Source organism: Cavia porcellus, unplaced genomic scaffold (genome assembly GCF_034190915.1).
Source record: "Cavia porcellus strain 051 isolate PalLab524CR breed Dunkin Hartley unplaced genomic scaffold, mCavPor4.1 scaffold_4, whole genome shotgun sequence".
Lineage (NCBI taxonomy): Eukaryota > Metazoa > Chordata > Mammalia > Rodentia > Caviidae > Cavia > Cavia porcellus.
In genome coordinates, this window is record NW_026947487.1 from 68371476 (window position 1) to 68432423 (window position 60948).

At 38.2% G+C, this 60948-nt stretch overlaps 1 protein-coding gene across 2 annotated transcripts; it reads right to left on the bottom strand.

The window, feature by feature from the left end:
* Window positions 1-29995: 29995 nt before the first annotated feature.
* Ccng2 (cyclin G2) lies at window positions 29996-38594 on the bottom strand. 2 transcript variants are annotated; one of them, XM_003477606.5, is made up of 8 exons: window positions 38390-38593; window positions 37472-37609; window positions 36704-36841; window positions 35193-35443; window positions 34954-35032; window positions 34771-34869; window positions 32436-32641; window positions 29996-31405 (listed from the first exon to the last, which is right to left on the bottom strand). In XM_003477606.5, exons 2-8 carry the CDS (start codon window positions 37607-37609, stop codon window positions 31282-31284), a joined length of 1035 nt encoding a protein of 344 aa, XP_003477654.1. In that variant the 5' UTR covers window positions 38390-38593; the 3' UTR covers window positions 29996-31281. The 2 variants fall into 2 exon arrangements, with proteins under 2 accessions (XP_003477654.1, XP_063103293.1); XM_063247223.1 differs by lacking the exon at window positions 36704-36841 and having other exon boundaries at window positions 38390-38594.
* Between the last annotated feature and the right edge of the window lie 22354 nt (window positions 38595-60948).

Sequence of the window (60948 nt, forward strand, 5' to 3'; positions counted from 1 at the left end):
ATCATTTCTTAAATGAAAAAGATAGCTAACTAGTTGCTGTGTGAATTCTTCTTCCTTCGATATCAGCCAAAGATCACGTTCCCAATCCCTCCCTCAAGACTCTCCAAAAAGCCTGTGTGTCCAAGTCTAATTTGTAAAGCTGAAGCTTTAATGTAGTTTTGTTTTCAGGATCTCTCCACTTTTGTAGGAGTTACACCATCTGTAAGTGTTCAGATATGTATTCCTTATCTCCCTTGCCCTTGTCCTAGAGATGTTCCATACCACCTCCAACAATGTGTTGTACCGCCTCTTCTCGAGAACATACAAAAAGAAGGTCAGATCAAGTGTCTTCTCCTTTTCTTTCCAATCCACCCTGCTCCTCTCCACTGTGCTTTCTACCACAGAAACTGATCTGGACGCTACTAATAGGAATTCTGTGCTCTTTGATTTTTGGTTGAACCCGTTGGGAATGCTGGCAGAGATTGAAGAGTATGAGGTTAGGGTATTTATTCTCTGGGCTCCTTCTCTCAGGCAAGATGTCCTCTTGGCTAGATCTTCAAGTCATTTTTCCTTCATCACTCTGGGTTCCAGCAACCCTGTCCTCCTGTCATCTCTCTGAGCCTAATTTTATTACAGCTTTGCTGGACATTCCCTTATGGTTTCCCCTAACACTCACACTGATGTTCTGAAATAGTTCTTTTATTAAATCCTAATTTAAGTTTGTCTGTTTCTGTAAGAACAAAAATGCAGATTAGAACATCAAGTGGTCCATTTATGTTCCTGAACAATGTTCTGCAGGGTTATTGAGGTCCAGAGACCCCACCTTGAACGGACAAAAATGTAGAATTCTCTGGAACACAACTCCACAATGCAGTGTTCTCCACTTAATCTCTTTTCTCATGTCACCCTGTCTTCATCCATGTTTAATACTTACCTATTCTCTATCAGTGGCGTATCGATGACACGTGCCACAGCATGCTGTTTGTTATCACTGAAAGCTCTAAAAGGTTCATCACTGCTACTCTACCCTGTCTCTCAGGCGACAATGCATGAATGTGCTTGTGGACGCTAAAAATTTAATAGAGGAAGGCTGCCAGTAGGTTAATCAGTCCTTTATAAACACACTATATCCTTTGGCCATCTCTCTATATAAACCTCATTTGGGCCCTGAGAGTCCAAATACTCCATCGTGCTCCTACAGACTATAATTATTTAAATAGACTCTACCCCATTATTTTGCATGCAGCTTTTGGTTTTTAACATTTAAAAACAATTTCTGACTGGGCTATATAAACTTAGTTTGCCCTAGAGCTTGAACAAATGCAAACTTTTTTGTGTGTGTGGTACTGGGGAATTGAACTCACGACCTCACACTTGCCAGGCAAGTGCTTATGCCACTGAGCTAAACCCCCAGCCCCAGTGCAAAGTTTTTGATAAGATTAGAAAACTCAGGGAGTGAATACAAATGGGCACTTTTTTCTAGGTTTAGTCATTAGCTTTTCATGAAACTGCTTTTTCAGGCCCTCGATAAACACTGATTTCACAAAGTGTGCACTGTATTCAAAGTATTCCGAAATTTCTACATACCCTAGAATGCAAACCCTGATTTATAACAAGATTTATTATTGAGAACGTAAATATATTATGGAAGCCAAGCAATAAAAGAAGCATTAGTTAGATGAGAATAACAAAAAATGAGTTAAACCATAACACATTGTCATTCATTAATATGAAAAGAGAGGAAACTCATCATTATCATTCAGAAATCACATCTTTTAGCATGTTTGCTGATGGCCTCATAGCTGCAAGATGGCTGGCTGCTGATCCAAACATTGAAATTGTCTTCTAAATCAGAAAACATTAGCTGCTCTCTCTTTCCCTCCTCCTGTCTCTCCCCCAATCCAGGACTTGTTTCTTATCCGGCTAGCTTCTCAGGACAACTAGAACACAATTATATGGCCTGTCAATTGTCGGGGAGGCAGGGAAAGCAAATATCTAACTCTTCTGTATGGAATAAGAGATTTGGAAATACCTGTGCACAATGTGGCATCAGCGGTCAAAAAGAACTTGCTGTTGAGCTGTGAGGAATGTAGACTCTAGCTGCAGCACCCTGAGGCTCTTCCATGCTCCCCCAGGTATCCTGCCAATACCACAAACAAGCAGAGCATGCCAGGCTCTGGCCACATTTGCCCAATATGGAGTTTCTCTAAAGGGCTGTGTTCATCCAGAATCCCCATTGGGTGGATGGGCAGAAAATGGTGCAGATCCATATCATAGTCTGAAGCTCACCCTGCCCATTTCTGCCTTTTTCTTCTTTTCCTTTCCACATATCTGTTCTGCACTTGGGATAAAGACTTCCCTGCCCTGTCCCAATCCCTATCCCCTTTTGGTCATGGACATTGTACCCCAATAAACCTTTTCCTCCTATTTCAGTGTCTACTTTCTACCAAAGATGAACTGATAGCAAAGACAACATCAATATATTTGTTCCCTATGAGGAAATTTTCAAGGAAATTAAAATCACACTGGTGTTAAGAGAATGGGATCAAATTGTCTTTTTTCCCTATCAGAATGCTCCCAATCTGGGTGCTCTGTGCTCATTTCTGAAAGGATGTTCACACCCAAAATCCTCTCTGTGAATGCTGGCAAAGTTGATCCCAGATTCTCTGACTCTGTCTTTGTTTCCATTCAAATTACCCCTGTTCTATCAGCCTGTGCCTTCTTAGCCATGTGACTCCACAAAGTGTAGGAAACCAAGCCTATGAGTTTGTTCCCTGGCTGAGGATGAGATGAAGGGTCAACAAAGATGAAAGACAAAAATATATAGAGCTAGTTTAGAACATGGGAGCTGGGGGCTCTTGCCTTTAATGAATGAAGGGCACTGAGACTTTACCTTGCTTTTATTCATTTAGACACAGAAACAAGAAATTACGGTAGCATAAGATTCATCTGCTTCCCATCATCCATCTAACATATATGTCCAGGTAAACAACCAGACCTCAGCTGGGTTGACTTTTCCCTGAACCTTGCAACATGCCAGCACGCCTGCACACTGCCAAAGGGACACAGTTGGCCGCCTTTCTCCTTTGTGCTTACAGAGGAGGTCAGTTAGGCCTCGATTCTCATTATCTGGTCTCCCACATCAAAGTGTGCCACAGCCAAGCTCATTTTATCCCACATCAGGGCCCAGAAGACATTGTTTTCTTTTTGCTTTATTACTTATTTTATATTACTATAAGGAGAATTCTCCAAATATCTGCTCCATATCATTATGTGCTGACTTCATAATTTCATTTCTCAAAGTTAAGACCTTTCAAATAGCAGCAGTTCTGGAATGCAATGTTCTCTCAGACACCTTGAGCAGCTTCTCCTCATTTTGTTCATTTAACCTTCACTTATGAAGCATCTGCCCATGACAGGTATTCTCTCAGGTGTTAGACATTCAACAGAACAGTGAATAAGACACAAGCACTCTCCCAAGAAGCTCATAGAAGCTTTTTTAAAGTTAGACAAAAGCAAACAGGTCAGATGAGGTGAAATATAAACCAAAAGAAGAGTGACTCACTCCTCAGGTCCTTCCCATAACCTGAAGATGTTAAGCTTTTGTCCTCCACGAAACATAACTTGAGATTTTCAGATAGCATAGTCTCTCTCCACACATAGCATAGTAAACATGGATGTGGCACGGCCCTCAGATCCCATCTGCTGGTGCCGTCTGTCTGAAGTGGCCTCTCTCTCTCCAAGGATTGGAAAATAGATAACTCTACTACGTCATGGTGATTGCTTCCACAGCAGGCACACTTGCAGCCCATTTGCATGTCCCTCCATATGAAGACCTTTATTCTTATCTTGGCTTCAGGACATGTTTGTGCTAAATATGCTCCTTCCCAGTTATTAATGCCTACCATTCTACTCCCCACCATAATTATTTATGCAATCATTCATCGCTTCTCCCCTTCAAAAGTGAAAATTAACAAAGCTCAAGACAGACTTGACTGGATCCCACACTGGATGTCATCTTAAAAAAAGATTTTAACTAGAAATAATGACAGTCTTGTATGGCATTGAAGAATCTCTTTCCCAGAAGACAACTCTTAGGTAGCCAAGAAGTTTTGTGGGGTTTTTCCTCCCTAAGTTTTGGAATGAGAAAGGCAAAGCTATAATGGACCTCAGTTGCTGAGGCACTGAGGAAAAGAGGAAAATTGACTGCAGCACAGGGATGAAACTTATTTATGTCAACCAGCTATAGCCAGGACGGAATGAAATCCTAAGAGCCCTTCCTTCCTTCAGCTCAGGGTGTTTCCTGCAGCTGCCCCTCTCTGGATCGGCCTGGTCTCACTGGCTCCTGCAGATCATTCTGCTCTTTCATCTTCAAATCCCCACCAGGTCGCCCTTCTTTCATCCTCTGTCTTTATCTTCCCTCTTGCTCCTTCTCCAGGATTTCTTTACATTCCCGTTGATCTGTGTTGCTCCCCCTTTGTGGATCCTTATTTCGTTCTGTTAGTAAAAGAAGCAAACTAGTATAAATGGCTCTCTTTGTAACATTTGCAGTAAGTAATTTTTAAAAATATATGTGGAAGTTCTATTTTTAAAATTATAATTCTATCACCCTAATCCTGACGCAGCTTGAAACTTTCTTTTTTTTTTTTTTTTGAACAAAGGTTTTGCTATGTAGTTCAGGGTGCCCTTGAACTCACTGTGTAGCCTAAACTGGTCTCAAACTTGCAGTCTTCTTGTCTCAACCTCATGAACACTGGAACTTCAGGTATGTGGCACCATGCCGGGCTTGAAATTTAATTATTATCCTACTACTAAAAAGAATAGGGTAGGCAATGTAGCTCAGTGGCATAGCTCTTGCCTGGCAAGTGCAAGGTCAGGAGTTCTATTTCTGGTACCACAAAAATAAATAAAGTTAAAAGAACAAGGGAATATTTTGATCAAAGATTAACTTGAGCTTGCTTATTAACATTTATTAAGAAAATAGCAATGAATGAAACAGAATTTGAGAAAAGGTAAATATTTAGCGTGTATGATGATACTGCGGTTAACTGTTATAAATTTCAGTGCATTAAATAAAGTTATATTTTCTATGTTGGAGTTAAAGCACACTTTTTTCCCTAAATTCCCTGTCTCTGTGTTTTTTTGGAACCGATAATTGAACTCAGGACTCTATGTTTGCCAGGCAGGCACCATGCTGCTGAATATTCCCTTGGGCCCCTAAATTCTCTCTTAATAAAGTTTCAGGGAGAATCTTACATTTACTTTAGTTCTTACCCCCCCCCACACACACAAATAACAAAATAATACAATTCTTAATAAAATAAAATTATAATTCTATAAATATACTATTTGAAAATCTATGCATATTACTGGAGATGAGAAGTATTTTGGAGTTCAGATTTTTTTGGAATTTGAAAAATGAGATATCTTAGAGATGAGACTCAAGTCTAAACACAAAGTTAACGTATACGTCATATACACTTTATACACATAGTCTGAAAGTAATTTTATAAGATATTTTTAATAATTTTGTGCATGAAACTTTGCACTTGTGGCAGCAATTTTCTACTAGTGGAGTTGTGACAGAGCTTAGAAGTGTCACATTGCCAGGCTGGGGTGGAGCTTGGCGACAAGATGCTTCCCCACCATGCTGGAGGCTCTGGGTCTGATTCCTTGCCACTGGAAAGTAAAAATGTTTTAGGTTGTGGAGCATTCTGGATTTTTGTATTTCCTGATTAATTATGTTTAGACTGTATAATGTTTCTTGGGGGAGCAACACTGTCAAATTCCTAAGGATCATTACTCCAGTCCTTCTGGGAGAGTGGTGTAGGTTTGGGAACAATTACAGAGGGACCTCAGACATTAAGAACAGAACCAAATTTCAGAGCCCTGTCTAGTTTGTGAAAATTTATAAAATAACAAGTATCTATTGAGCATAAATGCATGGCCTTGAATACAGTAGGCTCTTTGCGCCCTGAGAGCAGACCATTGGCTTCAATAGCCAAGAGTAGCAGGCACTCATGGTTGAAGGAAAGAGGTGACTAGGTCTGCTTCCCTACATACCGTCTCGTTTTTCTATGTAAAAGCAACAAGGAAAGGAAAGCAGCCTTGAGAATGAACGGCGTCTAGCCCAGGGAGACCAGGCATCCAGTTCCTTTGCCATCTTCTTGGCCCGTTGCACTTTTTGCCTGAGCAGCCTGCTCTGCTCCTGCACTGGAGTTTGGAATCTGTCTAAAGAAGCCGTGTCATTCAGTCCCCACTGGAGCTTCTGTGCTAAGTCCGGGCAACAGCTGCTAAGCAGCTGCAACATTGTGCTCTGAAAGTTACTTAGTGCAGGAGTCAAAGGAAAGTGAGACAGCTATGTGAAAAATATAGAGCCCATGACAACAGCTGGCAGGTAACATATCAGGGAGATGTTTGTGCCCTTCACTACATACATAGTCGGTGCATTAGAACAGCATTTTAAGGGATTGTTCTCCCTCATAAAAATTATATATTCAAACTTTCTCAATTTAAGAAAAAAAAATGATTTTAAGAAGGAAAAGGGAAGAACTAGCAACTGGTACAATCCAGAAACAGAGGCATGTAAAATGTGACTCTCTGTCCTCTTTATCCCTTCCCCTGCCTTGATGCCCCACCTGGAAATGGCATGAAATATTTCCTTAGAGCAACCAAGATAAATGTCTGCTCTGGAGCCAGACTCCAAGTGCAGGAACCCAACCCCTTCTCTGAGTTGGCAGCTTGACTAGCCTTTGATCTCCTCCCCTTCAAGGGACTCATCAACCCTGCTCCTCTAATGTGCAAGACGGGACAAGAGCTTGGGTCAGGCAGGTGTAGCTGCAGGCAGGGCTTCCTCCAAGGTGGCATAAAAAGCCTTTTCCCACCCAGGCCGCAGGGCCTGCTGGCTGCAGCTCCTTGCCCTTTCATCCCACAGGATGGAGCCTGGTTGTCCTAGCGACTTAAGGCGTGTATTGTTCAACAGCAGCCGAGCTGGAGCCTGCCCAGGTCGCTTTCAGCCCAGTTTAGGAAAAACCTCCTCTGAGCCCTTAGAAATTTAATGAAGCCATTTGCTTTTCAGAGTCCTCCTCTCCCACCCTCATCAAAATGCTCTCACATGGAAGTAAGGAAACCGCCACTTACATGCATTACTGATGGAGTTATAAATCCGCATTCCCCGTTCAGAAAACAGGTTAATGATGTATAACTCTTAAATGTGTATTTCTTTAGACCCAAGAATTTACTTCTAAAGATAGAGTATATCCTAAAAGTGATTGCACAGATAGTATAAACGTGTATTAGATTACAGGTTCAGTTATCCGATAGCTTCTTCTAAAAGAGGCTCACCAGCCAAATGTTATGGGGTTTGGGATGTTCACCTCTCCTTTTGGAGTTGGATTCCAGGTTCTTCTCAACTTAACTGAATGAAATGAGCAAAAACTGACATTTATTCAAGAAAACAAAAGTGAAAAATGGGAGAGAAACTAACTCTGCAGACCAAGCTTAGGCTGAATGAAGAGAAAAATAGGGAGAGAACAAAGATAAAAGTACAAGCTGCTTTTGGGAAATGCAGCATGGGCTAGCAGGGAAAGTTAGCACTGGCTCCTCGTGAGTGCCTTGCTTTTTACACTGTCCAAACCTCGAGGGAACCTACCAGAACATCTACATATGGTTCCAGAGAGGCGGTGCTGGGATCCTGCACCTCAGGCTGAGGTCAGGTCTAGGCCATCCTAAAAACCTGCTCCAATTCTCCAGAAAAGTCCACATGCGGGGCTTTGGGAACTTTTCTGTGCATGCATCTGGGATCCTATAGTTAACAGGTCACATCTACTTCTCCAGCCAGTTTTGCCACTCCCTAATCTCTTAACTCAGTTTGATTAAAAGCACTAAACAGCTGGAAATAACATAGGTATAAACCAGAAAGGGACTGGTTAAGTACATTATCACATAAGCCTTCAGTGAACTTCATTACCATTAAAAGTAAGAAACCATAGACTGAGTACGTAGCTCAGTGACAGAGTGCTTGCCCAGCATATGCAAAATCGTGGGTTCAAAACACAGAAAAATCACCAGTCAATAAGCAAACAAATGGATGAATGAAAGGCAGTAGTTCCATATCTATTTCCACTGACATATGCCTCTTACAGATTTGGAAAAAAAACAGATTGTACAAGAGTTTACAGAGTAGGATTCCACTTATATTAAGAAAGGAAGGAATGAACAGAAGGAGAGGAGGGAGGGAGAGAGAAAGGAAGGAAGCACGGAAGGAGAGAAGGAAAGAGGGAAAGGAGGCAAGATGGGAAAGAAAAAGAGAAAAGGATTATGTGTTTATATTTCAATAAAAAGATAAATGTGGGACTTCCAGAAGAACATGGCGGACAGATAGCAGCAGCTATGGAGGCTCTCTGAAAGACCCAGCTTAGAATTCAGGAATGGTGCGGAGTAAGGAATCATAAGCAAGTGGAGATATGCCCTGCTGATCCAAGAACGAACTGGGCTGAGAGAAACCAACTTGGAATGCAATCCTGGTGCTATAACAGGAACAGAAAAGCCTCAGTGTGGAAGCTGGAGCTCGTGGCATGGAAGCCGCGATTTGGGTTTCCTGCCGCACGGCGGCTGCATCTATGTCTACATCGGCTCGGCAGGGAGAGAGACGCGCGGAAGCTCTGAGAACGAGAATCCGTGAACGGTGTTGAAAGCAGGACGGGCGGGGAGCTGTATATTGACTTGCGATGAGGTGAGTGAGAGAAACAGACTCTTCCACAGTTTAGGAGACTCCAACAGATGACATTCTGGGACGGGGCAGACTTGCAGGAACAGGGCACTGTGGTGACTTCAGGAACGTATCCCCCCTCAAGCGGGATTGGTGAGCAGTGCCTAGCCTACGTGACGCTGCTGGCTGAGACCCAGTAGGCTAGCACAACCCAGATCCCAGCGCCTGAGGGTGACCTGGAGGGGCGGGCCCCTCATAGGCTGCCTGGTCTGCAACTTCCTGGTGTGCTGGGGTGGGCAGGAACACCTAGCCGGCACAATTCAATCAGACTGTGGCTGACAGGGAAGGAAGTTGGGCCTCCTACATATGCTTGCATATATAAGGAACAAAGAATTATGGGAAGAGGGAGCAACAAGCAAGGCCCTTCGGCCCCCAATCCTGAGAAACAGGCAATAGCGGACACCGCACCAATAGACATAAAGCGCTATCTCCAGAGCCTCATAGATGAGTTCAGGAATGAAATTATTAATGACCTGAAGCTAGAAATAAGCAGAATAGTTAGAGAAATGCTAAGCACCACCCAAGAAAAACAGATGGTGAGATGGAAGAACAGAAAAAGAGGGGAGAATTGTTTGATGGAGAAAACAGAGAAAGCATAGAGTACGTGAAGCAGGTTCAAAGGGACTATCAGGAAACTAAAAAGTCTATCGAAAACTGACATAACAGCTTGAAAGAAACTAAGGACAGACGATCTGAACTGGAGGGCAGATTTGTAATATGGGAGAATGAAATGAAAAACTTCTTAAAAGTAACAAAGAAACAAACAGCAATAATACAAAGACTAGAAGATGATAAGAGGATCTATAACTTAAGAATCAAGAACATAAAAGAAGAAGTAGGGACACAAACAAATGAACTACAAAAGCTACTCACAGAAATAATCCAGGAAAATTTTCCTAATTTAGCAAAAGGTAAAGATACTCAGATGTATGAAGCATACAGGACCCCAGCCACCTACAACCCAAACAGAGCAACAGCCAGGCATATAATAATAAAAATTCCAGAAATTCAATACAAGAACAGAATATTAAAAGCTGTCAGAGACAAGAAACAGATCACTTACAAGGGAACACCCATCAGAGTTACAGCAGATTTCTCTGCACAAACCATCTAATCACGAAGAGCATGGGGGGAAATAATTCAAGCTTTGAAAGATAATAATCTTCAGCCAAGATTGATATATCCTGCACAACTATCCCTGGAAATTGATGGAAAAACAAGGTGCTTCCAGGATAAAGAGGAACTAGGGGAATATGCAACCACCAATTCAACTCTACAGAGAATACTGCAGGATATTCTAAAAAAGTAAAATACGAAGAATCCAGAAACAGTGGCAGAGAGGCCACAATGAATGGAGCAGAAAACAAAATGAAGAAGACAAACTGACAACTAATGACAGAAAAAGAGCTCAACAGAAATGAGGCAGAGAAGATTGGATGATAGGAACAGCTATTTTGGAGAAAATGACATCTTAATAGGTAATACTGATTTAGTATCATCTTGTTTTGAAGTCTCATCAAGCTTTTGTTCTTCTGTCTCCATTGGTCTAAACAGGTTGTATCTTATTGGATTTTATTATGTATCATAGTATATGCAAAAACTTTTATAGACAAGGAGGTTATACAGAAACCATTGTTCATTTTCTGTTAGTTGATTCTAAATACCCTGTAATACTGTCATTCTCTTGAATGGTTTTACATTGTTTTGATATATTTGATGCTACAGTATATGAAGTTATACTCAAATATTTCGAGGAAAGAGACAATATGATAACTACTTTTATGTCGGGATTATCTTGTGGTGAAACACTATTTTGCTTAAATAGTTATGCTTTGACCTGCGCTGTTTTGTTGTTATGCCCTCTTTTATCTCAGTCTCCATTTTATTATTTACTTTTTATTTTTATCCTTTTAATTAAGGGAAAAATAAATAAAAAATAGCAGGATATATTATAGTAACCCACTTTGACTTCCATTATCTTGATTTAAAGCCCTGTATTACTCTCACCGTCTTGTTTTGACTGATGTCCCCCTATTTTGTTTTGCTTGATAGTACCAGGTTCGAAAGTTTAGGCAACAGCTGTGAAGATAGTGGGATTCATTATGACGCCCATTCTGGTTGACTGTTATCTACTTTTGCAGACCTATAATGTCTCCAATGTTTTGGTTTTGTCGGTTTTGTTCAATTTTATTATAACTGATAATATAGGCAATTCTATTTGAGATAGTGGGAGGCATTATGGTAACCATTGTTGATCACCTTATATTATGCTTTTACATTATGTCCACCCTTTTGATTTGATTGACTCTGTTATGTCATATTTGGTTCTACTCCCTTGCAAAAAAGTAATAAGAACTGTGGGAGCAACAAAACCCAAAATGTGTAATTGTCATTGTACAAAAGAGAGGAAAAGAAAGTGTTCTAAACGATATAACTGCATGTATATTTAAGTGTATAAGATAGATAATGATATCACTGAGTTTTGTTGGATCATTGAACAGAACTGTTTGCAGTCTCACTTTTGGAATGTCCACTTTACAAGCTTTAGTTTTTAACTTGAACAATTATTTCTAGGATGACAGTATGTAATCCATTAACTAGTGATTTCCTACTGTTTTTTTTCTGTAAATCTGTATAACTTGTACCCTTTCTCTGCTTTTTTTTCTCCTTAAATAAAATTTTAAAAAAAAGATAAATGTGTGTTGATCATAGTATCTCTGAGAAGTAACATTTTGGGCATTATCTATTTCTCTATATTGCTCACATTTTTACAAAAGAGAAGTATTAACAGAAAAAAATTTGATGTGTTTTAAATGCTCTCAACTGTACATGATAGTTTCACACAGACAACTACAAATTCCATTTTCTGCATTAACTTGTTTAGTCTCCAAATTCCAGTGAAGAAGAAAATCTATATCTCAGTACTAAGATACACAAAGCCATTCAAGTGCCTTACTCAGTAACTACTGAGAGTAGGAAGCGGAGCTATGCTGTGTCCTGATTGGTGCGAAGGTGACCAGGTCTTGTGAGGGGGAAATCAAGTCAGCAAGCAGGAAGAGTGGGACGGTGAAGGAACAATAGTGTGCATGAGGACAGGGTGTCTGTGAGCTGCCTGTTCCCAGAAATTGATATTTATATCTCCACAGAAGCTGAGAGAAAGAACAAACCCTGCCCTGAAAGCAATGGCTTCCAGGCCTTTGAGAAAGACAATTAACTATAGGAGATACATAGAGGTCTCAAAGGCACAGAGAAAAAACTGCATCCTCTTAAGCCCTTCCCAGTAAATGCCCTAGGATGCGAAGGTCAGAGGCCTGCCTCAGTTGTTGGTTAGAACAAACAGCAAATTCTTTTCACGGCCCCAAGCTGTGACAAGAAGGCTGGGTTTTCCCTGGGATGCTGTCCCTTGAGGCTACCCAAAGCCCTGTTAAGGTCTGGTCAGGTTTCTTTGCAGAAAATTTGGGGTGTTTGTGCTGAGAATCTTTGCTATTCTCGGTATCCCTTTTTCAGATTAAAAAACTAGTCCTCAGAGTGATAATGTGGTTCTAGCACACTGGAAATGCTGCTTAGGTCTCTCTTCCAGAAAGAATTTGCCATCCCATGGGGAGGAACACAGCAGCTGACAGCCTTCAGTGACAGTGCCACATGGCACCCCACCCCCCAGAACTGGGGCCAAAGCCAGGCCTTCCCAGGGCATCCTCAGCCAGTGACAGCACTTAAGAATACTAGCCCTGGCCATGTCCACTCAACATATGCATCCAATAAGCAGCACCTGCTCCAATGCCCAGTCCAGCTGACTCTTTGCTACGCTTGCAATACAAAGGTTCTCTTTGCACAACTATTATGGTTTATATCTAGGTGTCCCCCTGATACCTGATGCACTTGTTGATGGGATTTTTAAAAAGTGAATCAGTGATGGGGGTTTATCGCTGGCTTGCTATCAAGAGGCAGGACTGGTTAGAAGATGTGGGTCACCAGAGGCATTATAGAAGGTTATGGCTGTCTTCCCAGCTCCTCCCTTAACTCTCTCTGCTTCTTGGATGCCATGATGTGAGTAGCTCTCCTCCACAAGGCCTCCCTGCCATGCTGTCCTGCCTTGGAGCCAGTCATCTATGCACTAAAATGTGAGCCAAAATAAACCTCTCCTCCTTCAAGTTGTAGGTGTCAGGAATTGTGTCTCAGTGACAAGGAAAGTGCCGAAGCTGACAGCCCTCCTTCATCCCCCTTTCTCACTCCCAAGCATCACCCCAATGAACCTCTCATACTTCCAACTTCTCTGTCTCTGCTTCCTGAGGTACCCAGACTGATTAATGAGGCTTGCCCAAAACTATATTCACAGCTGATAGGTATTCAAGTTCTACCTCAAGTTTCTGAGTTCTGTGAAACTATCAACCTGGTAGAGATATTTGCCCTTGAACCAGACTGAATGTGTTTACCAAAAGGAAAGATATTCTAAAAGTAGAGTTACAGAGGGAGCAGAATGAAACCAGAATCTGAGAGCCTCTACAAAGAAGATAGACCACAGGACCCCAGCTATCTGACTGCAACTATGCTGTGGGGACTTTCATTTTCCTCTGGAAGATTAGAAGGGTATTCTGTGACCAAGTCAGGATGCCAAGTCTGCACTTGGTATATATTTCATGGATTGTGTTTCTTCCATTATATCTGCCTCCCCTGTTAGATCATAAGGTTCAAAACTGTGCTTTCATTGTTTCTTGCCTACAACAGCACTCTACATACTAGTAGCTCCAAAATAATTGAATAAGGACTGGGAATGTGTCTCTGTGGTACAATGTTGCTCTGCATGTGTAAGGCCCTGGGTTCAATCCCCAGCACCACAAAAGAAAAAGAATAAATAATTGAGTCCTGCTTTAGCACAAAGGTAAGATCATGAACAAAGGTGGGGTGATAACTGTTACAGCTGATATTCCCAGAGTGTGCAGCTGGCATTGTTCCAAATTCTTTAGTGACACCATCCTATTAAATATAAGGTAATGTGGCAGGGCCTGAGACAAAGTCTACGTTACACAGTGACAGTCACAAAGGCTTGAGATCAGCACAGTGCAGGGGAAGAAAGCATAGGTGGAGAGAAGATGCAGCACAGTGTTGACTGTAGAACACTTTCAGGGCCAAAGGAAAGCTCTACTGCCAAAATGATAGAGTAGGATTGTGCCCTGTTGGACCAGAGAGACTAGGTCTTTATACCTCCTCCCCTCTCAGTCACTAGACAGGGGTCTTCCCAGGCGAGGTTCTGAATCTGGGACATCTCTGTTTCCCTCTCAGGTAGCCAATGTTATTAGCCTCTCCAAACAGACATAGAAAGAGGCCCAAATGCTTGGGTTAACACCCTGCCTGGTCAGAGTTAGTGGCCAAACTTGGGATTCTGGATCCTGACAGACAGGTACCCAGTTTACATCCTCCCTCACTACTCCTCACACTTGAATAATGGCCACACAATTAGAGTAATGGACTGTGGCTTGCCACACACTTTACAATGGTTAATAATTTTAGCTTTGGAGAGGGTGAATCTGACTGTGCATGCATGAAAGCTTAACTTTACAAACTATGAACTGCTATAACCAAGAACAGAAAAGACATGGTCAGGCATAATTAACAACAGACAGAAAAATGTGGGCAAACCTTTTTTACCCAGCACTAGGTGAGGCTCTTTGAAGGACAAAAGGAAGCAGAATGCATGATCTCTGACAGTTTAGGCAAGAGGATGATAAACCACAGACACTGAAATCATAATTGACAGCGCTGTAGAGCATGAATGAGTATGAGGAGATTTCTGTGCTGAATAATAATAGCCCATCAGGCAAAGAGCCGCAAAGCTCTTAATAAAATGGTCCTTTATCATTCAGAGTTCGCCCCTGTGGACACGGAGCAACTTTGGGTCTCATAACCAGGATAATGTAAAAGGAGTTAGATGTACAGGGATTCAGAAAAGCCCACAGCCCTGAAAACAAAAAGGTTTTCAGGGCAAATTAAAATTCCTGGCTTTGAGCCTGGGGGTGGAGCTCAGTGACTGTTTCACTGGATGGGCTCTGAGGACCCCACAGAGAAGGGATAGGACCATAATTCCCATCTCCCCCTGTTATGGTTCATATCCCCTTGTGCTCATTGATGGGGCTTGGAAGATGACTGGATCCCGCGGGCCTAGTACTCACCTGTATGGATTAGTCCCCTGATAAGTTCATGGCTATATGTGATGCTGGGTGGTGAATGTTGGAGGATGTAGGTCACTGGGGATATTCTCTGGTACAATGTATTTCACTTCCTCCACCCTTGATCTCTTTGATTCCTGTCTTCCATGTCACTGTACCATGCCACACTATAGTCAAATAGCCAACTGAATCCTATTCAAACTGTAAGCCAAAAATAAATCTTCCTCCTCACAGTTGTGGGTGTTGGGTATTCTTGGCAACAGGTGAGAAGCTAAGACACCCTGCCAGGGAGTAGGTTCCTGACTTGTGATGTGCATTGCAGGACTCAAGAGTGAAAGCCATAGGCTGATTCATTAGGCAAAATCAAGGAAGTGCTCTTGCAGGTGTCCTCGGAATGAATGGTGGCAAACCTATGGCACACGTGCCACAGCAGAGTACTTGTACTGTTGAAAGCTCTAAAAGGTTCACCATCACTGGTCTAGGATAGGTGCTCCTAGTGTCTGTCAGGTTACTCGTTAGTGGGCTACATTAAAATGCAACACAGCTGCATGTTGGAAGCTGAGAGATAGTACCTGATTAATAGCTCTATATCCTTGAGGGTGGAAGTTTCAGGTGATTTGTGAATTTATAATATTGAAAAAAATGAAAGCATGAGTCTAACTTACAGATTTATTGTATCTTTCAGTCTCTTTTAGGCATTTATGTATAAGAAGCCTGAAAGGGGGGAAAAACATTGCAACCTGGGGTAATTCTGTATCCTGAAGCTGCAGTTTTCGTAAAATAACACTTTTTTAAAATAATTATCTTTTTATTTTTTTGTGACAGTCTTACCTTGAACTTACTTTTTGGCCCAGGCTGGACTCAAATTCATGTCCATTCTCCTGCTTTGGCCTCCTGAGTGCTGAATTAAAGGTTTGTGCCACCATGCCTAACTGAAAAGAATAACTTTAGAATCATAATTTTCCTTTTTCATTTTTATTTATATTTTTTTATCTGTTCTGTCTCAATAGAGTAGGTAATAAACATGCACTAGGTCCTTGGTTTAATTCCTAGCATGAAACCAAACAAAACCCATTTTGGTGAGTCCTTACCTCCACTACCACTTGACCGCCTTGAACTTTTACATTATTGTTCTAATCTGGTTCTAGAGTAAGTATAAACATTTGAATCCTATATTTTAGCAACATTTCCTTTATATGGATGAGAACAAGTTTAAAAATAGAACAGTATGATTTACTTGACTATAATTTTAGTAGGATTTCTTTACACACATTTCTGTTATTCATTCAACAACTGAATGTCATCTGCTATTGGATAGTTATTTAGCATTGTGGTTAACACTATAGTGCTTATCAGATTGAGTTGGTTTTATTTATAGCTCTCCCACTTACTAGATCTGTGTGAAGGGACTTACCTTTTCCAATCCTTAGTCTTATTTTCCATATGACGAAAGACTCATAAAATAGCATTGTCGTAAGAACTAGTAATTCATGTAAAGGCCCCAGAATATAAGAAGTTGCAGGAAAGTTATTTGTTGATTACAATAAAACAGCAACACTAAGAAGACCAGGGACCAGATACCCCGCTAGGCACTGGGCATTCAACAAAGCATGAGAGAGACAAAGAGCCCCAGCCTCCATCTGGTAGATAGGTAAAGTAGGCAGACAAGACATTAACCTATAGCACTAGCATAAAAGTTTTATGGAAACTTGTATCACTGAAAAGGAGAGCAAAGTCAAGAAGTTCCCATCTGGTATCCTGGAAGAAAATATCTTCACAATGCTTTTAACTATCTTGCTGTGAATTGCTGTGTACTAACACTAGACCTAGTTTCCCGAAGACAAAAGTATTGTGGGTTCTGTTTTAGTGAATAGCAAGTACTTAATGTACCTCTCATGTAAGAGACATTCAGTGGGCGAATGGACAAGGGAAGAAATGAGTGAAGAGATACACCTAAGGTGGTGAAGTAGCGTTTACCAGAAAAGGGTGAGAGTGTTTTACTATGGATCTGAAATGTCCCACCAAAGTCTCATGTGTTTGGAACGTGAATAGACTATGAGTGTTATAGTTGTCCATGCTGTGTCTACTGATGGCTTCATAGCTGACTTGCTGTTCGAAGGTTCGAGTCTATGGGGGGAGGAAAACAAGAAAACAAGAAGTCAACAAGAAGATCAGACCTCCTATAAGTCGGCACCACTTGTGGGCTGATTAGGGGAGAGCCAGAAGCCAGCCCTCTTCTGTGAATCAGCACCATTCACAGACCATGGGAGAGCAGAACCAGAAATCAGCAAGAAACTAAGACTTCCTGTAGTTGGCACCATGCACAGTTGACTTGGGGAGAGCCAGATGCCAGCCCCTTCCAGCACATAGGCAGGGAGATAAGAATTTCTAACGCTTTCTGCCCCCCCCCATAAGGTACCAGATCCAAAGAAACACAGGGTGTGATAATAGCTGATGAGGTAAAATACAACATAATGCTTGTAGTGTTTAGTATTTCATTGACTTTGCAGGCCTAAAGCTGGTAATCTGATCATCTATTTAAAGCATAATACACAATGTAGCATACATGGGGGATATCCTGAAGGTGGTGGCCATTGTTAATTCTCTATTACCTTGTTTCAAAATCCTGTATCAATCTTATTGTTTTGTTTGAGTAGATTTTATTCTATTTTATCTTGTGTATCTGATGGCCTGGGCAGCTATTTTGAAGATAACAAGAATTATTATGCTAGCCATTTTGGATTTACTATTATCTTGTTTTGAAGTCCTGTATGGCATTCATTGTTTTGTTTTTATTGGTTCTATTCTGTTTCTGTTTTGATTTTGCTATGTCTGAAGGAATGGGCAGCTATTTGAAGACAACAAGAGGCATTATGGTAACCACTGTTGATTTCCTATTGTTTTGAAATCCTGTGTCACTTATACTGTCTTGTTTTGATTGACTTTGTTCTGTTTTATTTTGCTTGGTTTTATTCTCTCTAAAATAAAATTTTAAAAAAAGGTTGGAGTCCAGTCAAAGATGGCAGGTCACTGGGGGTGTAACCCAAACGGTGCAACCCCCTCTCAATTTCTCCCTTCTCTTTGCTTGCTGGCCACTGTGACATGAGCAGCTTTTCTCCACCCACGTGGTTCTGCCACACAATTTCTGCTTTGGAGCTAGCCTCCCATGTACTGTAACAGTGAACCAAAATAAAACCTTCCCTCCTTTATGTTGTATTGGTTATTTTGTCCTAGTAATATGAAAATGATTAACACATTAATCATTTTCTGGCTCCTGCCAGAAGAAAATTTGGCATGAATTGCTGAAGTTAAAAGTCATGGTGAGTGGAAGGGGCTGAGATGCAGGGAGGCTGGGAAGCATGCAAATATGGATGTCATGAGAAGAAGCAGGTGCCAATCAAGGAGGGCCTTCTAAATCATAGGAGTCTGAACTCAATGCTAAGGAGTCCCAAGCAATCATCAAGGATTTTCAATGCTTAGATAGATCTATCTAACCAATGTGTGTTGTTAAAGATTCATTCTTTATTCTGCAAATACATCAATAACTCAAGTCTAGTTTTTAAAAATACAAATTATAAATCTCACCACTCAGAGATAATCATTATTCGACCATGAGTAATGAACAATCTGTCTCAACTATCTATTGGTGTGTAACCAACTATCTTAAACCCTACCAGCTTAAAACAGTGGCTTCAGCAATCCTGGGAACTAGGGCTGCGTGAGATGAGTTCCAGGATACCTGCAGAGGCCCAGGGACAGTTTAAGATCATTGCTCCCAGCCACACTAGCCTAGGATTTGGAGGTTTCATGGGGCCAAATAGACCACGCTGAGAGGCCTTTTTCAATCAGGGGAGCTGAGGGCATAGAACGTGATTTCCAACACACCCAGGGGAAGCTTTAGAACATTACTTAAAATACAGAAATATAGGAAAATGCCAAGACAAAAGACCAAAATATAATCTTGAACCTCCAGCCCATCAGAAGAAAGCCTAGGAGAACATGGTGGACAAATAACAGTAGCCACAGAGGCTCTCTGAGATTACCAGTTTAGAATCCAGGAGTGGTGCCAAGTGAGGAGTCCTACGCAAGGGGAGATGTACCCTGTCGACGCAGGAACGAACTAAGCTGAGAGAAACCAACTGGAAATGCAATCCCGATGCTATAACAGGAACAGATAAAATCTCAGTGCAGAAGCTGGATCCCGCACCATTGGAAGCTGCAATCTGAATTTCCTGCTGCCGATACTGTGTCCCAATCCGCACGGCAGGGAGAGAGACGCACGAAAGATCTGAGAGCTGGAATAGGCGAACCAAACGGCATTGAGAGCAGGACTGGCAGGGAGCCCTGCATCGACCTGTGGTGAGTGAGACAAATGGGGACCCTTTCACACACTAGGAGGCTCCAACAGAGGACATTCTGGGAATGAGCAGACTAGCCGGAACAGAGCTCTGCAGTGACTTTAGTCACATATTCCCCTCTCAAGCGGGAGTAGTGGGGAGCACTTGGCCTGGTGACACCGCGGACTAAGATCCAGGAGGCTAGCCCAAATCAGGTCCCTGCGCCTGGCGGTGCACCCTAGCAGTGAAGCATTCAGTAGGTTGACCTGGAGGGGCGGGCCCAGCAGAGGTTGCCCAGGTCTGTGTCTCCCTAGTACACTGCAGTGGGCGGGAACACCTAGCTGGTGGATTCAAACAAACTGTAACAGACAAAGAGAAAAAAAAAAAAAAACAAAAACTGGGCCTCCTACATATGCTTGTATGGAAGGAACAAAAAGTATGGAAAAAGGGAGCAACAAGAAAGGGTTCTCAGTCCGCAATCCTGAGAACACTGATTCAGGAAATGTAAATGCAAAAGAGAATGAAGACAGAAAACATGCAATATCAGACACGGCACCTATACACATAAAGCGGTATCTCCGGAACCTCATAGACGAGTTCAAAAATGAAGTATTTAATAAAATAAAGCAAGAAATAAGTAGAATAGTTAGAGAAATGCTAAGCACCACCCAAGAAAAAACAGATGGTGGAATGGAAGAACAGAAAAAAAGGGGATAATTGTTTGATGGAGAAAACATAGAATACGTCAAGCAGGTTCAAAGAGATTACCAGGAAACTAAAAACTCTATTGAAAGCTGGCAAAACAGCTTGAAAGAAACTAAGGATAGATTATCAGAACTGAAGGACAGATTTGTAAGGTGGGAGCATGAAGTGAAAAACTTCTTAAAAATAATAAGAAAACAAACAGCAATAATACAAAAACTAGAAGATGATAAGAGGATCTATAACTTAAGAATTAAGAACATAAAAGAAGAAGTAGGGACTCAAACAAATGAACTACAAAAGCTACTCACAGATATAATCCAGGAGAATTTCCCTAATTTAGCAAAAGGTAAAGATACTCAGATGTATGAGGCATACAGCACCCCAGCCACCTACAACCCAAACAGAGCTACACCCAGGCATATAATAATCAAAATTCCAGAAATCCAATATAAGAACAGAATATTAAAAGCCATCAGAGACAAGAAACACATTGCTTACAAGGGAACACCCATCAGAATTACAGCAGACTTCTCGGCACAAACCATCAAATCACGAAGAGCATGGGGGGAAATAATTCAAGCTTTGAAAGATAATAACCTCTAGCCAAGATTGATAAATTCTGCACAACTGTCCCTAGCAATTGATGGGAAAACAAGGTGCTTCCAGGATAAAGAGGAACTAGGGGAATTTGCAACCACCAATTCAACTCTACAGAGATTACTGCAGGATATTCTAAAAATGAAAAAGACCAAGTTTCCAGAAACAGTGGCAGAGTGCCCACAATGAATGGAGCAGAAAGCGAAATGAAGAGGACAAACTGATAACTAATGACAGAAAAAGAGCTCAACAGAAATGAGGCAGAGAAGATTGGATGGTAGGAACAGCCATTTTGGAGAAAACAAGACATCATAATAGGTAATGCTGATTTAATATCCTCTTGTTTTGAGGTCCCATCAAGCTTTTGTTCTTCTATCTCCATTGGTTTTAACGTGTTGTATCTTATTGGATTTTATTATATGTTATAATATAAACAAAAACTTTTATAGATAAGAAGATTATACAGAAACCATTGTTCATTTTCTGTTAGTTGATTCGAAATACCTTGTAATACTGTCATTCTCTTGAATGGTTTTACATTGTCTTGTTTGATGCTACAGTATATGAAGTTATACCCAAAGATTTTAAGGGAAGAGACACTATGGTAACTACTATTATGTCAAGAATATCTTGTGGTGAAACACTATTTTGCTTAAATGGCTATGTTTTGACCTGCGCTGTTTTGTTGTTATGCCCTCTTTTTTACCTCAATCTCCTTTTTATTATCTACTTTTTCATTTTTATCCTTTTAATTAAGGGAAAAATAAAAAATAGCAGGATATATTATAGTAACCCACTTTGATTTCCTATTAACTTGATTTGAAACTCTGTATTGCTCTCATCATCTTGTTTTGACTGATTTTCCTCTATTCTGTTATGTTTGATAGTACCAAGTTTGAAAGTATAGGCAACAACTATGAAGACAGTAAGATGCATTGTGATGCCCATTCTGGTTGACTATTATCTTCTTTTGAAGTCCTCTAATGTCTCCAATGTTTTGGTTTTATTGGTCTTATTCTTTACTGTTTTGTTCAATTTTATTATAACTGATGATATAGGCAATTCTTTTTAAGATAACAAGAGGCATTATGGTAAGCATTGTCGATCACCTTGTATTGTGTTTTTACATTATGTATTATATCCATCCTTTTGATTTGACTGACTCTGTCCTGGTATGTCACATTTGGTTTTACTTTCTTCAAAAAAAAAAAGTAGTAAGAACTGTGGGAGTAATAAAACCCAAAATGTGTAATTGTCATTGTACAAAAGAAAGGAAAAGAAAGTTCTCTAAAAGATATAACTACATATATATTGAAGTGTATAAGATAGACAATGATATTACTGAGTTTTGTTGGATCATTGAACAAAACTGTTTGCAGTCTCACTGTTTGAAAGTCCCCTCTATATGCATTAATTTTGTAACTTCAACAAGTATTTCTAAGATGACAATATGTAATTAACTAGTGATTTCCTACTGTTTATTTTTTCTGAAATTGTGTATAACTTGTACCCTTTTTCTGTTTTTTTTTTCTTTTTTCTCCTTAAATAAAATTTAAAAAAAAAGAAGAAAGCCTAGGAGCCATGTACATAGAAGCAAATACGTGCTATACACCTGAAATACCTGAAATAATAGCAACTGAAATAAAGAAGCAACTCTGGGAAGCATTAAAGGAATCAAATTAGAAATCACCTCCCAGGTAAAAGAATAATTAGTAAAACAAATGAAAGAAATGCTGAACACATCTAAAGAAGACACAGTTAAAAAATTAGAGGAACATTGCAAATAGATAGAATCCCTGGATGAATAATATAAGAAACAGAATACATGAAGCATATTCAAAGGGATATAGAAGAAATTTAAAAATTCCATTGAAATTTATCAAAACTGCCTCAACAAAAGTGAAGATAGAATTTCAGACCTCAAAGATTGCAGCTAGTGAGCAGCAAAGGAAAGATCTTTTAAAATAATAAGTAATCAGGAAATAACCACAGCTGTAAGATGATGCAAAGAAAAACAACATAAGATTGATAGGGATAAATGAAAAAGAAGGGGACAACACAAATGATATCAAGAGACCATTTACATAAGTAATAGCTGAAAATTTCCCAAACATGAGAATGGAAACTGACATTAGGATTAGTGAAGCATATAGAACTCCAAATAGACATAACCAAAATAAACTATACTCAGTCATATAATAATCACCATCCCAGAAATCCAATATAAGAATAGAATATTAAAAACTGTTAGAAAAGAAAGATCACTTTTAAGGAAAACATATCAGAATCACAGCGAACTTCTCAACATAAACAATGAAGTCAAGAAGAGCATGGAGTGAAGTATTTCAGATCCTAAAGGAAAATGACTTCCAACCTAGATTGATGTACCTTGAAAAACAGGATATGTATCCCTCAAAATGGATGGAGAAATAAGATACTTCCATGACAAAGAACAGTTGAAGAACTTCATGATCACCAAACCAACCCTGCAAAGAATACTGAAAGATATTCTAGATATACATAGGAATAAACCACTAAACAAGGAAGATAATTAAACAGAATGGAAAGGTAAAAATGCAACAGCAGAAAGAAAACAAGTCAACAATAAATATAACAGTTATATAACAATATAACAATAAATATATAACAGTTATAACCATTAATATAAATGGTCTAAATTCACCAATTAAAAGAAACAGACTGGCAGAATGCATCAGGAAACAACATCCAACCATATATTGTCCACAAGAAACCCATCTAACCCAAAAGGAAACTCAAAGACTGAAAGTGAAAGGATGGAAAACAATACTTCATGCAACAGGAACCCAAAATAAAGCGGGGGTAGCTATTCTGTTTGCAGACAATGTGAACCTTAAGAATGATCCAAAAAGATAAAGAAGGTCATTACATACTGGTTAGGAGAAAACTTCAAGAGGAAGAGATAATAATCTTATATAATATATGCACCAAATTCCAGCACACCAAGCTATACAAAGCTATTAACAGAAATGAAAAATCAAATAAGCAGTAACACAACTATAACAGAAAACCTTAACACACCATTGACACCAACAGACAGACCAACCAACAGAAAATCAGCAAAGAAATAACAGAACTGAATCACACCTGTGAACAAATGGACTTGATAGGCGTATATAGTGAGTACCACCCAACAACATCAGAATATACATTCTTTTCAGCAGTACATGGGATAGTCTCTAAAATAGACCATATACTAGCCCACAGAACATTTTTAAGTAAATGCAAAAGAGTTGAAATTGTCCCATGCATGTTATCAGTGCCATGAAACTAGAAATTAATGATAAAAGAAACTGCAAAATCTCCACAAACACATGGAAATTGAATAATACACTCTTGAGTGGGCCACAGGGGAAATTAAAGAAGAAATTAAACAATACCTACAAGCAAACAATAATACAAATACAACTTATCAGAATCTGTGGGATGCAATGAAAGCAGTCCTCAGAGGAAAATTTATTACACTGAATTCCTACATCATGAAAACAAATAAACAACCTGATGCTATACCTCAAACATTTAGAAAAAGAAGAGCAAGTCAAGTCCAAAGCCAAAAGGGAGGAAATTATAAAAATCAGAGCAGAAATTAATGCAATAGAGACTAAGAAAACAATCCAAAGAATCAATGAATCAAAGAGTTGGTTCTTTGAAAGAATAAATAAAATTGATAAGCCCCTAGCCAACCTTATTTTAAAAAGGAAAGAAAAAACTCTAATTCATGCAATAAGGAATGAAAAAGGTGAAATCACTACAGACTCTGTGGAAACACAGAAGATCATCAAGACTTATTTCAAAAACCTCTACTCTCAGAGGTTCAATAACACAGAAGAAATGGACAGATTCCTAGAAACATATGAACTACCAAAGTTGGGTCAAGAAGATGTAAAACTGCTGAATAACCCTATTTATATTAGTGAAATTAAAAATGCAATTAAGTCCTTACCTACAAAGAAGAGACTAGACCCAGACAGATTCACTGCGGAATTCTACAAGAAATACAAAGAAGACTTAATGCTGACAATGCTCAAACTCTTCAGTGACATTGGGGGGGGGGGCAGTTTTTCTTCCTAAGTCATTCCTGGAAGCAAATATTATTCTAGTACCAAAACCTGAGAAAGATCCAACTAAAAAAGAGAACTACAGGCCAGTCTCCCTAATGAACATAGATGCAAAAATCCTCAATAAAATATTGGCAAACAGGATGTAGCAAATCATCAAGATTATACACCACAATCAAGTGGGATTCATCCCAGGCATGCAGGGATGGGTCAACATATGTAAATCAATAAATGTAATCCACCATATCAACAGAGTCAAAAATAAGAATCACATGATCCTTTCTACAGATGCAGAAAAAGGTTTTGATAAGATCCAGCACTCATTCATGCTAAGAACCTTACAGAAAATTGGAATAGATGGTCTTTATCTCAATATGATAAAGGCCATCTACGACCAACCAAGAGCCAGCATCATATTAAATGGCCAAAACCTGAAGGCCTTTACCTTAAAATCAGGCAAAAGACAAGGATGTCCCTTATCACTGCTCCTATTCAACATAGTACTGGAAATACTAACCAGAGCAATTAGACAAGAGAGAGAAATAAAAGGAGTAAAGACAGGGAAAGAGAAAGTTAAATTATCATTATTTGCAGATGACATGATACTCTACATAGAAGACCCCCAGAACTCCATTGAAAGACTGCTAGATAGAATAAATAAATTCAGCAATGTAGCTTGATACAAAGTCAATACTCAAAAATCAACAGCATTCCTATATACTAACAAAAAATCACTGAGAGAGAAATAAAAGAAGCCACACCCTTCACACTAGCTTCCAAAAAAATGAAATACTTAGGAATTAATCCCATGAAAGAAGTAAAAGATCTGTGCAGGAAAACATTATAATACCTTAAAAAAACAAATCGAAGAGGATCTCAGAAATTGGAAAAACATCCCTTGTTCATGGATAGGAAGAATAAATATTGTGAAAATGGCCATTCTCCCAAAACTGTTATACAGATTCAATCCAATCCCAGTGAAAATACCATCAACATACTTCATAGATCTAGAGAAATCACTCTTAAAATTCATATAGAACTAGGAGAGACCTAGAATAGCAAAGGCAATTCTAAGCAGCAAAGGCAAGGCAGGAGGAATCACAATCCCTGACTTGAAGTTATACTACAAAGTTACTGTAATAAAATCCACATGGTACTGGAATAAAAACAGATCTGAAGAACAATGAAATAGATTAGAAAATAACAACCACAAATACAAACACACTCAATCACCTTATCTTTGATAAAGGGGCCAAATACGGTCACTGGAAGAATGACAGTCTCTTTAATGGTACTGAAAAAACTGGCTCTCCTTATGTCAAAAACTAAAACTAGACCCATGACTATAACCATGTACTAAACTAAAATCTAAATGGATCAAAGATCTGAATATTAAAACAGAAACACTAAATCTATTGGAAGACAAATTAGGTAAAAATCTTGAATACATAGGGGTAGGTAGAGAATTCATGAACAGGAAGCAAACTGCACGGGAAATACTTCCCAGAATCAATAACTGAGATCATGTGTATTTAAAAAGTTTCTGCATGTCAAAAGAAATCTCAAGCATAGTGTAAAGAAAACCCACAAACTGGGGAAAATCTTAGTGAACTGTCCCTCAGACAAAGAACTTCTTTCTAAAACATATAAATAATTTTAAAAAATCAGACCCCGAAATTCAAAGACCCAATCCAAAAATGGGCATCTGAGATGAATACACAGTTCTCAGATGAAGAAAAACAAGTGGAAAATAAATACATGAAAAAATGTTCATCATTAGTCATTAGAGAAGTGCAAATTAAAACCACACTAAGATTCCATCTTACTATAGAACGAATGGCCAGGATCAAGAAAACTACCAACAACAAATGCTGGAGAGGCTGTGGGGAAAAAGAACTCTCCTGCACTGTTGGTGGGAGTGTAGACTGGTGCAACCATTGTGGAGGTGAGTCTGGAGATTTCTCAGAAAACTGGGAATGAAAGTCCCATTTGACCCAGCTATTCCACTTCTAGGCATATTCCCAGAACTGAAAACATCATACCACAGTGGTATATGTGCACCCATGGTTATAGCAGCACAATTTGTAATAGCCAGATCTGGGAAACAACCTAAGTGTCCATCAACTGTAGAATGGATAAAAATAATTGTGATATTTTTATACAAAGGAGTATTACTCAGCTATAAAGAATGATCACATTGAGATATTTATAAATAAATGGATGCAACTTGAGACCATACTCATGAAATAAATCAAACTCACATGTATAAGTACCGTATAGTCTCCCTAGTATAAGAAATGGCAAGAGTACATAAGAGTTTATGGTAATCATGATTCCCCATTACATTGCTTTGAAGCCTTATGTTTTCATTCATTAGTTAGAATGGTTTTATTGTTTTGATTTTATATGTGTGATGGTATGAACAGCTATTCTGAAGAAAAAGATATATTACAACAGTCATTGGTGATTTAATATCATCTTGAAGTCCTACCATGCTTTTGTTCTTCTGTTTCTATTGGTTCTATCATGTTGTATCTTATTGGATTTTAATGTGATAGTATAAACGAACTTTTTATGGAAAATGAGGTAATTTAGTAGCCATTGTTTGTTTTCTGTTATTTGGTTCTGAATGCCCTGTAGTACTCTCTCTTGAATGGTTTTATACTATTTTATTTTGTTTGATACTATTGTATGGGAAGGTATGCTCAACTATTTCACCAGAAAGAGACATTATCATAGCTACTGTTAATATCAGGTTGTCTTGTGTTGAAGTACTATGTTGCTTACATTTTTCTGATCTTTTGTCCTCTTTTGTTCTGTCCTCTTTTGTCTTAATTTCTTTACAATAAAAAAAATGGCTTCTTAACTCTTGAGTCTGTGGGATCAGCTGTGTGGCTCCTCCACTGTGGTATAGCTGAGGATACAGAAATCTTCAGCTAGGAGTACATCTCAACCCCTCTCTATTTGGCCTTTCATCTTTCAGTAATTGAGTAGAGCTCTTTTGTTGCATGACGACTGGCCTCCAGGAGAGACAAAGCACTACTGCTAGTCCTCTTAAACCCTACCTTCAAATATGTACTTAACTTCTTGCACTTTTATAGGTGAAGTCATCTCAAGCACAGCCAAAATTCAAGGGAAACAAGATTCCACCCACTGATGGGAAGACCAGCAAATATACTAAGGACAGAAAGACTCATTGGTTGCCATATTGGGAAACTACAAAACAATCTTAAACACAAAGATAGTGGTTGACTATTTCTGATACAAATTAGAAAAACAGAGCTCAAAAGTGACAAACACAAGTATAGTATCTTAACGTAAAGATTTAAGTGGGTTGTATAAAGTGACAATTTGCACATGCAGTGGGACAGATGGGATGTAGGGGAGTACAACATATTAGAAGTTAAAAGGAATTAAAGAAAAAGGCAGAGCCTAGGATCCCCCCCCCTCCAAAAAAATGGTTAAAATTATGTGTTTAGAAAATGCCTCTATATAAACTTGAGTACTAGCTCTGGATGTGACAATTAAAGGACTTTGTCCAATCTCACCTCCTAGAGAATTGATGTCAAATGGAGAAATGGGGTCAAATGGGTAGAGACCAAGGGGGCTAGCATAATATTTCACCATGCACTATAGCAAGAACACCAAAGGAGACACATCATATTGTAAGAACACCACCTAAATCTGGAAGCTGAATCTCTTATGAAATTATTGAGAGCAAAGATGAAGCCAAATTCCTTTCACCATCTGCAATTACAAAGAGTTGGCATCCAACCCTCAGTCATAGGCAAAAGAAGGGCATCACCAGACTCCTGGACTTGTAAGTCCCCTAGCAGTACCTAAAGAAGTATCTCTTGATTTCTTTCTCATCTCCACTCTTTGCCATTGTTCAGTCTTTCATCACCTCTTGGATTTTTTTGTAGGATTTGTTATTGTATTCTACATCTCTATATTCTCCAGTCCATCTTCTACACAGCTGCCACAGTTATCTTTCTTAAAATAAATTTTTTTAATTCTAGGAAATACAAGTCAGAGACAGGTGCAGCTTAGAAAGACTTGTACACCATGATACAGATTTTCTCTTGGTTTCAGTAGGACTTGTTTTTTTAAGATTTGCATATTTTCAAAGGCTATATAGGTAGCAAGAGATCAGAAAGAAGCCTGGAATGGGACTTCACTGACATACTGAAGTAACCTCATTGGTAAGAAAATGTGACACACGTCTAATCCAAGACACTGGCAGAGAAAGTGGAGTGAGCAGAAATAAATAAAACTAGGAGAGTAGCTGATCTTCCAGTAAACAAGGTTGAGAGATAGTAGTTATCACAAAAGTTAGTAACTTGAGTAGATAAATGTCTCATTCACTAAGATAAAGCATACAAGAAAAGCAAGTTTAGAAAGTAATCAGAACTTCCAAGTAGAATGGCCAGTTTTAAATAAACAGGTGGAGAGCTCAGTAATAAGGTCTACACTAAATATACTAAAAAACAAAGATGCCATGACAGATTCATCCAGAAAGATCATCTAACAAGAAAAGGAATACTGCCTTAGAAGAACTGAAGAGTCACAAGATTTAAAAAGCCAAAAATGAATTTTACAACTTTACTCAAAACCTTAAAGCAAAACGTGCTGCCCACCACCAAAATAATTCAAGAGAAGGATCAAACTCAAGCAGATTTTCCACTGAGACATTAGGAAAACAAGCCATTATTTTCAGGAAGCAAGAAGTATTATATGCAAATTATCTGCAGTATGCCTGATTTTCTAACCAACTAATGAAAACAAATGTCTACAAAAATAAAAGTAGGTGAGATACTTGTGCAAAAAGATCATTTGCAAAAACGGAGACTTAGATCCAGAGCCAGAGGCTGGTAAGGCTCCATCACCTTTAAAATCACATTTATTCACCAAGTCATAATCAGAATTTGGTTTGTCCCCAGAAAAGTCGTACAGTTCTGCCAACCCAGACATTTCAGTCTACTGGACACCTATTGCCTTTCACTATAAACTAAGGCATTCAGGTTAATACACCAGTCTCTGAGAGCTTAATATGAGTCCAGCCCAATAAGAGGTCAATTCTCCAGTGACAGATCATTTTCAGTACTTTCAAGGCCAAGGGCCAAACTATGGTGAAACTGTTACTTAGGAAACTTCTGGTAGTCAGAAGGCTGATCCCCAGAGGCACTCCTGCTGCACATCAAACCTTCTCTCTGAGACACAGCAAGCTGAGGTAGGGGTGAGCTCAGCAATGGAGAGCTTGCCAAGCATGCACAAATTCCTGGGTTCAATTCCCAGTACCGCCCCAAACAAAATTTTTCAACAAAAATATTAAAAACTAGTATGTAATTGCAAGCAAAAAGAATTCATCAACTTTTTATTTTTAATTGTCATCTATTATCACTTTAAAAAGGCCCACTTTGGAAAACATCCAGTGGATGTTGACTTACCAGTAAAAAAAGTAAGCCGTCAATGTCTGATTATAATACTGGATGCACAATAAATTATATTTACATGCAATGACTACACTATCACACAGTAAAAAAATACAGTATTTTTATGTACATTTTTAAAGATTTACATTTTCATATACAGTTTATAAAGTTAAAAATTCTCTGACAAAATCTCGTGTGTACAGAGTTTGTATATCCCCATTTATGGCTGTGTCACCACAGATTTGCTTAAAACCGTAATACTACAAACACTTCAGTTCTTTACTTCATATTCAAAAGTCTTGGCACTCATACACTAATACACATATTTTTGAAATGTGAATTACAAAGGAAATAAAATGTAATCATGCAAATATTTTTAATATAAGAAAATGAGATAAAGTATGCTACTAAACCAACATTTGTCAATTCCACAGTTCCCTAGTTCTGTTTAACTTCCTGTACTGCTTTCATACAGGTACATGCAAAATTTGCAAATTATGAAATTTTTAAATAACATTAAAATACTATAGTCTGACAATACTTAGGCAGTAAGAACGCAGTCATCTAATTGCCCTAGTCTGATAATTATTTCTGCTTCAGCAGAAACCTCAATTAAGACACCACACACTTTGAGATGCCATTACTGTAATTCCTAAATACATGAGATCTGCATCAGATAGTACACTGATCATTTAAAAAACAACAAAATAGGTATTTGACATCAGAGTACTATAGAATCTGTTGAGAATCGGGGGGGGGGGGTTCCTAAGATAAACCACTGAAGGATTATCCATTGTCTCTGTAAGGAAGCACTTGTACAACCCCCCACATACTGAATAAAGACACCTGAAGGCTTTATAAAGTTTAAGCTAAGCTACACTATTCATCTTTAAAAATCTTGAAAAGTAACAAAGGTATCAGCACCTTCCCTTCTCTCCCAAGTAGCTAAAGATCAACGAGAAAAATAAAGTGCCAATGTCTAAAGTATTGTTAACTGTTTAAGAGGCACTAACCCATTTGATGGCTTAGGATTAAATATGAAAATAGGCCAGATCTGATCTGATAATAAATAGAAGGTAGGTATTCCAGTCTATTAATTCCTGCCTAGGTGGGGGCTATCCAGAAAACCACCTACTCCCCCATTTATTGCTTTGAAACCAGTACACATGCTTTACATTCTGATGTGGGACAGTGAGAGCTCTAAGACGGAAAGCACAGTGTCTGTGCCACTTTGAAGTTGAAAAAGAAGGAGCATTCTTGATCACTGGGAGGAGAGCTGCTGAGGGTCTCTTCTCCACAACTCATATCTTCACAAGAGTCTTCACTGCAGGGAAAAACAGAAACCAAAAAAGAGGGTCTCAATATTTCAATGCACAGAGGTTTTTATGCAACATGATCTAAACCTGCTGCAGTCTATGAATATCTCTGGTCTTAGATTTTGTTTGTTTTTCGTAGCAGGGATTGAACTTAGGACCTCACACTTGCTAGGCAGGTGCTAATGCTGCTGAGCTAAATCTCAAGCCCTAGTCTTAAGATTTTTGTAATCAAAAGTTAATCTTTATTTTATACAAATTCCTCTTACAGACTTCCAAAAGTGAAGTCTGTTGTACTATCATTACAAAATTCAGATTTTTCTTAAGAGGTTTACACATATTACAATTTACCAAACTATTCTTGTACTAATTAATAAATCTAGCAACAACTAACTGCAGAAATCTAAGTAGTTTAAATGCAAGCTAAAGGCAACATATCTTCTAGCCCATCACTGTATTAAATCCATCACTGACCTCAGACACCCAAACAAGAAACTAACAAGCTATGAAAATGGAATTTCTGGCGCTTTAACCTAAGAGCAAAAAACAATCAAATTTAGTAAAATTAAGTAATTCATTTTACAAACAAAATCATTAAAATCTGAAAAGAATGACATCTGACAAAACAGTATCAACATCTGTGAGAGCCTTGTCTATTAGTGGTTCTCCATGTTTTAGGCACCTATCATTAGAAACCCTGACTAATCTAAAAAGACCTAAGTGTTAGTTTTGTTTTGGTTTTTTGAGACAAGGCCGTAGTATGTAGTTCAGGCTGGGCTTAAACTCACAATGATACCCCTGCCACAGCCTCCCTGTAAGTGCTTACAGGGATGCATGACCATTCCTGGCTTTTTTTTTTTTTTAAAATGAACCACATTTCAAAAACCAAGGGAAATAAGGAGACAAAAGGAGGGGAACATGTAAGTCATTACTTATTGTAATGAAACTACTGCTGTTTAGTTTGTTCACATGTCCACAGGAGAATGGACATTCTCCAATGTCTTACAGTATTCCACAGGTGTTGAGGATAAATCTGTTTACCTTTCGCTTCCATCAAAACAGCTCCCCTCGGGGATGGTTGGCAGCTCAGGAACACTGTAATAACTGCTGTGGAGGTTCTGGGCTGTGCGCCTTGAAACAATCCAAACCAGCTTCTTAAGATCTGGTTTGCAACACTCTGGTGAAGAATATTCGGCTAGGCATTTAGAAACTAATTCCCTCCAATAAAAGAACTCGCTGTCATTAATCTAAAAAAAAAAAGTAATGAAGTTATGGCCATGGTTCTCAAACCTTGGTTCACCTTAGAATCATCATGTGACCTGCAAAAACACGCTGATGGCTGCCTCCCACTTTATGGTTTAATTGGTAAGAGCACAACTCAAGTTTCACAAGTTTTTAAGTTCTTCAGGTGATTGTAATGTGCAGAGCAACCAAAATTTAGTTCCTACCAGTTTAGAGGACAGCATTATAATTTACATTGGATGAAAGAACTAACTATTCTAAGAGAAAACACTAACCTACTAACACTAGGTCTGTTAATCAACTACCTTTAATTGTCCAAATTCATAGAAATTTAACATTTCTTTTGTTACAGAAATAAAAGCCCTGTTTAGACTGCAAAATGTAAGTTTATATTGTAATATCAGATACAGACTAAAGCAGAAGCTAGTGACATGAGAGGAAAAAGAAGTCCCCCAAAGTCTCAGTAGTTCCTCCACCATGGGGAATGCCTTGGTTTATTTGATAGTCAATTTTCACCCAAGATGTTTCCATGTATCACCATCAGTAAAAAGCTTGAGTGAAAACAAAATTGTTATTAGAACAATAGTTAGAAGTTACCACATCTATTTCTATCACAAACAGATTTCTGAGTCATTTCCAGATTCCAGTTGTATCTTAACACCTGGTAATGTCCTTCTCCTACTGCTCTCAATCACCTCTGAGTTATCCAATGATTTCCCACAGTTCTCATTGTACAGTACCTCTCATCAATATTCAGTAATCCTGGCCAACTCCTTAAAATGTTTCCAGCTTGACAGCATTCTTAACTATCTACATAGAATTCACTTGGCTCCTACGAGAAACAAGTCCAATGCCGAAAACCCCAGAGCTTCAACTGACCCTAAGCATAGGACTCTTACAAGTTTTTACAGTTTCAGTGGTCACATCTTCATAAGAAATTCCAAACCTCAATCTCTGTTTTATCTTGTATTAGACTGTCAAAAACTTGCACAACATTCACCTACTTGGGTATATAAGCATCTAAAATCATACTTCTATCAACACAAATTAATTTCTCCTCAGTTGGTTTCAGTGCTGCCAATATTCTCTCCATCACTGAGTCCAAAATTGGTTATTCATGATTCCTTGCCCCACTCTCATGCTTGCCTTCCAAAATTAATTAAGTTGGATACCCTTGTGTCTGCTTGTGACTACTGCCTAGCACCTTATCTGAAGGCCTACTCTAAAATGATGAAAAATCTACCCTGCCCATGAATTTTTATTTTCTGTATTACTGGGGATTGAGTCTCAGGGTCTTAGTACTGAACTATATCCCCTTTATCTTTATTTCTGAAACAGGATCTTAATTAAGTTGCTACACTGCCAATACTGGGCTCAAACTCACAATCCTCCTACTTCAGCCCCCCAGACAACTGAGATTACAGACCTGCACCACCACACCCAGCCTTCAACCACCAATGTCTTCCCATCTTCACTCTTGAAAATTGCTGAACTCTACCCTGTTGCCTTCTTTACCTGCCCTACTTCTTTGCTAACAACCCCAAAGTACTTCCTATATTCACTATTTTCCGGCACTGAGATACAACAGAACCTACCATGTTAAGTTTCATATTTCCTCAATTAGAATTTTAGTTTAAGAAAAAGGATTATGCTTATTTTATATCTTTTAATGACTGCAAAAACTGAGCTGACCTTCCTAAAAGACTTACAAAGGGAAACACTGCTATTATTTTGGTTACTACTACCAGTAATGTGATGATTACTCAATCCCATAGACATGATGGGATGCCATCTTATGCCTGTAGGATATGTATCACGTCTATCCCCTAGCATGCATTTTAGAACAATGTCCATGTGGCAGCTGAATTACCATGTGGCATGAAGTACAAAAGGGACACTTAAGTGCAGAAAAGTACTAGACCAAGTGACACAGTCCCTTTCACCTTAACAGTGTCTGAGTCAAAGCTACATTTTGAGAATTACAACACTTTCAATACACACACAAACATACATACACACAGAATGTAAAAGATAAAAACCCCAAGAAGTGTTTACTTAATGTCAAGTAACACAGAAAAAAGTGAATCATCGGTAAAGAAACTTGCTTTAAAGAACAAGAAATGAAGATATTTACCTTGGAATGTTTTTTAACAAGCAAGACTATTTCCAGTAATTCAATGGATTTTAAAGTTTCTATTTCCAAATTGAGAAGGCACAGAGCTAACACAGATGGCTACATGAAAAAAGAGAGAGAAAGAAATAAATATTTTCTTTAAAATTCAAAACAAACTGTGCGATATACATCAACAATACTTACTTTTGCTTTTGAAAAGGTAAGTCGGCAGTTGCAAGCTTTCAACTGAGCTTCTAGTTTATCGAGGCTCAGTATTTCTTTCCTGTACATACAAAGAAAAGGTGAAGATTTAAACAATTTTAGACTCACCATCAAAAGTCCATGTTCAAAGAGTAGAAAAAGTAAAAACATAAATCTTACTGACATTTACTATTACTTATAGCAACCCCAAGTACAAAGCTTTTATATTTAATCCCACTGACCTTTCTGAAGTATGACAAAATACAATAGTATGGTATAAGTGCAAAAAGTTTAAGGCAGTAGTAGCTTCCAATTCATAGTGCAATTTTTCTGAAATTATTTTTTCCATCCGTTTTATGTCAGAAGCAGTACATTTACACTGACTAATCCGGATTACATCATGAATGGATGGAATATTGCATTCTTCTTCAACTATTCTAGCAGCCAGCAAAAAACAACAGACTCCAATACAAGATAAATGTTTAGGTTTCACCTGCAATAAAACAAAACACAGAAGGAGACTTTTAACAACTGTTACTCAGTTTTAGCTAAGCAAAAGCTCAAAAGAATATTAATTAAGGGCTGGGGATTTAGCTCAGCGGCATAAGCGCTTGCCTTGCAAGCAGGCAGTCGTGAGTTCGATCCCCGGTACTGATAAAAAGGAAAAAGGCCAAAAAAAAAAAAAAAAAAGAGTATTAATTAGGCCCCTACTGTTAAGACAGCACAAGGGCCTGGTACATAGCCCAGTGGCACAGCGCCCGCCTGGCAATTATGAGGTTCTGAGTTCAACTTCTGGTACCAAAAAGGAAAAAGAAATAAATAAAAGAAGACAGAACACAATCAAGCTGCTTCACAGACATGCATTTGTCCTTGCCTTACCCACAGTTACACTCATTTTTACACTGCAGATCTTCTTGATTTCCCTTAAACAAATAAGACTTTGTGAGCCTTTAAGTTATTTAATTCAAATATGTGGGCTAAAAAATTTCAATTCAGGTTCAAAAGCTAATTCCTAGCAGTTTTATACTTTTTTGTGTTTCAGACTTATAAAATTCGAAATAATACAACCTCTTTCAATACAAATTGTCTTTTAACACCAAATAAACTTACTTTGGATATAGAGACAGTATTCCCTACATTTTACCTTTGACTGCAGAATTCCATACTTTAATGTAACGCTGCCCAAAAGAAACACCCCATCAGGCTTGTGCAGCCTGTGGAACACATGCAGAGCTGCTACACAGATGGCTGCCCTTTCTTCTCAGTGCCCCAACACTGATCCCAAAGCTGATATTGATCCTATTAGCAGAAGACAATTTTTAATGGTGGCTGGTGATAGTTAATAGGACTATGGCTCCCGGCTCTGAAGAGACAGGGAAGGCATGGAGTCACCTTTAATATAGTTTTGTATTTCTTTTGTCATGTTTCAGTATTAAAAACATCTAGGTTCCAAATGAAACATGAGAAATGAAAATCTTATTTCTGAAGACTGTATACATATGCACCAAGAGCTTAGTCTCTCTTTTGTCACATCTTCCAAAAGAAAGTATTTAAGAGATACAGCAAAACTATACTTAATACACAAAATATACTTAATTTTTTAATTGGAGTCCGGCACTAAGGATGACAATTCTGATTATAAAGGTTTATACATAAAACAGGCTATATTACATTCACTTGGTAAGTACTGAACCATATGAATACAGACTGGACATAGAAAAATGAAACCGTATTTTTACAAATGATTAAATACCTTCATAAGGGCCAAAAACCTGTCCAAAATATTGACAGCTAGGACAAAAGTTTCAGTGCAAGATCCAAAAAAGTTAGTTAAACTCCTTAAATCTTCTACTTTGGCATTTCTCAATCTTGAACACAAAGTGTTGTCATTCTGCAACAAAAACCATAAATCAAAGTTTTCATTTTCTTAGAACTAGAATAATACACAAATTCAATGAACAAAATATTTTCTCCCCTTAATTTTCAACAATATAGAGGGAAAGATTGTTATCTGTTAACTAAGGCTATACACCTTCCAGTTAAGATGTACATCACTACTTTTTAAAAACGCATGTCACGGGAGAGATTTAACAATTCATTATAAGATGGAACACTTGCCATATGTGAATTATAACGAACACAACATAACTCAACTCCCTTGGAATAGAGGCAGCTGTTTTTTATTTTTCTAAAATCATTTAAGATCCTGCTATAAATACTTCGAAGCAGAGGACAGGAAATAAACTGGTCAATTCCCTACAAGTCTCCCATGCCAGCAGCAGGTTATGGTGTCAACATTTGAATAAACACCTCTCTATCTTTATTATTTCCGTTCCCACTAACAAAAAAGCCCAACCGTATATAGTACTGAGGTTATCTTAGTTGTCCATAAATTTCAATTTTCGTATTTAGAGATTTTTCAGCCTTTAGTCTTGATTCAACCAAGGGGTACAGGGGTGGAAAGCATCCCCTCCTGGGAGGCCTCAGACACTGGAGCAAGTCAACCTTGTCTTCAACTTACCTCTGGGGTAGCCTCGATCAAGCTCAGCCCTTTTTCTCGAGGTTGGAATCTCTGTTCTTGTTCTAGATAGAAGCTCAACAATCCAAGAAGCTGGACTCCTTCAGGACCTGCCAAGTACTCCGGCCCCAAATCCTTCATCTGCAGCAAATATACCACAAACAGTTAATAGGTGACAGAAGTGACAGGGATTAGGAGTAGGGTAAAAGCGAGCTGGTAGCAATACTTCCAGCGAGGGGCGCCTCTGCACACCCCAGGGAAGAGCGGGTGAGGGGATCTGTCACGTCCGCCGGAGCCCCGGGGAACCCTCCCCACGTTCGAGGAGGTGTGGCAGGGGGCGGGACCTGGTCACACTAGCAAGCGGGTGCCGGCTCCAACCAGCCAGCCCCAGCCGATGGTGAATCAAAAACTGGAGGGGGGTGCAGAGGGGGTATCTCACAACAGGGCCCCTCACCAGCCCTTGGAGCCGCGCTGTAGAGAAGAGCATTTGCCCCAGAAGTAGCGATGGCCCCGGGCTAGGGGGCGCGCTGCACAATAGAGAGGAGGGAAGGAAAAGTCCCCGACCGAACAAAGAACGGGAAGGAGACCGGAGCCCCGCCCCAAGGGGGAGTCCAGCCCCCAGGTTCCCCCTTCGTTTCCGAATTCCATAGGCAGATGCCCCTCTCCAGGCTGGAGACCTAAAGGGTCACCAGTGCAGTCCGCCCTGCGCCCCACCATCACCGAGGCCAGGAGTTCTGCCTGGGTGCGAACCCGAGGCGGTTAGTGCGAGTACCTCAGCCTAAGCGGGCCGCCAAATGAAGCGAAGGCGGACCCCGGTCGCTGTCACTGGGCGTCTCTGACTCTGGGTCTGGGCAGCCAAAGCGCTCGGCCGCTCCCAGTCCCGCTCCTATCGCGGGGGAGGTTGCGGGAGCCCCCACTTACCGTGCCCGAGGCGCGCCCCCGCCGGCTCGGGCCCGAGGGGACTAGGAGTCTCCGAGGTCCGAGACCTGCCGTTCAGGGTAGCCCGAGGCCCGGCATCCGATCCACCCTGCAGCCGCCTGGGCCTCACAACCCCTGGCTCATCACGGACCCTTCTCCACCGGGGCCGGCCCCGGCTCCACACCAACAGCCTCCGCGACAACTGAGCCGCTCTGCCAGTGTTTTTGTTTTGAGTTTGCAACGCCCCCAAGGGGCGGGGCACGTGACTCCCGCGGAGGGATCCACTGTCCGCCATAGTGCTTAAAAAAAAAAAAAAGAGTCCCGCCACCAGGCCGCGGCGTCTCGCTTCTGTGACTGTGGCCTTCCTGGGTTGCCTTCTCTCAGCCCGCGGCAGGGCGTGCGGGCTGGGAATCAGGCTGATCCTGCGATTCCTCCGCAGGTGAAGAAAGAAAGCGAGAGGGTGAAGAGCGTAAGGAGACTATTCTCGGTCGCATTGCGCCATTTAAATGTCCCAGATTTGTTTTGTTTTTCGCTGTTTTGAAAAGTCCGCCCAAAAGAGCCGGCTCTCTGATTGGATACGGGTGGGGCGAGCGGAAGAGGGAGGACCCGATTCACTTGAGAATCTGGATTGGCTAGTTGATGGGCATTTGAAGCCTGTGATTGGCTCTTGCTGCGTGCTCTGCCTCCATCTTCCTCCGGGCCTTAGCAACGCTGGGCTCTGCAATGCGCTTGCTCGCGGGGGAGGAGGGGTGGGGGGGCATTGTCTCTCCGTTACCGGCCGTGATGTCATCCCTTTCCCTCCTATATCTCGGCTGCAAAGTGCTGTGCTTGGAATGTCAAGGGGCAGCTGGAGCACGTTTTTTGACAACTGATTCTTCCAGGAAAAAGTGTTCTGTGTTCCGTCTTTAAGTTCTGCCAGTCTATTTTGCATTAACAGATTGAGAGACTACCAGCTTCAGAGTGTTTTTACTGAATATTCAGGAGAAACGCTGTCATATTTTGATAATTTTAATTTTTTCCAACCCTGGAGGAAATAAAGTAGATGAGACAAGATGGGCAATAGGTACATGAGGTTTCACTATACTATTCTTTCTATACCTTGAAATTTTTCCATAATTAAAAAGAAATTCAAAGGAGTGACCTTTCAGTAACATTTGCAAAGCGATGAGGTCACGTAAACGTCTGGAGATTATAACAACGTTCCTCCAGAGCTGCTCTTGTTTTAATGAAGATTCCCAGAGTCCCAGGGCTCTCGGTCCCTCATAAATTACCATTTATTGTCCATTACCTTTAGGGTTGTTATTAAGGTTGACACCTCTCCTGAGGTGGGGCAAAAAGCAAAACAACCAGGTGCCTTAGGCCAGAAAAACTTTCACACTGAATCTCTAAGAAGTGATATAGAAAGGCCCCTGAAATGTTTATGGTTTACTTTATATTCCACAATTCCTACCACTTGCCAAACAACTCGATAAATAGCACTTTCATGATTTCTAATTTAAACAGTCGGCCCCTGGGAAATGATTTGTCTTGTCTGCTCCCTCTGTGTTTTCTGTGTCTTAGTTACCTGTGAAATGCGGGAAGGCTCATACAGCTTTAGCAACAGGGCTCATTTCCAAAGCAGCTAAAGAATCTTAGCAATAGATCCCTTTATACACCAGCTGCAACTGGACACAGACCTCTGCCCAAAGCAGAGAAAAACTTGGGGAGAGGACCCAAGATGTGACCTTGAAGGTTTTGGAAAATAAAGCTAGCATATTGCCTTTAAGTGATTTACCAATTTCATTAATCAATCCTCATTTGATCTTTTAAGCATTATTTAAACTATTGCTTTTACTTGATATAATCTTCTGGCCAGAAATCACTATAACAAACATAAACAGAGACATCCACCTAATTCATAGGTTAGAACTGATTACAATTTAGACAACAGTTCATCTACCAAGGATAAAGAGGCTCAGTGATCTATCATAGACCAAACAGCTGGAGGAAAACACACTAGCAAAGAAAAGAGTTTGTGACCAAAACATAAAGAAGACTGAGAAGTTTTGCTTTGTTCTCAAGTAACAACGTAAAGGTACAAAAAGAACATAAACTATAAAATAAGTGATGTGAAAGAGGAAATATAAAATCATGTGGCAGGAAAATTTTTAAATGCAATATATAAGACCAAAAGGAAAAGATCTAAAGTTGTTCTTTGCTTAGACCAGTTTAAAAAATAATACATTGACAATGAATCAGCCAAAAAAATTTGTACAACTCTCCCTACCATTGTTAATTTATCTTTTTTAAAAAATGTAATAGTTTTCCTCCAGATTCTTTGCCCTTATTATCTGGACTACTGTTCTAGAACTAGGTGTCATTTATTTTAAAAGACACCCTCTTAGACTAATTGGACTAAAGGGTACTTTAGCTACATTTTAGCCTTTCCTGAGAAATTTTTGAGAGGGACTTTCCTGTAACATGTGCCCATATGAAATGAGAAAAATGAGAAATAGGGAGCCCCCAGGAAGGGTTTTGAGGGACCGTATTTTCTGTAAGAAACTGGGTCTTCTAGAACACAGTGCAGTAGGGTTGGGTAATATACCCTGCCTCCAGTAGCCAGTGAAGGCCTGACACAGAGCTTGTTGTCCTCAGTGACATCTGAGACTGAAACTAGAAGGTGGGGACAAAACAGGAAATGAGCAGTGGGGCACCCACAGGAAACAATGCCTGCATTCAGCAAATTTGCCAACGGTTGAGGTGTGTCTTGCAAACCTGCTCCTACATAAACCTCTGCCTTGAAAAGAAAATAGGGCATGCCGAAAGGGTTGTCCTGAATGATTTATAAAACTTTCTGAGCTCAAGAGACATCTGGCTCCCCACAGCTCTCCAGACATCATTTTTCTCCTCAAAATGATGAACTGTGACAGCAAATCTTAGTCTTTTATGCAACAGACACATAGTGAATACACACCAAGTTCGAGGTGTGGGACTAGACCTTAGAGATACAAAAATATAAATAAAACATAGTCTTTTATGCCTGTGGTAGGGTATGATTGGAATCCCATCCAGCTTTCTAGCTCACTAGATGGTTCCTTCATGGTTTTTGAATAATTTGCATGGTTGTCTTAGCTTCCTGCCAAAGGAGGAAAAATTTAAACAGGTATACTTCACATGTAACAACTAAAAGCAAATATTCCTGAAAGCAGTTTGTTAAACACAGGGAAGCTGTTAGGATTTTCCACAATGCTGTTACTTCCCAAACTGGGGGGAAGGGAAGGGTCCATCTCTAACCCCCTCAAAACAAAGCTGGTGGAAAGCAGCCCCAAAGGAAGGAACCTCAGAGTAAGATTTCTAAAACTGACTGGACACCACACTGCCCTCGCCTTTCCTCACTATTTATGGCTCCAGGTCTGGCTGTTTTCTGTCTTTGAATGCAGTTTGCAGTCCCGAACTGCCTGCTTTGATTAACGCTGTCAGCAGAACCTGCAAAGGAGAAGGAAATGCCTGTCCAGGAGAAGAATAGAAAAGTGTATGCCAACCCAGGGCTCCAACTTAAATGACTTAGGTTTTTAAATCCTGAGCTCATTTTTTAATCTGAACCTGGAAAAGTAAGATGCTTTATATGTCAGAAAATTCCTTTCTTCAAGTACCAGCAGAAAAAATCAGTGAGGCATCTCAGATACTCTCCTTTCTGACTTTCTCATGGACAAGACCTTCTCAGACCTGAAATCAGCAAACTCATTGTGTTACAATTTACTGACCATATAGCTATTGTGTTGCTGTTGTTAATGACAGAAGCATTGTATCTTTCTGGGGAAGTTTTTTTGTTTTTTTCAATTTATGCAAGAATGGATAACAATCACAACATAGTCAGTTCCCAGATATTGACGTGCCCACCAATTATAGGAGCTATCCGCACTTTAGTAACCAAGATTACAGCAAGAGGACCAGTTTTTCTAGCCAGTTGATTTAGTCCCTCCCAGTTCTAGTGGCCTTGTATACATCAGTTTTAGAACCAGAATTCAATGCCCATTTGACTCTGTGGCCAGCATACTACATTATTATCCAAAGTCCTTTCTGTTATGGTAAAAGTCAGCTGAAATGAAGCAGCTCTGACCGAGGACAGGCTGGCAAAAGCATATGTAGTGTGAAGCATAGACCTTCTTGAAATCCAATCTGATTATCTCAAAGTGATAGATCTGTCCCAAAGTACCCGAAACACACATTTTTTTTCTTCCTTTTGTCATCTTCCCCTCTTCACTCCTTTCCTTCCGTATCCTTCTTGCTTTCACAGGATCTTCCTTATGTTGCCCAGGCTGGCTCCAAACTTCTGAGTGTAAGCATCCTCCTACTTCAACTGGGGGCCCCCAAATAGTTGGGGCTGGAGACCCATCATACCATGCCAGCTTCCAAAATAATTATTTTTTGAGTGACCCAGACTACATTCTAGAACATTGTATATTATATTTACACAATGCATTCTTTTATAATTTGTTCCTAGAACCATAAGGCAGATATTTCCTGTCTTTTCTTGACATCATAAAACTATGTGAAGTTGACATTTTAGCAATGAACCCTTTAAAAGACATCTGTTGAATATATTATCTTATTCCCAAAAGAAGCTTTACTGTCTGTAAAACTAATGATCTCTTATTTTGATCTCCAATAAAAAGGCAGCTGACACTTAAACTGATATGAATAAGGAATATAAGTTTAAAATTTTTTAACATTTGAAAGTGCTTTCAAAATGAAGTGTTTTTGCAACCTCTAAAATGAAAGATTGGTTCATATCAAAGATTTACAAGTCTAATTACATGTGTTATATTTTCAAATACATTCTGAAGAAGAATTTGTGGCTACAGGCAGAAGGAAAGCCAGATTTACGGGAGGAGGAGAATTGAAGCTTGACAATTTGGAGGGCTGTCTCTAGGAAAAATAAGACCTTATAAACACAGAATTGTATATAAAAGTGAATATTTATCTGAAATGAAACACATTTTAAGTTCTTAAAAGTTGGCATATAGTCACTGCTCCAGCTACCTATTGCTGTGCCGTGAATCAGAAGCAAACATAGCAACATAAACTAACAATAATTTCTTTGCCATCTCCCATAGTTCTGAGGGTTGCTAAGCTTAGGTGGGCAGTCCTTGCTCCAGACTTCAGAAGCTGCAGTCGTCAGATGGGGGCTGGGCTGCAGTCTTCTGTGGTTCACTTGTTAACAGTCAGTGTATCTGTGGGCCAGGACCTCAGCCAGGCTGGTGGCCAGAACACCTCCCATGTGACCTGTCTACATGGTCTGTGTACTTCCTCATCGCCTGGTGTTGAGGCTGAAAGAAAATCAGCTGAATGCTGTCTTTCTTTTTGAGAACCAGCTTTGGCAATCACACAGTGTATATATTAGCTTCATCATTTGCTATAACGAATGCTGCAGACTTACTGCTTTAAAACAGCCCACGTTCATTTTCTTACACTTCTATAAAGCAGGGGTCCAAAATGGATCTCACTGGAACTGAAGTCAGGCTGTCAGCAGGGTTGTCCTCCCTTTGAGGTTTCTGGGGAGGATCCAACACTTCCTTCCCTTTTCAGTGTCTAGAGGCCACCTGCACCGTTTGGCTTCTCCTACTTCTACATCTTCAAATCTAGCATCATAACACTTTAACCTGATTCTTCTGCCTTTCTATTGCACTTATGAGAACCTTGGGATTACAGTGGGCCCACCTGAATAATCCAGAACCATCTATCTCAGGATCAGCTGATTAGCAACCTTAATTGCCCCTTGCCACTTAGCATAGCATCTTTACAGGTTTGGAGATCAGAGTTTTGACGTTTTGGGGAGGTTTTTATTCTGCATACTATATTATCTCCTCAGACACATTCAAGTCTGCTCAATTCAATGGAAAGAATGACAGTCCTCTCGTAGCAAGAGCATGCAGGACAGGAGAGACAGAGGAGACCACCTCTAGAAAATAAAAATATCCCATGTTCATAAAGACCAAAAACCTGGGAAATACCAAAATATTTTTATTGATAAATTGTTTAACACGTTTGCCAGTAGTTTTGGTTGCATTCTCTCTGATCACCCCTTCATATAACAACAATGTAATACAATTCTTTGTAGACAACATTTTTAAAAACTAAATTTTTAAAATTATTGTATTTAAAATTGTTTCTTTCGGGGTTGGGGATTTAGCTCAGCGGCATAAGCACCTGCCTTGCAAGCAGGCGGTCGTGAGTTCGATCCCCAGTACTGATAAAAATGAAAAAGAAAAAAAAATGTTTCTTTCAGTTTTACATTCATTATTAATATCACATCAGATTTTGGGATTGAGGCTTGATTCAGGAAGACCTGTAGCAAGTTTTTTCTGTGTATTAACTAAAAATTCAGAGCACCACTGACACTTTATCATACTCATTATTTAGCATCATATGTTTCCTCATTGCAGAAGCATAGTTTCTGAGTTTATGTCATCTTTGTTAAAATCAGGAAATTTCTGTCTTTCCCAAAGTGATCTTATGTCTTTCTTTCCCTCTTCATTAACTGGCATATTAGGCAATTTAGGAGCCTATTACTGCTACTAAAAATTTATCTTTTTGTTTAAGGAAGGATACTACTTTTGAAATTATCTAGATTTTTTTTAACAATTTGTTTCTAGATGTCTGAAACATTCTACTGACTCCATGTATATTTATCATTCTTATTTTATACCTCATTAATTTTTATCTAAACGTTTTCTTAGTTCCTTATGAATGAGAAAAGAGGGTACCTTTCACATGCAAACTAAGGGTCTGTAACTTATAAATTGTTTTGTAGAGACATACCAAGATGTCTTTCCAAATTTCAATTAAAGTGCCATGTCTCCAACTCAACTTGAACACCTCCAAACACAAGGGAAAATGGTGCAGTAGATTTTGGCATGAGAGAGATAGCAGCTTAAATTACTTGTAGTTGAAATTTTTCTTAATTTTACAACACTAAAAATCAAAATGTGTTAACTGTATTAGTCAGTGTCCTCCAGAGAAACAGAACATACATGGATTTATAGAAGATTTATTATGAGGACTTGGTTCATGCAATTATGGAGGCTGAGAAGGCCCCCAGTCTGCTGTCTACAACCAGAGGTCCAGGAAAGCAGGTTCTGTAGTTCACATTTAAAAGTCTCCCTAAAGGTTTGGATGTGTGAACATTGTCCCCAGCCTGGGGCACTGCTGGGCAATGTTGGAACCTTTGACGGGTAAGGGCTCGTGGGAATAAATTATATTATTGGGAGTCTTCCCTAGAGGGGGACACAGGGACCCCTACCTCTTCCTCTCTTTTCTTACCCAGGCCTGAGGTGAAGAAGCCTCTTTCATGCCACTTCTGTGATGACCTGGGCCAACAAAGGCCCAAAGTAATAGGACTGATATGTCATAAACTGAAACCTACAAAATTGTGCCAAAACCAATTTTTTCAAACTAGTATTTCATTATAGTAATGCAAAACTGAGACTGACATAATGATGGTGGAGTTCTGGTCCAGGCCTAAAGGCCCAACAACCATAGTGCCAATGTCCAAGTTTGGTTGGATATCTTAACTCAAGCAAAGAGTGAATTTGTGCTTTTTTTTTTTTTGTTCCATTCATACCATCTAAAGATTGACTAATGTCCATCCACACTGGTGAGAATGTATCTTCTTTACTCAGTCTATTCATTCAAATACTAATGTCTTCTGAAACACCATCACAGACACACCAAGAGAGGTTCTACCAGCTATCTAGGCATCCTTTAGCCTGGTCAAGTGGACACATAAAATTAATATCACATGAACATTCTACTAGAGCCCCTCTGTAGAACTTGGAGGAAGCTTTGTCACATGAGAGCCCCTGGTGCTAAATTTCATTATCCTTTGCAGTAAATTCATATGATGATTATTAGAAATAATCTCCCAGGTAAAAGAAGAAATGGCTAAAAGTACTGAAAGAGATGCTGAACACATATAAAGAAGATACAGTTTAAAAATTAGAGGAACAAAGTAAAAAGATAGAATCCCTGGATGCACAATATAAGAAACAAACAGAGCATTTCTGGGAGAACATGGCAGACAGATAGCAGCAGCTACAGAGGCTCTCCGAGAGACCCAGCTTAGAATCCAGGAATGGTGCAGAGTGAGGAATCCTAAGCAAGAGGAGATATACCCTACTGACCCAAGAACAAACTGGGCTGAGAGAAACCAACTGGGAATGCAATCCTGGTGCTATAACAGGAACAGATAAAGCCTCAGCGTGGAAACTGGAGCCTGTGCCATTGGAAGCTGCTATTTGGGTTTCCTGCCACCACTGCTGTGTCTGAATCAGCTCGGCAGGGAGAGAGATGCACAAAAGCTCTGAGAACAGGAATCAGTAAACAGAGTTGAGAGCAGGATGCGTGGGGAGCCATGCATTGACCTGCAGTGAGTGAAAGAAACTGGGACTCTTCCACGGTCTAGGAGGCTCCAACAGAGAACATTCTGGGACTGGGCAGACTTGCCGGAACAGGGCGCTGTAGTGACTTCAGTCACATATCCCTCTTTCAAACAGGATTGGTGAGTATGCCTAGCCTACGTGATGCTGCTGGCTGAGACCCAGTAGGCTAGCACAACCGAGGTCCCAGCACCTGGAGGTGTACCCTAGTGGTGTAGCCTTCAGTAGGTTGACCTGGAAAGGCGGGTCCCACATAGGCTGCCTAGTCCGTATCTCCCTGATGCGCTGCAGTGGGTGGGAACACGTAGCTGGTGCAATTCAAACAGACTGTGGTCGACAGGGAAGGAAGCTGGGCCTCCTATATATGCTTGTATATAAGGAACAAAGAATACGGGAAGAGGGAGCAACAAGAAAGGCTCCTCAGCCCCCAATCCTGAGAAACAGGCAACAGCAGACACAGCACCAAAACACATAAAGCACTATCTCTAGAGCCTCATAGACGAGTTCAGGAATGAAATTATTAATGACCTGAAGCAAGACATAAGCAGAATAGTTAGAGAAATGCTAAGTACCGCCCAAGAAAAAACAGATGGTGAAATGGAAGAACAGAAAAAACGGGGAGAATTGCTTGATGGAAAAAATAGAGAAAATATAGAATACGTGAAGCAGGTTCAAAGAGATTACCAGGAAACTAAAAACTCTATCAAAAACTGGCATAACAGCTTGAAAGAAACTAAGGATAGATTATCTGAATTGGAGGGTAGACTTGTAATATGGGAGCATGAAATGAAAAACTTCTTAAAAATAACAAGAAAACAAACAGCAATAATATAAAGGCTAGAAGATAATAAGAGGATCTATAACTTAAGAATTAAGAACATAGAAGAAGAGGAAGGGACACAAACAAATGAACTACAAAAGCTACTCACAGAAATAATCCCAGAGAATTTTCCTAACTTAGCAAAAGGTAAAGATACTCAGATGTATGAGGCATACAGCACCCCAGCCACCTACAACCCAAACAGAGCTACACCCAGGCATATAATAATCAAAATTCCAGAAATCAAATATAAGAACAGAATATTAAAAGCCATCAGAGACAAGAAACAGATCACTTACAAGGGAACAAATACCCATCAGAATTACAGCAGACTTCTTGGCACAAACCATCAAATCACGAAGAGCGTGGGGGGAAATAATTCAGGCTTTGAAAGATAATAACCTCCAGCCAAGATTGATATATCCTGCACAATCATCCCTGGAAATTTATGGAAAAACAAGGTGCTTCCAGGATAAAGAGAAACTAGGGGAATATGCAACCACCAATTCAACTCTACAGAGAATACTGCAGGATATTCTAAAAATGAAAAATATGAAGAATCCAGAAATAGTGGCAGAGAGATCACAATGAATGGAGCAGAAAACAAAATGAAGAAGACAAACTGACAACTAATGAAAGAAAAAGAGCTCAACAGAAATGAGGCAGAGAAGATTGGATGATAGGAACAGCTATTTTGGAGAAAACAACGCCATAATAGGTAATGCTTATTTGATATCCTCTTGTTTTGAAGTCCCATCAAGCTTTCGTTCTTCTGTCTCCATAGGTCTTAACATGTTATATCTTATGGGATTTTATTATATGCGATAGTATAAACAAAAACTTTTTATAGACAAGCAGATTATACAGAAAGCATTGTTCATTTTCTGTTAGTTGATTCTAAATACCCTGTAATACTGTCATTCTCTTGAATGGTTTTACATTGTTTTGATATATTTGATGCTACAGTATATGAAGTTATACTCAAATATTTCAAGGAAAGAGACAATATGATAACTACTTTTATGTCGGGATTATCTTGTGGTGAAACACTATTTTGCTTAAATAGTTATGTTTTGATCTGCACTGTTTTGTTGTTATGCCCTCTTTTATCTCAGTCTCCATTTTATTATTTACTTTTTATTTTTATCCTTTTAATTAAGGGAAAAATAAATAAAAAATAGCAGGATATATTATAGTAACCCACTGTGATTTTCTATTAACTTGATTTGAAGCCCTGTACTGCTCTCACCATCTTGTTTTGACTGATGTTCCTCTATTCTGTTTTGCTTGATAGTACCAGGTTCGAAAGTTTAGGCAATAGCTGTGAAGATAGTGGGATTCATTATGACGCCCATTCTGGTTGATTATTATCTACTTTTGAAGATCTATAATGTCTCCAACGTTTTGGTTTTGTTGGTTTTGTTCTTTACTGTTTTGTTCAATTTTATTATAACTGATGATATAGGCAATTCTATTTGAGATAGAGAGAGGCATTATGGTAACCATTGTTGATCACCTTGTATTATGTTTTTACATTATCTATTATGTCCACCCTTTTGATTTGACTGACTCTGTTCTGTTATGTCACATTTGGTTTTACTCTCTTCCAAAAAAGTAATAAGAACTGTGGGAGTAATAAAACCCAAAATGTGTAATACTCATTGTACAAAAGAGAGGAAAAGAAAGTGCTCTAAATGATATAACTGCATGTATATTTAAGTGTATAAGATAGACAATGATATTACTGAGTTTTGTTGGATCATTGAACAGAACTGTTTGCAGTCTCACTGTTTGAATGTCCACTTTATATGTTTTAATTTTGTAACTTGAACAAATATTTCTAAGATGACAATAAGTAATCCATTAACTAGTGATTTCCTACTGTTTATTTTTTTCTGAAATTCTGTATAACTTGTACCAGTTTTCTGCTTTTTTTCTTTTTCTCCTTAAATAAAATTTTAAAAAAAGAAACAAACAAAATACATGAAGCAGATTCAAAGAAATATATGGGAAATCAAAAATTCCATTGAAAGTTGTCAAAACTACCGCAATGAAAGTGAAGATAGAATTTCAGACCTTGAAGGCAAGATTGCAGCTAGTGAACAGGAAAGAAAAGATCTTTTAAAAATAACAAGGAATCAGGAAATAACAATTCAACAGCTGCAAGATGATGCAAAGAAAAACAACAAAAAATTGATAGAGATAAAGGAAAAAGAAGAGGATAACACAAATGATATCAAGAGGCCATTCACAGAAGTAATAGCTGGAAATTTCTCAAACATGAGAATGGAAGCTGACATATAGATTAGTGAAGCATATAGAAACCCAAATAGCCATAACCAAAATAAAAGTACACCACAACATATAAAAATCACCAACCCATAAATCCAACATAAGAAGAGAATATTAAAAGCTGTCAGAGACAAAAGACAGATCACTTATGAAAGAAAACCTATCAGAATTACACCAGATTTCTCAACACAAACAATGAAGTCAAGAAGAGCATGAATTATTTCAGACCCTAAAGGAAAATGATTTCAAACCTAGACTGATGTACTCTGAAAAACTGTCCTTCAAAATGGATGGAGAAATAAGATACTTACATGACAAAGAACAGCTGAAGAACTTCATGATCACCAAACCAACCCTGCTAAGAATACTGAAAGACAGTTTAGATATACTTAGGAAAAACCAATAAGCAAAGTAGACAATAAAACAGAATGGAAAGATAAAGATGGAACAGCAAAAAGATAACATGTCAACAATAAACCAATATATAACAGTTATAACCATAAATACAAATGGTCTCAATTCACCAATTAAAAGAAACAGACAGGCAGAATGGATAAAGAAACAACATCCAACCATATGATGTCTACAAGACATCAACTGAGGAATGGATTAAAAAGTTGTAGTATTTTTATACAGTGGAGTACTACTCAGCTATAAAGAATGATCACTTTGAGATATTTATAAATAAATGGATGCAGCTTGAAACCATATGCATAAGTGAAATAAACCAAAGTCACATGTATAAATCCTGAATAGTTTCTCTAGTGTAAGAAATGGTAAGAATACATAAAAGTATGTGGTAATCATGATTCCCCACTATATTGCTTTGAAACCTTATAATGTTTTCATTCATTAGTTGGAATGGTTTCATTCTGCATTGTTTGATTTTATTGTCTGTGATGATATGAACAGCTATTTTTGAAGAAAACAAGACATTATAATAGCTAGTGCTGATTTAATATCACCTTGTTTTGAAGTCCTACCAAGCTTTTTTCTTCTGTCTCCATTGGTTTTATCATGCTGTATCTTACTGGATTTTATTATATGTGATAGTATAAATAAAAATTTTTATGGACAAGAAGCTAATATAGTAACCATTGTTTGTTTTCTGTTAGTTGGTTCTGAATACCCTGTAATACTTTCATTCTCTTTAATGGTTTTATACTGTCTTGTTATGTTTGAGAGTATAATGTATGAAGTTATACTCAAATATTTCAAGGAAAGAGACACTATGGTAGCTACTGTTATGTCCGGTTGTCTTTTGGTGAAACACTATGTTGCTTAAGTTGTTCTGGTTTGACCTGTGTTTTTATGTCCTCTTTTATCTTAATCTTTTTTAAAATTAAAAAAAAACTCATTGAACTCAAATGGAAGTTCACAGACTAAAAGTCAAAGGATGGAAAACAATACTTTATGCAACAGGAACCCAGAAAAAAGAAGGGGTACTTATCTTTTTTGCACACAATTTGAACTTCAAACCAAGAATGATAAAAACAGATAAAGCAGGTTACTACATCCTTGTTAGGGGAAAACTTCAAGAGAAAAAGAGAACAACTTAAAATATATATGCACCAAATACAAGAACACCCAGTTAAATAAGACAAATATTAATAGACATAAAAATCAAATAAACAATAACACAGTTATAACAGGAGTTCTTAAAACCCCATTAACACAAGGAGACAGATCAACTAAAGTAAATATCAGCAAAGAAATAACAGAACTGAATCAAATATGTGAGCAAATAGATTTAGTAGACGTGTAAAACCATGCCAGCGAACAACATCAGAATACACATTCTTCTCAGCTGAATAAGGGACATTCTCTAAAATAAACCAAATGCTAGCCCATAGAACATGATTAAGTAAATGCAAAACAAATCAAAAATATCCCATGCATATTATCTGACCATAGTGTCATGAAACTGGAAATTAATGACAAAAGAAATTGCAAAAAACTCCTTAAACACATGGAAATTAAATAATACACTCCTGAACAATCAATGGATCACAGAAGAAATTAAACAAAGCTACAAGCAAATGAAAATGCAAATACAACTCACTGGAACCTGTGGGACACAATGAAAGCAGTCCTGAGAGGGAAATTTATTTATTTAGTTTATATTTAGAGAAAAAAGCAAAATCAAAAAAAGAGTACAAACAATACAGTCTTTTTTAAAAAAAAAAGTAAGAAATCACTAGTTCATAAATTACATATTATCTCAGAAATAGTTGCTCAAGTCACAAAATCAAAGTGTAAAATATGGACAATCAATGACAGTAAAAACCATTCTGTTTGATGAACTAACAAAAACTTAGTGGTATGGTTATCTATCTTGCACACTTAAACATACATACAGTTATATGCTTTAGAGCAGTTTCTTTCCCTTTCATTATCACAATATCTATTTTGGATATTATTACTCTTTCAGTTTATTATTATTATTTTTTATGCTAGAGGCACAATGTGATATTTACTATTATGAGTCTGATTTATTTTACTTATGAGGATAGTTTCAAGTTGCCTCCATTTACCTATGAAAGCTTCAATACCATCCTTTTTATAGAAGAGCAATAATCCATTGTATAAAAATACCACATCTTTTTAATCCTCTCTGTGGTGGATGGGCATTTTGGTCGTTTCCAAGATTTAACTATTATAATTTGCACTGCTATAAACATGGGTACACATATGTTGCTGTGACATGATATTTTCAGTTTTTCTAGGAAAATATTCAGGAGGGGAATAGCTGGATTGAATGGAACTTACAATCCTATATTTTGAGGAATCTCTATACTGATTTCTACAGTGGCTTCACCAGGCTACACTCCCCACATTAGTGGAGAAGTGTTCCTTTTTCCCCACAGCCTCATCAATGTTTGTTATCAGTTGATTTCTTCATGGCAGCCTCTCTTTCTAGTGTGAGATGAAATCTCAATATTGTTTTTTAAATTTGCATTTCTCCAATGACCAGTGATGGTGACCATTTCTTCATGTATTTTTGGCCACTTGTATATTTTCACCTGAGAAATGTGTGTTCAGCTCAGATGCCCATTTTCGGAGAGGGTCTTTGAATTTTGGGGGCTTGATGTTTTTCAATTTTTTGTATGTTCTGGATGTGAGTCCTTTGTCTGAGGGATTGCTGGCTAAAATTCTGTCCCATTCTATGGGTTTTCATTTCACTTTGTTGGTGATTTCTTTTGAAGTGCAAAAGAAATCGCTGAGATCCCAGTTGTTGATTCTTTGAATTACTTCCCATGAAGTTTGTGTCTTATTCATTAATTTTCTGCCTACCCCAATATCTTCAAAATTTCTACCTATCTTGTCTTCCAATAGGCTTAGTGTTTCTGTTTTAATATTTAGATCTTTGATCCATTTGATTTTAATTTAGTGCATGGTGATAGACCTGGGTCTTGTTTCAGTCTTTGGAATGTAGAAAGTCAATTTTTCCAACACCATTTATTAAAGAGGCAATCGTTCTTCCAATGAACATATTTAGACCCTTTGTCAAATATAAAGTGGATGAGTATCTGTGGATTTGCATCTTCTAATCTGTTCCATTGCTCCTCAAGTCTATTAATTTGCCAGTAACGTGCTGAGTTTATCACTGTAGCTTTGTAGTATAACTTCAAGTCAGGAATTGAGATACCTCCTGTTTGGCCTTTGTTGCCCAGAATTGCCTTTGCTATTCTAGGTTTCTTCTGTTTCCAAATGAATTTTAGGATGTTTTCTCTTGATCTGTAAGGTATATTAATGGTATTTTGATTGGCATTGCATTAAATCTGTGTAAGACTTTTGGGAGTATGGCCATTTTCACAATATTGGTTCTTTCCTAACTAACAACAAAGAATATCCTTTCATTTTCTAATATCCTCTTCAATCTGCTTTTTTATGGTAGCAAAATTTTCAGCATACAGTTCTTTTACATTCTTGGTTAGGTTGATTCATAAGTATTTCATTTTTTTAGATGATATTGTGAAGTGTGATATTTCTATTATTTCTCTCTCAGTGAGTTTTTTGTTGTGTACAGGAAAGCTACTGATTTTTGAGTGCTGACTCTGTATCCAGCTACACAGCTGAATTGATTTATTAAGTTTAGTAGTTTTTAAATGGAGTTTTGAGGTCTTCTATGTAGAGTATCATGTCATCTGTAAATAGTGATGATTTTACTTCTTCATTTTTTATCTTTATTCCTTTTATTTCTCTCTCTTGCCTGATTTCTCTGGCCAGTATTTCCAGAACAATATTGAATAGGAGTGGTGATAGTGAACATCCTTGTCTTGTTTTTCCTGATTTTAGAGTGAAGCTCTCACTTTTTGTCCATTTAGTATAATGTTGGCTGTTGGTTTATCATAGGTGGCCTTTATCAGATTGAGGCAGTTACCATCTATTCTGAGTTTCTGTAGAGTTTTTATCATAAAGAAGTGTTGGACTTTATACAAGTTTTTTCTGCATATATTGAGATGATAATATGATTTTTGTTTTTGGCTCTGTTGATGTGGTGTATTACATTTATTGATCTGTGTATGTTAAACAATCCCTGGAATTTATTCCTGGAATAAATCCCTCTTAGTCATGAAGTACAATCTTCATGATAATTTTCTGCATTCTATTTGCCAGTATTTTCTTGAGAATCTTTTAATCAGTGTCCATTAGTGATACTGGCCTATAGTTCTCCTTTTTGGTTAGGTCATTCTCTGGTTTTGGTATCAGAGTAATGCTTACCTCCAGGAATGAGTTAGAGAGGATTACTTTACTTACAATTTCATTGAATAGTCTAAGGAGTATTGGCATTAAATCTTCTCTAATTTTATTGTAGAATTCAGCCATGAACACACCAGGGCCTGGGCTTTTTTCTTTTGTTAGTAAGTTTTTAATTATATTTTCATTTATAGCTGGTATTGGGTTATTAAAATTGTTATATCTTCTTAATTGAGCTTAAGTAGTTCATGCATTTGTAGAAATTTGTCCATTTCCTCTGTTTTCTACACTATATGAGTAAATATTTCCAAAGTAGGTATTCATGATCTTTTGAATTTCCAGGGAATCTATAGTATTTTCTCTCTTTTCAGTCCTTAGTGCATGAATTTGAATTTTTTTCTTTTTCTTGATAAGGTTGGCTAGAGATTTATCAATTTTCTTTATTCTCTTAAAGAACCAGATCTTTGATTCATTAATTCTTTGCAATTTTTTAGTCTCAATTGCATTGATTTCTGCTTTGATCTTTATAATTTCCTCTCTTCTATGAGCTTTGGTTTCACTTGCCCTTCTTTTTCTAGAAGCTTGAGATGTAGCATTAGGTTATTTATTTGTGCTCATTTTGTTTTCTTGATATGACAATTTATTGCTATATATTTCCCTTTTAGGGTGAATTTCATTACGTCCCACAGATTTTGATATGTTGTATCTGCATTTTCATTGAATTGTAGGTATTACTTAATTTCTTCTTTAATTTCACATGTTACCCTTTGATTGTTCAGGAGTTTGTTATTTCATTTCCATGTATTTATTCAGGTTTTACAATTTGTTTTGCCATTAATTTCCAATTTCAGGGCACTATGGTCTGATAATATGCATGGGATAATTTCAATGCCTTTACATTTATTTAAGAATGTTTTATGGGCTACTATGTGGTCTATTTTGGAGAATGTCTCATGTGCAGCTGACAAGCATAGGCATTCTGATGTGGTTGTGTGGAACACTCTGTCAACAACTATTAAGTTCATTTGCTCATAAGTTTGATTCAGCTCTGTTATTTCTTAGATGACTTTTTGTCTAGTTGATCTATCTCTTTGTGACAACGAGGTATTAAGGTCCCCTATTGCAATTGTGTTGTTGCTTATTTGGTTTTTCATATTTATTAGTATTTGTCTCATATACTTGGGAGCTCCTGTATTAGGTGCAAATATGTTTATGACTGTTAGCTCTTCATTTGAATTATTCCCCTGACAAGTATGTGGTGACCTTCTTTATCTCTTTTGAGCATTTTTTGTTTGAAATTCACATTGTCTGCAAATAGAATAGCTAGCCATGCTTTTCTCTGAGTTTCTGTCACGTAGAATATTGTTTTCCATACTTTGACCTTTAGTCTATGAGTTTCCTTTTGAGTCAGATGTGTTTCTTGTATATAGCATATTGTTAAATCCTGTTTCTTGATCCATTCTGTCAATCTGTTTATTTTAATAGGTGAATTAAGGCCCATTTAGATTGCTGTATATAACTGATATATACTGGCCCATCTTTGTCAATATATTTGCCTGCTGTTGGTTTCCTGATTTTGTCCCTTATTTAATTGCCTGCTTTGTCAGTGGTTTCTTTCTGTTATTATTCTGGAAATTGTAGTCATTTTTATCTCTCACATGTCTTTCAATATTCTTTCTAGGGTTGGTTTGGTGGACATGAATTTCTTCAGTTTTTCTTTGTCATGGAAGTGTCTTGTTTCTCCATTAAATTTCAAAGAAAGTTTTTCAGGGTACATCAATCTGGGTTGAAAGTTGTTTTCCTTCAGGACTTGAAATACCACACTACAAACTCATCTTGACCTGAGGGTTTGTGCTAAAAATTTACCATAATTCTAATGGGCTTTCCTTGATAAGTGAGTTGTGTCTTTTCTCTAACAGCTTTTAATATTCTGTTTTTGTGCTGTATGTCTGGGATCTTAATTATTATATGTCTGGGTATAGATTTATGTTGGTCATGATTGTTTGGCATTCTATATGCCTTACTTATCTTCATACCAGATTTTTGCTTCATGTTTGGGAAATTTTCTGCTATTCTGTAAATCATTTACTGATGTCATTTGCATTGAATCCTGCATCTTCATTAATATCTATTAGTCTTTATTATTTTAAAGAGAACAAAAGAAAACAGAATGAAACAAAGCAAATCAGAACAGGAAAATGCAAGCAACACAACACTTCACAACAAAACAACTGGACATCAACAGTTGTTAGCATAATGTCTCTTTTCTTTGAAATAGTTGAGCATACCTTCACACACAATAATATCAAACATAACAATATAGTAAAAAATATTCAAAAGAATGAAAGCATTACAAATAATAGGAGATGAACAATGCCTGCTATAATACCTCATTTTCCTCAAAAAATTTGTCTATAACATCACATAATAAAATAAAATAAAACACAGAACCAATCAAAACAGAAGAACAAAAGCATGGTAGGACTTCAAAACAAGATGATAGTAAATCAGCAAGAGCTACCATAATGTCGTGTTTTCTTCAAAATAGCATTTATATCATCTCACGTAATAAAATCAAACAAAACAAAATCAGACCAATGAATGAAAGCATTATAAGACTTGAAAACAATATAATAGGAAATCATGATTACATAATATTTCCCATTATATTCAAAATAGCTGCCTTTACCATCTGAAAGCAATAAAATCTAACAAAAGATAGAATAAAGCCAAAACTAATAAAATTATGTAAACAATGCAATTCAAGATAAGACAATAAGAAACTGACAGTAGTTTCCACCTTTCCCTCCCTTTGCTCTTTTTTAAATTTTATTTAAAGAAAGACTAAACAAAACAGAAAATACTTTCAAAGAAAGAATAAACAGTAAGAAATCACTAGTTGATATTTACATATTGTCCACTTACAAATAGTTATTCAAAGATACAAAAGTGGATTATAAAGTGAGGTTTCAAACAGCGAGACTGCAACCAATTCTGTTCAACAAAAAATCACTCTGAGCAAACAATAATAGTATTTCTGGGTTTCACATTATGATACTCCTGGATCAACACTAGTTACTGTAGTGTTTCTTTTTCTTAAAAGTATTTGTTCATTTCATCATGTGTCATAAGATCAGTTCTCATAAACTGTTTATTGGTTCTATGCATGCATGAGTCTTAACATGTATTTCTATCCTTTCTATATTAGAGGGAAGAACAAAACAAAGCAAGACAAAACAAAACATATTCCTATAAACACATGAAATGAAAAAGACATATAAGACCACTGGACAAGGATGAATTTCTAGAAAAACATGAAATGAAAAAGACATATAAGACCACAATATTACGTGATCCCTAGTAGTTACTATGCTTTCCCTTGTTATTTTCAATAGAATTGTCTACATCGTCAGATATAATATAATTGAACATAGCATTACGTAGCTATTTTAATAGAAACACAACTTTAGAGACATTGTAGGACTTTGAAAGCAGTTAATAATCAAACCAGAATGAATATCTTTTACATCTTATCATTCAGAGTAGTTGCCTCTACTCTTAACTTGATACTATCAAGCATACCAAATTTGAATAAAAACAGTCAAGGCAAAACAGCGGTCTGACAAACCAGCTTCAAATAAGATCAGTCATAGTAAGACAATGTAAGTAATACAGGATTTCAGTTTAAGTTAATAGGAAATTAAGGATAGTTACCATGGTATAACCTGCTATTTTGGGGACAGCTCTCTGTACCCTCAAATCTAATATGAGTAGACAGACTGGAACAAAATAAAATCAAACTAAACAGAGTGATAAGACTATTGTGACTTTTAAATTCTCATACACTATTAACAATGTCCTTGGCCTTCCTTTTTTAGGCAATTTTTCAACTTTCCCCTTCTCAGGATGCTTTGCATATTTTAGGTCCCACTACCTCCTTTAGATTTTAGATTAGGGGGTCAACCCATTATCTATCTGAGTGTTGCTGAACCTTTTTACCCCTGAGCTTGATCTTGAGCTGTACTCCTTTACTTACTAAAGCCACAAAGTTTTCCTTCCTTCCAGCTGTGTAGATCTACACTGCCCAGAAGTGTCATAACTTTCCAATCTATCTGCGGCTGCAGGACGAGTGGTCCCTATTTGTCTCTGGTTTCCTGTCCACATAGCGCATCATTTTCTCATCTTTGACTTACAGTTTATTAACCCTCTTTCAGGTTGAGTATATTTCCTATTCAGAGCATCTCAATGGATCCTGCCTCCTAATCTACTCTGCCTGTGTTTCTTTTTGTTAGTGTATCAAGGCTATCTATATTAAGGATTATAGCCTACTTTCTCTGCCTCAATCTGGGTTGTAGGTTATTTTCTTTCTATTTTCAGTTCTATTTTTCTGCTATTATTTGTCCACTTTACTTCTTCATTCCACTGTCTGCTCCATTCACTGAGGCTCCTCTGCCACTGTTGCTGGAATAATGGTATTAATTTCTCTCTCTCTCTGGAATGTCCTTCAGCATTTTTTGTAGGGTTGGATTGGTGGCCATGAACTCCCACAGTTCCTCCTTGTCTTGTAAATATCTTATTTCTCCATTAATTTTGAGAGAGAGTTTTTCTGGGTTCATCAATCTGGGTTGTAGGTTATTTTCTTTCAGGGCTTGGACTATTTCCCCCCAGGCTCTTCTCAGTTTGAGAGTTTGTGTTGATAAGTCTGTTGTTATTTTGATAATTTTTCCTTTGTAGGTGATCTGCTTCTTTTCTCTGGCTGCTTTTAATATTCTGTTCTTGTGGTGGATTTCTGGAATCTTGATTACTATTTGTCTGAGTGTAGCTGGCTGGTGTTCTATATTCCTCATTTATCTGGATATCATTTCTTTTTTCCTGTGTTTGGGAAGTTTTCTTTAATTATTTCTGTAAATAGTTTTTGTAATTCATTTGTGGTTACTCCTGCTTTTTTGCTCATGTTTTTTATTCTTAAGTTATAGATCCTCTTGTTGTCTTCTAGCCTTTGAATTGTTTCTTCCTGGTTCCTTGTTATTTTTAAGAGATCTTTTCTTTCATTATCACACATTATAAATCTCTCTTCAAGTTTCAAAAGGCTAACTTTAGTTTCTGTCAAGGGATTTTACCAACTTTCAATGGAGTTTTTAGTTTCCTGGTAATCTCTTTGGATCTGTTTCATGTATTCTAGGTTAAATATTCTTCATCAAAGGTTTCTCTTCCTTTTCTGGGTTCCTCCATTCTTTCATTGGTGTTTTCTTGGGAGGGGCTTAGCATTTCTTTAATTAATCTGATTCCTAAAAATGTATGAATTATCAAAGGTGAATCAAAAATTAATTGAATAATGTAATTTCAGTTAATGAAATTGAAAATGTAATTAGAACCTCACCAACAAAGAAAATCCTGGGTCTTGATGGATTCACAGTTGAATTCTACAACAAAACCAAGGGAGACTTAATGCCAGTGCTCTTCAAACTCTTCAATGAAATTGAAAGGGAAGCAATCCTCCCTAATTAATTCCTGGAAGCAAGTATCACCCTAATACCAAAACCAGAGAAAGACCCAGCCATGGAAGAGAACTACACGCCAATCTCCCTAATGAAGACAGATGCAAAAATCCTCAATAAAACACTGGCAAACAGAATACTGGCAGCAAGTTATCAAGAAGATCATACACCACAACCAAGTGGGATTCATCCCAGAAATGTAGGGATGGTTCAGCATATGCAAATCAATAAGCAGAATACATCATATCAATAGAGTCAAAGTTAAGAATCGCATGATCATCTCAATAGAGGCAGAAAAGCTTTTGATAAAGTCAAATACTCATTCATGATAAGAACTCTATGGAGAATTGGAATAGATGATCTTTACCTAAATCTGATAAATGCCATCTGTGACAAACCAACAGCCAACATCATATTAAATGGTCAAAAACTGAAAGCTTTCACTTTAAAATCAAGACCAAGACAAGAATGTCCACTATTACCACTCCTTTTCAGTTTAGTGCTGGAAATAATAGCCAGAGCAATTGTACAAGAGAGAGAAATAAAAGGAATAAAGATAGGAAAGGAAGAAGTTAAACTATCATTATTTGTACATGCCGTGATATTCTATATAGAAGATCTCCAAAATTCCATTGAAAGACTTCTAGATGTAATAACCTAATTCAGTAATGTAGTTGGATACAAAGTCAGTACTCAAAAATCAATAGCATTCTTGTACACAAAAATCAGACTCACTGAGAGGTAAATAAAAACCATACTCTTGGCTGGGAATTTAGCTCAGTGGTATAAACACCTGTCTGGCATGTGCAAGGTTGTGTGTTCAATCCCCAGTAC

Excerpts from the sequence above, each read along its gene's own strand:
- Ccng2 (XM_003477606.5), bottom strand. The coding sequence starts at position 37,609 with ATGAAGGATTTGGGGCCGGAGTACTTGGCAGGTCCTGAAGGAGTCCAG. Across the intron at positions 36,842-37,471 it reads TGATCGAGGCTACCCCAGAG|AATGACAACACTTTGTGTTC; the intron begins GTAAGTTGAAGA and ends TTTTTGTTGCAG. Across the intron at positions 35,033-35,192 it reads TTTTGTCATACTTCAGAAAG|GAAAGAAATACTGAGCCTCG; the intron begins GTCAGTGGGATT and ends TTGTATGTACAG.